The sequence below is a fragment of the Parasteatoda tepidariorum genome, chromosome 3 (genome assembly GCF_043381705.1).
Source record: "Parasteatoda tepidariorum isolate YZ-2023 chromosome 3, CAS_Ptep_4.0, whole genome shotgun sequence".
NCBI lineage: Eukaryota > Metazoa > Arthropoda > Arachnida > Araneae > Theridiidae > Parasteatoda > Parasteatoda tepidariorum.
In genome coordinates, this window is record NC_092206.1 from 22,132,950 (window position 1) to 22,183,924 (window position 50,975).

At 27.0% G+C, this 50,975-nt stretch overlaps 2 protein-coding genes across 2 annotated transcripts in view; both read right to left on the reverse strand.

The window, feature by feature from the left end:
- Nucleotides 1–1,281, reverse strand: part of LOC107439842 (bromodomain-containing protein 140) — a 13,334-nt gene extending 12,053 nt beyond the window's left edge. The window contains exon 1 of the mRNA XM_043041094.2: nucleotides 1–1,281. This exon is cut by the window's left edge and continues 3,620 nt beyond it. Coding sequence (XP_042897028.1) covers nucleotides 1–1,138 — 1,138 coding nt within the window. The 5' untranslated portion in view covers nucleotides 1,139–1,281.
- Nucleotides 1,282–12,678: 11,397 nt separating this feature from the next.
- Nucleotides 12,679–49,674, reverse strand: LOC107439843 (phagocyte signaling impaired). Its single transcript, XM_016052561.3, has 28 exons — nucleotides 49,520–49,674; nucleotides 47,661–47,746; nucleotides 46,234–46,372; nucleotides 44,766–44,959; nucleotides 43,974–44,076; nucleotides 42,651–42,731; nucleotides 42,464–42,572; nucleotides 41,626–41,709; nucleotides 41,345–41,526; nucleotides 40,174–40,292; nucleotides 39,043–39,108; nucleotides 38,797–38,932; nucleotides 38,217–38,306; nucleotides 37,266–37,376; nucleotides 35,967–36,039; nucleotides 33,992–34,091; nucleotides 32,160–32,207; nucleotides 30,309–30,412; nucleotides 28,327–28,379; nucleotides 25,365–25,437; nucleotides 24,634–24,676; nucleotides 24,339–24,545; nucleotides 24,119–24,245; nucleotides 21,994–22,053; nucleotides 17,571–17,668; nucleotides 16,231–16,344; nucleotides 15,621–15,764; nucleotides 12,679–13,496 (listed from the first exon to the last, which is right to left on the reverse strand). The coding sequence occupies exons 1-28, from the start codon at nucleotides 49,578–49,580 to the stop codon at nucleotides 13,374–13,376; spliced, it is 2,928 nt and encodes a 975-aa protein (XP_015908047.1). The 5' UTR covers nucleotides 49,581–49,674; the 3' UTR covers nucleotides 12,679–13,373.
- Between the last annotated feature and the right edge of the window lie 1,301 nt (nucleotides 49,675–50,975).

Sequence of the window (50,975 nt, forward strand, 5' to 3'; positions counted from 1 at the left end):
ATCTAGCAGGTGGAATGTTTTCTATACTGTCTAACGGTTCTAAAAATACTGTGTTTGCAAAACAAACCTCCGGTATCCAAAGAGCACAAACCACATGAGCCCATCTTCCATCATCAGTTTGTTTAAATGCACCCCCTTTATTAGGACAAAGTACACAATCTACTGCTCTAGAGGGTGATTGAAGACACCTTCGACACAACCACTGGCCCTCAGGTATATATGGGACACCATAACACTCCTGATGTACTGCTAGGTTACACATATCACAAAAAAGAATTGCATTGGAGTTCTGGCATTCACCATCATTGCATATACAACAGACAGCATCTTCATCAATTGAAGGATTGGGATCTTTCCCAGTAGTTTGACTTTGAAAATAAGATTCCTTCTCAAGGCGATCCATGAGAAGCTCAAAAGTGTCAGGCGTCACTTCAGATAAATCATCAACTTTACGTTTTTCATTCATAAATTCCAGCCAAACACAATCCTCCTCATCCATATCATACTCTACATCTTCATCCAATTCTTCCAAAGATTTTTCTATAAAACGATAATAAGCTGTAGGCATAGGGGGTGCATCAGGAGCATTATAATCTGAAATAATACGATAAGAAGCTTCAGGAAGCTTTGGTGTATTCACAGGAGGTGGTTCTTTATGTTTTTTAGAAGCATCAGAATGACGATTGGATTTAGTAACTTTAGCTTTGGTGTGTTTCACTTCCATTTTTTCATGTTTTTGTTCAGTTTTTTTCTCAGTCTCAGTACCATCATGCAAAACAAAGTCAATTGGTTCACAAATGTTCAACTGATGAACATGGCCATTTAAATCAACTTCAACGACTTTTTGCGGTTCATTATAGCGTAAACTGTCACGAGGACTAGGTGAAACTTGCAGAGGTGAAGGAGATCTACGGTTGGCACGAGGATGCCATTTATTTTTCTTTTTTCTGATTTTAGATGAGGATGTGGAAGGAGACTGTTGAATTGGGGGATTGTCATGATCATAATTGTACAAATGAAATTGAATTCCTTGAAAACTTTTATAAATTTTTCCACATGACTTGACAGGACATTCATAAGGTGGCTTGGTTGCTCTTAAGTTTTGGCAAAATGTTTTAACATCAAAATCTAAGCCCATTTTGAAATATCAAGGGCAATACATTTCAAGTGTAAAGCTCCATCTTTTTAAGCAATTTGCTTAAAGCACCAATCCAATCACTTAATGAGAGAAATTTAGGAAAGTCAAAGGAGCACATACAATGATTCAAATTATATGTTAAAACCAACCTGCATTCCAGATTGCTTGGTCAACTCAGTTTCAAGCTGAATTTCAATAGAGTCAAGAGAATTTTCAGCGCAGGAAATCTGAAATAGAAATTTTTATTGAAATTATTAAAAAACACATGTAAAAAATTTACTTGAACATAAATATTAACCAGTTAGCAGATAAGAAAAAGAAAGAAAGAAATAGAAGTCTGTTTGTGAAAACTGTTTGCAATCACATTAATAATCTTCCTAACAGATGCTTATGAAAGCACTAATATAACTTTTAATAATGAATCTTCATACACATTTTCATATATATTATTTCTAAACTATGTCTCCCAAAACATAGTTGGAAGCTATAACTGAAAAGACATTTAGTAACAGCAATATAGGAAGAAATTTTCTTAATTTATTTAAATAATGTATAATAATAGAAATTTATTTAAATAATGTATAATAAAAAAGAGTTCGGAGCCATTAGTAAAAATTGTTTGAGGAACGGATATAGTGAGCTCCCGGTTATAGTGAACCGAAATTTCGGTGCCTTGAAGGTTCACTATACTGTATTACAGTAAGTTATACAGTTATTTTAGACTATTGTATAGAGTCAATAACATTAGTTAGCAATCCAGTGTTTTCATCATAGAAAAAAAATGGGTGAGAATTTCTCGCCCTTTCTCAAAAACAGGGTGAGATTTCAGAAAGATGTGAGATTTCCAAAGTGAGATTTCCAAAATCTTAAAAAACACAAATAGACTTGGAAAAAAAATAATTTCTTTTATTATAATACATTTTTAACGTCTTCTATTTTTTAAAGCATTGAATATTCTTGCTGCATCAGCATAGAAAATTTTGCCTTTACTAGGTATTTGTCCCTCTTACATTAGTGCATAAAAAATTTGAACGTCTTACATGAAAAAACTTTACCTATGGTAAACACGTGGTTGCAGAGAAATGTGTTCTGAAAGGGGTTCCGTGGTTCGGTTGTATTCTGTTGTTCGAAAAGGTTCTAAATAATACTGGTAAATAGGGAAGCTAGATAACGGAGCAAATGTTGAAAATAATGAGAGATCCAGGAAGAAAAGTGAAACGGATTTTATTCTAAATAGCGTAATTCGAAGCTTCTTCCAAAATGCGAGAAATTCGCGAATTTTGAAATTGATTTATAGAATGCGCAAATTTCTCGCAGTAATAATTTTTTAATGCGAGAAAAGAAAAAAATATGCGAGATTCTCGCGTTCTCGCGCTGTAGTGAAAACACTGAATCAATGCACCTCCTTATTTTTAATTTTGGTAATATGTACAGATTCAAATTTTAAAAAAAGTGTTAATAAGTTAAAATTAACAGAGAAAAGGTAACTATCCATTTATAACTGTAAAAAATTTGCCATACTGTTACTGATGCCAATAATGCTTGATCAATTTTTGTCCCACTTTTATTATAAAAATTGGTGTTTTCTTAATATATACTAATATTGGTGTCAAGATAACTATTTTAGGTACTGTGTAAATAGGATTCTTACGACCTAACGAAAGGAATAAGCAGACTTAGATAAAATTGAAAACTTTTTATAAACAGAAAATCTCTATTGAAAAACTTTATGCAAGCAAATATAATTACAAACAACTGCTTTGTAAAAAAGAATTCCTAACAAACTTCAAAGCTAATCATCAAAATGTATCATGTGGTTAACAAAAAAAATATGCTTCATAGTGGTGTCATAAATTTAATTATCAGGGGTCTGTCTCGGTTTTTCTGAAAGGTACCTATTTTGAGAAAATTTACACATAATTTGAGAAAATTAAAAATTATAATGAAAAAATCAACACAAAAATATGGTAAAAATAAGAATTTATCGTTTCTTATGGCATACAAAAATAAAATTTTAAGAAAAAGTATTTTGTGAAACTACTGTTTTTCCTAAAGTTGAATTCGTGAAGGTACCGCTAAACGGTATAGTAAATTTGGCCCAGATGGACCCCTAATTATAGTCTAGCTTATCCATTTTTACTATAATGGATATTAGATATAATATAATGAGAGATACAAGATTGCTTGCAGGTAACTTTCGCCCGTGTCAAACACTGTCAAATGAGTTGAGGAGTTAAAATCAATTTGAAGAATTGCCAATTGAAGTTGCCCTGGCAGATCATGATACGGAATATACCCCAAATATCACATTATTTATGAAGAATGTCTAACCCATTACGCTTAAATATTTACGAATAAATTTTTAAATATCATATTTATGAATTTGCGATACTTACAAATTTACTAAAAAATGTACAAAAAATCATCTTTATTTCAGTTTAGCCAAAACTTTTCACATACTGTGGGCATTAAACAAATCCTTGTGTTTGCACGGTTCGGATTAGTGTTGTTCAGCGGTTAACACTAATCCGAATCTTACAGCTATAATTATCTTACAGCTTGGAGCATAAAAATATTTCAGTTATAACGCACATTTAAAAAAAAATAACAGAAATAAGTTTCTTTTTCAAAAATAACAGAGCCAATAAAATTCTTAATATAAATCAAGTATTATTTAGATTTCTGCAATGACAATTTAGGAAATAGTGATTAGAATCTGAATTTGACAGTACCAATTATAAACGAAAAATTAATACAGATTATTGCTTTAATATATTATCTAAATTTCCTCTTTTACTACAGACTGAATAGTTTTAGCATTTATGCCAACTAAACTTCATCACAAAATTTGTTATTTAAATTGATTCAGAACATTACCAAAATACGTTGGTTCGGGAAATCCATGACCAGTTTAAGCTTTATATTCAATATATAATCAGTTTTCGATCATAATATTTAAATATTTTTCAGAGGATGCTACTCTTGAAAGCTGTTTGGAATAGAAAATAGGTAAATAAAAAAAGTAAACAAACAATCCTTTTAACATTATTTACTGTTATAACTTTTTTTTATCAAATTTCAGGAAAATTTATTAAAGATTTTAACTAGAGAGAAAATACAAGTTTTAAAAAAAAATTTACAGGTATGAAAGATAATTAAAATGAAAAAATAAAACACTTATCATTGTAAATTAGTCATACAATGATAGTGTTGTTTACAAGCATCCAAACATAAGCAAAAAGAACTATTTCCCACTACTAAAAATAAATTAAAATATCTCACATTACAGAAAATTCTTACCAAAGCTTCAAGTTTCTCAGCGACAATATCCATTGTTTAACTCTTGATTTATGTAGCAATATTCCAAAGAAATTTTAAAATTTCACTAGATTTTACACAATATTAAATACAGAGAATGCAGCCAGTTTTTCAATATTTCTATGGTATGGTTGTAAATACAGTTAAACTAAAGTTTTCATTCTTTCTGCAATTCAGAATAGCCCATAGATTATGAATCTCTAAATGGTTGGTTGAAAGTGATCCAAGAGGCGATTATGCAACTTCTTATGTCGTGTTCCAAATTTATAATCACACTCTCAAATTTGAACTCCAAATTAATAATTTGAAAATATAGCGAATCGCTGTACCTCATGCATGGTTTTTGAGAAATTTTATAATTGAAGAATGACTTTTTGCACGAAACAACCCTACCGAAAAGTGAAAACAACTAATTAGAGAAAAGTAAAGAATTCTATTTTATTCAATAAATGAATTCGAATATCATCCATCATTTTTCTTCTCAATGAACTACATCGAACCACGAAAAGAAATCTACGTAGGCAATAAAAATCGAGAAACAAAAAGTGCTACCACATATTTGCTATCACTCTTTAATTTTAAAAAGGTACTGTATTTCAGGTATCAAGGTGTGTATCATTAATATATTACGATGCAGATCTATACTATCTCTTGAAAATTGGCGATCGAAATGGGCTACAAGTGGTGAAGAGCAGAGCTCTTTATCTATGGCAACCCTTCACATGCTTTCACTAATAGCGTATGGAGAGTCATAGGAGAAGGAAGTACATGTAGTTTCTTGATTTTTAAATAGTAGTTAAAAAAAACTTTTTAGTAGGGGAAACTATTTGGAAGTGAAAATTATATTGAACATAGTTATAAAAGAAAGCTTCGAGGAAATTAAAAAATATATTTTGACAATCTAATATGAAAAATTAGGTAGGTACTTTATTTACGTCGCACTGGAGCAGCAGAATGGGCTATTGGCGACTGTCTGGGAAGAATCCCTACTGATAATCCGAAGGCATGCTATCGCAAATTTGATCCTCTGCGGAGGGGAACGAAAAATATTAAGAAAAGGAAAGTATTGTAGTACATTTCTAAGCGACTGAGAAGAAGAGGGGGAAGAGTCAAGAGGTAGAATCGGTTTTCTCCCCAGATGGCGTATTTAAGCGTTGTAATCGCGAAGGTGGCAAGTAGATTTTAAACTTACAAATGGGGCCTCCCTGGCCGAGTAGTATCGCTCGCCAAACGCTCTGTTGAACGTGGAGATGGCGGGTTCGAATCTCGCCGTAACCCTGGATGGACCTTTGTGATGTTCTTCTCTATATTACGCTATCTATTCTTCTACTTGACTAAGGTTTATAAGCCTTAATTGAGATACACGAGCCTGCAAATGTATGTTGTATACCAATAAAACAATAATTGCAAATTAAAAAAAAAAAAAGAGCATGTAGATGTTTGCCAGAGGATGGTTACGTGTTACACGTTTCGAATTTGTCCTTTTCTGTGATGTTTTTTTTTTTTTTTTTTTTAAAGTTTCTCTTGGGCCGTTGGTTGTAAGTTGCCAAGACTTGGCGATAATTCTGCCACAGATCACCATGCAGAAATGTCCCACCATTTAACTACTAGCAATTGTTACCTAGTACCTTCTGTAACCCCAATCACAAAAAATGAAAAATAATGAATCATGTATTTATGGTTATAGATGGATTATCCAATTTATAATTTCTATGTTCAAGTCTACTAACTTTTCACAGGGATCAATGGATCATCCATTACATGTGCATGTATTCTCCAAGACAGGGTATGCAGACAAATTAGCGAAATAAAAGGTAACAAGCAAGGATAGATTAGATTTTCAACAGCTATACAGTAGATTCTTGCAACTATTATGTATTTACTTGATTAAAAAGTCATTCGAACTCGTTCTTAACAGTCCAAATTTAGATTTCAACTTCAATTGAGGAAATTCTCAGAAAAGTTCTGAAAATTTCCTCAACTGAATTTGTTGGGTTCTTACATAAAGTCAGTAGAACAACAGTTAAAAAATCTATTGTTCAAATTCATCAGATTTGTCATGTAAAAAGAACTATTTTAATTTCGTTTGAATGATGTGTAATAAATCTAACTTGGCTTTTGTATTTTCTGCATCTGATCAAGATGAACACAAAATATTTACCAAATTAAACTGAAATGCAAGTTTTGAATCAATCCAAATTCGGTAAAAATCCTCAAACATAAAAATTATTAAACTTACAATACAGTTTGCCTGTATTGTAAGCAAAATTTCCTCAAAAATAAAACATTGTATATAAATATATGTTTGGAAAAAATAAATTTTTCTGGTATATTGAAAATTTTTAATGCAACAACAAACCATTTTGAAATTATCTTAATCAGATAATGGAAAATTCATGCCTTCACATGAATTTAACACTTTCTTTTAACCAAAAATTTAATTTCTTATATATCATATAAAAGGGCTCCCCCTTTTTTTGTCAAATTTGCAATTAAGAGGAATATTTTCATACATTTGTGTACCAGATGGCTTACTTTCCATAATGAAATATATATGTATATATCAGGTTAATAAAAAAGTTCTGCAACACCCCTTGGTGAAAGATCTCTTTTATGGCAATAACTAATAAAAAACCTGAAGTTCAGTTTTATCCAAAGTGATCTAGAGCTTAATGATGAAAGTTTAAACTAAGAGCACCAAAAAACAACACAAAATAAAAATTCATAAAAGTTAAAATTTTCCTAAGTGTTGCAAAACTTTTTTAACAATCTAATAGATAAAATTAGGGAGTTAGGAGAGACAAAAAAAACATGACTAAATAAAATTCTTTTTTTCTACTTCCCAACTTTTACATTTAAAAATATACAAAATTTTTAATAATTCTAAAGGAAAATTGTAAGATACGGTGGTTAAAAATATCTAATTGGTCTCAGAAAATCTCAAAAACTAATTTTACCTCCAAGAACTTTAGGGGCCCTAAAATACATAGGGACCATGCAGAGCCGGATTATACCTTTCGTAGGCCCTAGGCACAGCCGTTTTTGGGCCCTCCCCTCTTTTCAAAATATATGCTAAAATTTTCTTGCATATTTTTTTTTAACATTTTTATTAATATGGATTTTAATTTAAAAATTTGTTTATCGAACTTTATCTGCAATTCGACAGCATAATACAAGATTTCGTTGATTCCAAAAAAGTAATATCTTAGATCATAAGATTCTGCAAAATAATTTATTACCGAAAAATATTATATTTTTATACACCTGTTGTTTTTACAGCTAAATTATTTTTGTCAACAAATTTTTTTCTCCCAAGTTTTTCGTAGGCCCTAGGCATGTGCCTATAGGTTAATCCGGCCCTGGGACCATGTCTCAGTAGCCCCTCTTACTTACAACAAAAAAGTACCAGGTTGTTTTTTACAATATTCTGTTCAGTAAAAGGGCAAAGTATAAACTCCAGGATCTAAACCTGTCCAGATGTACAAGGAAACACAATAGTAAAAGAAATATTTATGTATTTCATTTGAATGAAATCACTCAGAATGCAGCATTATCAAAATTTTTAGAAATAAAAAAAAAAGGTAAAAAAGAAACAGTACTTTTGTATTGTAAAGGTCGCCATCAGGGCTTGATAGCAAATTTTACTATGCAAAACCGTATGATTGGCAAAATAGAAGTACCATATAATTGCAGACTGTTTTAATGATTATGTTTATTATTGTTACTAGGAGACAAATATTTATTGTACATAGGAATGCAGAATATGTGACACAATAAGTAATAAGTTATTTTACTTGTTAATAAAGCCTAACAATAGAACAGTTCAATTTGTAAATGCTTTTTCTGTTTCGGGTATTTTATATTTTGAAAAAGTTTGGCATGAATTTTAAGATTTATGACTGGTAAAAAACTTTGCTCTTGGAGTTTAATTTAAATTTTATTTTTACTACAATTGTACTTTAGCTTTCCTCAAAAAGATAAACAACATAGGCTTATATTAAGCCCGATAAAGATATCAGAAATAAATATTTAATGAGAAAACATTAAAATAAAAAATTTTCATTTTAAAGGAAGAAATTAACAGAATTGCTCATGATATTCCGATTTAAGTCTACTTAAAACTAACAATAAGTGTCTTTTTTTATATCAAATTTTAAAATAAAATGAAAAATATCCCATATTTTTCAACAATGAAGATAGAAAAATCTTTTCTTTTTCATTTTACTTTTAATTTTCTCTTGTTCTGTTTTTTTTCTGCTAGTAATTGTTTCTCTATTTCTTTTCTTATTTTTTAAAAGGAGAGAGAGAGTGTTTGCCATTCTGGAAATTCTCTGATATTGGTTATAGTGAGATTCTTAGGATATTGTAATAATGTATATTCTTATTATATTAATATGTTCATTTTGTTTCAAACCTGACAATAAAATAAGAAAACTGAGTGATTAAATCACAACACTTGAAACAGTCAAACCTTTTCTTAAAAAAATTATTTATTACTTAACATTTTATTACTTTTTAGAGTTCATAGAAATAAAAAAGAAAATTTTTTTTCTACAGAATTTTGAAATATATTATAAATGAGAAACACATTCATAATAAAAACCTTAACATAACAAAGAATATCAGGAAATTGTAAAAATACATATTGCGAATGAATGTACGACTTCAACAAGAGAGGCAGTTTTAAAGATAAATATTTATCTAATTATTCTGTTAAACACAAAAAATTCAACAACAAATTATAATAAGGAGTGACAACACAGTTTACTACAACTGATAACATTCATAATTAAATGAAAACAGACAACAACGAAAAATTACTTCAGATGATACAACCTTTATTAAATAGAAATATGGATCATTGCTGTAGAAATATTTTAATCTAATGAAACAGTTGGATACACAAATCTATTATATTATTATCTTAATGTGGTACTCCTTTTTGGCTGGACCTCAGTTTCATCCAGATAAGATTGATTAAATGAAAAAAATCTTATCAAATTTTGGTAACAACAAGGCAGAGGCACATAAGAAACGAAAAAAGAATATGACAGAAGTGGACTAAAAGAAATGGTACACTAATTGTTACCTCTGATGAAGCTGCTTTACCCAGAAAATATATATAATAGCTTGCTAAAACTAATAATAAAATTTTTTTAACCCTTACCGTATTTTGGAAAGGACAATGCCTGGTTGTCACTAAAATTTGGTCGCTATTTTAGCCCAAGGGTACCGATTTTGCCTGGCACCCAGTAAATCTTAAATACTTAAAATGCTTTTTAAAAGCAAGACCATTTTCTCATATGATCAAATACTTGCATTCAGTGCCCAAAAGAAATCTAATTATAATGAAGTATATACCTATCTCTAGTCCATTTAAAAAAAAAATTGCTAAAGATTTACTTATGACTTCGCATTCTGAACTAGTTCTACGTTTGAAAAATTTGAAGTAAAGAATGTTTTTCTTTATTTTAAAGTAAATAGATTTTTAAAAAAAACTTTAGAATATAAATTTAGTTTTGTGCAATAATACCTCCATGCTTTCCTGTCTTAAAACTAGATAACTAAATGTACACATACAAAAAGATTATTTTTCTTACAAAATTAATTTATGATATACAGTCAAACCCCGCTATAGTGAACCTTCAAGGGACCGAAATTTTGGTTCACTATAACCGAGTGTTCACTATATCCGTTACGCAGGCAATTTAACTAATGGTTCCCAAACTCCTCCCTTTTATTACACATTATTCAAATAAATGACTGAAAAATATTATTTAGTATCAAAAAATGCGTTATTTTTCATTACTCTTCTTCTTGCGTACGAAAAAAATTAGTAATCTTTAGCTGATGAGCAATCCTCAACATCAGTTATGGAAACACTTCCCGACTCTCAGCTAATTTTTCCTGAATTTCTGTTATTCCGTTTTTCAAATCTGTCTCACCTGCCATTGGAGCACATGCAAGTAGTCTCATAAAATCACTTTACAAATTCATCGACATTTGTCCAATGGTGAACCACTTCAGTAATGCTTCTTCTACATCCTTGTGATCTGCTTTTCTCAACTTTTTTCTGTCATCTAGTTTTTTTCAAGAGGAGATATTATTAATTGCCTATTTTTCTATATGTTACAAACTGCAGATTTGGATAGTTTACATTTCCTGAAAATATCAGCTTGATCGCATCCATTTTCACTTTTTCCGATTATGCCCATTTTTTCATCAGGAGGACGTTTACTGCTCGCTATAGTTAAATTTGAGACACTTGCTTGCAGGCTTTTTTTCAACTAAACTGAGAGCAAAAAGGAGTTGAAATGAGGGCCTTAGGACATATTAGTGCCCAACCCTCTAACCAATAATGAATAATTACTCATTCCATCTGACAGAAAATGCATATTGATCCTATTGACACCTTACAGATGTATCGTCTGCCTGAGCTGGAAACATCTGCTTGGTTTGTTTAAGGATGGGAAAGTGAGATAAAAGAAGTAAACAAGAAAAAATGCTTATCACTACAATCCCCTCTATAGATGGTTTTCAAAATCGGTATATGTATTTATTTTGAAGTAGAAATTTCAAAATTATTGCAAAAAAAAATGAAGAAAAAAATCAGCCGAAGACAGAAAAAAGTTCACTATATCCAACTTCCTCACTTTTTTTGGTTCACTATATCCACAAAAAATAACATTATGCGTGTATAGCAAGGCACGGGACCGAACATTTCGTTCACTATATCCGGGAGTTCACTATAAACCGTGTTCACTATAGCGGGGTTTGACTGTACTTACAAAAATATAGTGAAAACAAAGAATTCATAATTTTAATAAATACAAGTATAAAATGCATTGCAAATAATATTACAATAACCTAAATCAATAACATCCTATGTTTCAGGCGCAATATTTAAAACAATTATATGTATATAAATGTATTTCAGAGATTGTAACAAAGTAAAATAAAAAGATGCATACTAAAGATAAAAATAGGTTAATTATATTGAAAGGGGCAATTAGGGTCACAAGAGTAAAGAAACAATAACTTAATAGAAAGCAAATATTACTGAACAGTTAAAATAGCATAAATTACTTAGTCACAACTTCAAAGCAAATCAGGTAGATTTTATCTGGTAGTACATACATGTAATTTCTATACACCCTTGTATTGCTAGGTAGTTATTATAAAAATATTGCTAAATTATTGGTGATTAAAAACTATGTATATAAACATATACAAAGCAAAAACTTATTAATTTAAGTAAAATATTTGCAATTGTCAACAATACAGAATTCTAGAAAATTGAAGCTGAAGTTGTGTACAGTGCTATACCTGTTTTAGAATTGCTTCTAGAACTCTTCAGGTTGGACTAAAAAAAATTTCTTCCCCAGCACCTGATAGATTTGTATTGGTTACAATAAAAATTTAATTTTACCATATTTTGTTTTAATTTGCTAAATATTTGACAGTTACTGCAACACTGTTTACAGATCAGATAACTTGTATTAAACATTTAGTTAAGGAAATGTTCAAGTAGTTAAGTCTATTCTATCAGATTTAGCACCAAATGAAAATTTGTAAGATTTTCAAAAAGCAAGTATTCAATGAAGTAAAAGCAATTTAGTTTCACTTATCAATAAATAATATTTACTTATATAAGGCTACAATTTAAGTCTAAAAGTTACATTATTAGTAGATAAATAAAAACATCCATTTACATCGAATTTATAATGCTCTAAAGCAATTCACTTTTGATTATTAAAATTAGAAATAACGGTATTAAATCCTTAAATTAATGAATAATCAATAAAAGTTTTAAACTCAGATTCATTTAGTGCTAATAACTATTTTTTTTGCACACACAAAAAAAAAAAAAAGGAACTCTAATAACTTTTGATCTAGTGACCTGATTGTCATGTTATCAAATACCATTTATAACCAAATATTTTTTTAGCATGAATATTCAAACCAATTTTTTTGTCAATATGATATATAGATTTTAATATCCTGAATAAAACTAAAATAAATAACACAAAAATTATAAATAAATATATATTTTTAAAAAAATTGGAAGTGAGACACTAAATTCTCTGATACTACATTATATTTTAATTTATTTAAATTTAATACTTATTACATTAAGAAATTTCATTTTTTACTTTTTTCCTGTGTCTTGGAACAATTTCCAACCCTGTATTGCATTCACATTTTTATTAAAAAGGCAAGAAGAGAATATAAAATTTATTTCAAATTCAGAAGAAATATTTTATTTAATTTTTTTTCTAAATGAAAAGATTGCTTTTGGGCACAAGAATACACAGAATATTTTTAATACTTTTTTCGTATTAAATTCAATACAAAAATATAAATATATTTATTGGACTTATAGCAGAATATATAATAAAATTGTAGCAACTTTGGTATTCAGGGGCGAGCGAATACATTACACAATATTTATACAATGAAACTTTTTTTTTTTTCAAAATGTATAATTTTTTTAAATTAAAAAAATGAAATTCAGTTTGCAAATCAGTGTTACACATAATATAATCTTTGGCATCAGAAGCAATTGGAAACTGAAAAGAAAGACAAAATTTATAACAAAAAACAATCATAATTTAGTCGATGTATCTTAATTTAGTCGAAGTACGAATGTATTTAAAAACACTTGTATAAGTTTTCTTTTAATTTATTTTACAAAATATAACTCCATCCTTTGACTTTCCCCCTCTTCACACGAGGCTTGGGATCCTAGATAGTAAAGTATAAAAACAGTTGAGGTAAGTAGTCCAGTTTTTTTTAAAATATGCACCTTTGGAAGGAGGCAATGGACGAAAATATGACTATATGTTCCTCTTCAGTTATTTTCATCCTCTTCACAGTTTTTATTAGGAAATATACAGTAAAATATGAAGTATGAACATCACCACTTTAATGATTGAATAAATCTCACTTTAACCATTAACGTGTCATCTAGTACTTTTAGAGAAGTGTTGTAACTTTCTTCCACTTTAGCAATTATCTCCTTCACAACATCCTCTCTGCCCTAAATAGAATTCAAAATAAATTACTATTCATAATTTGAGAGTGATAAGCATTTAATGAAGTATGTAAAGAAAAAGGTAGTTTCACATTAACATTTGATTGGTTTGAAACAATATGCTGATAAATCACACTTTTTTCAAAGTTGAAATACAAACAACAAACTGTTCTTCAGTATTGTTTATTGTTTACAGATAAATAAAATAAAAAAAATTATTAAAAATATACTATATGATATTATGGTTATATAATATTACAATTATATAGTTCAGATAAATTATATGGTTAAAATTTCCAAAACATATACAATATGATTAAACAATACAAAACGTAACAGCTGACTGCAAATGTAAAAATACCGTAAACCGGGGCGAGTCTACCCATTTTAGTTTTATTTAATTTTCACTATTTTAAATTGCAAATAAAAAATTTTTTACCGACGGAGGACTTAGTTCAGACTCTAAGGAAGATGGCGCTGTAGTAGTTTGATCCGTTTTTATTTATTTGGTGTCTTTTTAACCGACCTGTTCAAACGTCTTTTGAGAGATTTGTATTGAAAATCAGCAAACTTTTAGTTGGTGCTCCGTAAGTATATTATTATTATTACTATTTTCACTTTGGTTAAGTGATAAACTTATCTAAGACTAAGATTACATTAATTTTATATAAAAAAAAACAAAAAGAATGTAAGTTTTGCTGTTGTAAACAAAAAGCCAGAATTCGCGGGGCGAGTCTACCCATTCGTATTTAGTTTTAATAAAGCATAATAATATAATTTAGAACTTTGTTTATATTAAAATTAAGTCATTTTAAATGAATTTGAGTATATTATTTTAATTCTGCATTGATAAATTTATCATTAATAAGAAAATTTATAGGTTAAATATAAATGTAAATATAAAATATGTTTATTTTACCTATTTTTTCAATTTTTATATTACAAAATTAACTTTTTTTATTTAATGCAAGTTAAATAAATTATTATTTATAAATTATTATTACCTCCCAAAAGAATGGGAAAAGGATTTTTCATGATTCCCAATGTTTGAATTTCGATTTTGTTAATAATCTTTAATTATTATTATTTATTAATTATTTAATTGTAAATTTATATTAATTTTAATTTATTTTTATCAACAATAATCAGAAAAAAATGTTATTTTATAATGTTAATGATTATAAAAACAAAACTGTGATCAAAATGTGATAATCGATCAAATACTCAATTTGTGTTATTTTATGAATAAAAAAATGGAATATATAATAAAGTTATGAATTTTACTTCATAAATATCCTATATAGTAACTAAAATAACAATTTAATAGTAAAATTTGATTATTTACAAAGTTAACATTAATTTTATTAGAATGGGTAGACTCGCCCCATACGAGAGATTTGTCAGCAGTTCTATTAAAATATACAGTAACAGCGTAACTGTTAATATTTTCTAAAATCGATTTCACAGCTTTAAAGAGGGATAAATAGCGATTCTGAAACACCTATTAAAAGCCTTTTTTTTAATATTTACAAAAGTTTGACCACTTGAAAGTTGACAAACTGAAAAAATGGGTAGACTCGCCCCGGTTTATGGTAGTATTTTTCTGAAGAAAAAAAAAATTAAATCTTTTGAAAAGATGGCTAATTATACTGTCCAAAACCCATAATTTAAAATACTTTCTGACATGCCAGTATGAAATACTCAGAGCAATGCAAAATAAAAGTCTTTGTTATCTAATTAAATATAAGTGTTTCTAAAATTAAAAGAAAAGTATGTCACATGCAAGTACTGTTTAATTGGAAAAATTTTAGTGACACTTGAGTTTGAACTACATATTTCCTTCAGCTTTTTTTTTATTATTATTTATTAATAGAACATTTCATTGGAGAAATAAAAAATTTGAACAAATGCTCTACTTTTTATTTATAAACAAGGGCCTCCTAGTGGGATTTGTGAGCCATAGTCTGATAATATCTTAACATTTACAAACCAAATAAATTTAACAAAATAAACTAATATACATTAATAAGTAATTTGGCTTTAACATTAAGAAAACAGCAATAAAAAAATAAAAATTAGTAAAAAATTGAATGAAAAAATATTTCTTATATGAGAAATAATTTTTATTACCTTTATACACTTTGAACTATCTGACATTATTCCTAAATGTGATGCTAAATCAGAGCTAGATTGACTATTGAGCAAATCATGTAAATTATTTCCAAAATCTTCCATATCATTGATTAGATCAGTTACATGTTGAAATGTTTCGAGCTGTTAGGAATAGAAAGCAGCAAAAGTAAATATATAAGTACACTTATGACACAATAAAAAAAAAAATCAAATTGTGAAAAAGAGAATTTTTACACTTATGACACCTCGTGAATGTTTGTGCAAAAAAGATGTCAGCTTGGCTGCCAACTCTATGCTTGTATTAAGATTTTAACATTTTTAAAGTTTTAATAAAATTTGTTTTTTCAAGTATATTCCTCATTTAATTTTTTTTTTTAAATTAAAACAATTTAAACTAATACACAAAATACCAGAAAAAAACTATTAATGAGGTTGTTGAATAGTGAAGAAATTAAATGAATCTCTACTTATAATAATAAATTCCTATATTATTTCATTACCACAAGGAGAATCTCTTAAAAAGCTCATAAGTTGGCAGCTATGTGTAAGATTGCAAAAAATTATACAGATATTCAGTTAATAAGTCATTAAGAAATGCACAACTTACTGTTATTTGTGGAACATTGTCTTTTCTCTTTTTTCCTTTACGCATTAGAGAATTTCGAGCAGGCTTCAATAATGCAAAACAAACACTAACTAATAATAGACTTAAGCTTAAAGTCTGCAAAAATAAAATAAAAAATTCATTAAGAAGTAATCAGTAAGTAAAAAGTAATAAATAATATTCATGAAAGTAAGAATAGGTAAATGAAAAAAATTTTTTTTTGCTAAAAGTATCTAATATTTGATAAAAATGTGAGATGAACATGCTTGATTTCATTCAATTGTGATACTGCAACAGTGTAAAATGATAAAATACTGTGAGCTACATTAAAAATTATACATAGCAAATCTTAAGAAAGGATTTCACAAAAACTAAAAAATATTTTTTTTTAACTTTACCACGGAACAAACTAATGAACTTTATTAAATGCAAATTATTTAAGATAAATATCATACCTGCATACATTTTAAAATGGAAATAGTTTTCTTTTTTCAGAGTTAGGATAAATTTTTATTTATGTCAGTCTAATTAGGGCAAAAAAATAAATAAAAAAGTTAAAATGTTTCTAGTTTATAAACCAAAAAACATATTAAAATAAATAACAATATATATATATANATATATATATATATATATATATATGAATATTTTCAGCTGATGAAAGATTAAAAATCAATATTAAACTTATGTAACATTCATAGAAATTATTAAAATATGTTGAGTAAACTGTATGAAATAATAACTTTTAACTTTTGTATTAAATAATTTTCTAACTTGCAGCAATTTTTTGTACCAGATTTGGTATAACAACTAACTAGTCTCCTCACAAATGTAGTGCCTATGTAATATGAATATATTACATAGTAAAGAAAAACATCCAAAAACATTTTCCAACAAAAAATATTTTTAATCACTTCCCAAGGGGAAAAAAATCATAATTAGGATCTGAGCAGGAATAAATTTTTTTCTCCATCATTTAAAGTTATTAATTTATAAACATAAAATCAATAAAATTCAAAAACTTTACACAATCATGATAAAATAACTAGTTTCTGACTAATATTGCAGAGAAAATTGTAAAAAAACATGCTTTTTTTAAAATTTAGTCGACAATCGACACGGCAAAGAAAAAAATTTTTTTTTTAAGAGATAGAAAAGTAAGCACTTTTTACAAACCCCAAATAAAAAAAGCACCATTAAGCACTTTTTAAAAACGCTACACACCTTGTAGTAGGTATCTACAGAGAGCAAATATTTGACAAATGATTACATACACTAAAAATCAATAAATAAAAAAAAAAGACTTTAGAGACAAAAATTTTTTGTGTACAAAAATTATTTACCTCAACAGCATTAGCAGTATCTTCGAAGAAAACTTTGACTTGAGTAGGATTTAGAGAATCTTTGTCTGGACTTACATCCCGTATTCTTTCGAATAACACTAGAAGAAAAATTCCAATTATTAGTACCTTTCTGCATTAAGAACATTATTTAGTAAAAAAAATATAATAGGAAAATTGCGAAAAAAGAACTTTTTCATATTCAATACAGTGATGTCAAACAACTAGTAACTGTGGGTTACTACTTATTCACTAATACAACAACACTAGTTGATTAGATCAATTAGAAGGAAAAAAAATATATAAGTCATATGTGACTACAGAATTTCGTAGGATTGTATTAAATGTCAGGTTCAACAGCAGAAGAACCAGATTTGGCTAACTGGGCCAAAGCTACAATGTGACAAAATCAAATAGAGTAATGAACTAAGCCTGAAGGAGTCCTGTGACACAAAAAAAATCACTTAAACTTGCAAGTGTTGTAAACATTTACCTGATTGCCAACATTAAAAGCAATTCAGATCAAGTTTCCACATGACATAATTCCTAATATGATTATAATTCTTTTATCAATCTTTAAAAAATTCCGTAACAGAAAAATTAACAGTACAAATTAAAATAAAAACCAATAATAACATTTGATTCATCATTATCAGGAGCATAAGGACTCAATTCTGATCGATTAACCAAAATTTTATCATATTTTTATCTTTTCAATGCATTTTGTATAAACTTTTATTGAAATGAAAAAAGTTATAATAAAAAATACATTTGACACAGTTGCTAGATAAAAACTGCCATTAGAAAATGAAAGCAATTTATTTAGCAATAAATTATTATTTTACAAAAACAAAAAGAGGAATAATTACACTCTGGCATTTAAACAAATTGAACTCTTCTAGTTCTACGTCCAGCAATGGTTGAAACGATTTAGTACGCTTTACATGCATAGTGTTACAGAATTTACCCATTAAATAAAATTTTTTTTTAAAGCAATAACTTTTTAGCACAAATGAATTTTTTACCTAATTATCTACATATTTCAATATTTGGAAAAGATCTCATCTTCATAACTAAAGTTTTATGATTACAAGATCACAACATTGTTATCACAACATGTTTATTAGGATCACAACATTAAAAATAGCGACATTTTTATTATACTTACTATAGCAAAACTACAAATAACATTATGGAATACTAATCCCCCCAAAAATGATTATTCATGTAATGGATAGCTAATATTACAAGGCTAAATTTAATTTAAAAAAGTTAAGGCTTCAGAAGAAAAAAACATTATACAAAGCTATTTAGTAATTTAATAATTTATGAAAATTTTCATGCCATGATATATTAGTTTTTCATATAGTATTAAGATTTCTATTTAGATTGGTCCTGGCACTGAGTAATTTAAATAACTGGAATTCTAGTGTAATTTTTTGGAAACAGAACAATATCAGATTGTATAAAAAATGGAGCTTAATGACACAAAAGTGCCAAGAAATCAGTGCCAAGCTCAAGGTAGATAAAGAAACTTACAATAATAAATAATTTATGTATCAAAAAAGAGTAAGCACTGTAAGCTCCAAAGATTGATGCAAAAATAGAAAGGACAATCAATGTCGCTTTGATCAAAAATATATACAGTGGAGCATCGTTTATACGACGATCACTTATACGACGTTTACATTTATACGACGTTTTAGTGTGGTCCCAAATCATTCCTATTCATTTTAATGTAAAAATATATCGTTTATACGACGCACAGAATCGGTTATACGTCGCTTTTTAGATTTTGTTCACGTTTACTTAATTTTTTATTTTTTCTTGTGTATTTTAAAAAAGGGCGGAATTTGCCAACATGAGTGATACAGAAAAGGGTGCCAACAAGAATGCTTGGATGCCGACCGTAATTTTTACTAGATGACTGAAAAAACTTGACAATGTTATGAAGAGGGAAAAAATAAAAATTTTGCTATTCATCGACCAATGTCCAGTGCACCCATCGATACTAATTATTTTGGGAAATGTAAAAACTCTCTTTTTTCCTGCAAATTGCACAAGTGCGCTTCAGCCATTAGATTTGGCCGTGATTAGAATTTAAAATTTCAACATAGAAAGCAGTAAGTTCAACTCGCTATTCAAAGCATTGCATTGTAGAGACTAATAGCAAGAAAATATAATTAAAAGTAACATACATTCAAATTGCTCACTGCAATTTTTCTTCTTTGGTTATTTGTTTGTTTTGCTTTGTCTAATTTAGAAATTTATGCAAATCAACACGCTAAACATTAAAATTAACTGAAAACAGAGTTAGTTTCAGTTTTAGAAGTAAAAATCGATTATACGACGGTATCGTTTATACGACGTTTTTCGGTGGTCCCTTCGGCGTCGTATAAACGATGCTCCACTGTATTTACAAAATGTTCGAAATTAACGGATCTATATCAATTTGTTCAGAGAATTGTATTCTTTTTCATATTTTTAACCAGTATTTTTTTTTATTTAAATAAGGCGAGGTAAGTCAAGTTCTTGATTGAAGTTATTTGATGTCACTTGCAAAAGAGCAACAAATTCCAATTTATCACAGGAGAATAATTAGATTCCTGGGAATCGTAAAAAATGTTTTCCGGGTTAAAACAATTGCGTGAAGCAAAAAATAAAAAAGCAATATACAGTAGAGTGCCGATTATCCGAGCTGCTCGGGACCGAACGTGGTTTGGATAATGAAATGTTTGGATAATTGGAAAGTTGTTTAAAACCTAGTTTAAATGATTATTATTTATGCACCAACTTCCCTCACACTTTTTCTAGGCTCAGGACTGGCAGTACTATCTAAAATAGCTCTGGCGAGTTTAAGACTTTTTTTTCTTCAATTTTAAATATATTTTTTAAAACTTTTTTTTCCAATTTGAATCCTTTTTTTTTATCATATTTCGGCTTTTTTATAATTTTTTTTGTAAATTACTGATTTTACCACATTTTTCTTTATTTTCCAGTGCAAAAGATATCCAGCAAAGACTTTTGTTTCAAAGAACATGCTCTTTTTTGTGCAGCCATATCCCTTATTCTTTTTAAATAAATCAACTGAATTGGATTAAGAATAAGAATTAATTAAGAATTTTATTCCAAGATTCAGGATTCCAAGCACTGTAATTGGATCAACATCATTTTGACGTTCTAGGCAATTCATTGCAATATCTAATGAATTGCATGCTTCTTATGAGAAGGTCCACGATCTTGAACTTGATCATGTACTTCTTCCTCTTAATCTGAGGAGTCCCGATTTTCATTCAAAATTTCAGAAACAATTTCATGATAATTTAAAATTTGAAATCCTGAGTCGTTTTCAGTGTCTTGACACCAGTCTTCTATTTCTTCTGCTGTATAACATGGCATATTTTCACCCGAAAGATCTACCGATTCACAAACTGCAGTTTCGTTTGTTTTTCTGATAAGAATTTTATTCCAAGATTTAAGATTCCAAGCACTGTAATCACTAATCATTAACCATGAGTGACAACTACCCATCCACCAATTGTAGAATTTCGGCACTTATCTATTCATAAACACATTCCGCTTTCCAACAATTGTAAATTGTCAAAATGAAGCTCGCATTCTTTGATGATAATTTTCAGTTGAAGGGGTATGTAGGTTTAACTGTATAACAATACATGTATGTATGGCTCCCAGAAGAAAACTGCTGAAAAAGGTTGTAAATTAAATATGGTCTTCCGATGTAGTAGATATTATCTATTCCTCTAAATTTAGAAAAATTGTCGATAAGTTAAAAAAAATTCTAAACTTAAAAAAGAGAAGAAAAAAAGCAAATTCGGATTTAGTTCGGATAATCGGCACTCTACTGTATATCATGTGACAGATTTGCTTACGGTAGTAGATGGGTATGCAAGAGAGAAAAGGAGGGGGGGGGGATTCTTGCTTTCTTATTGATGTGATCATTAGCAACAGATAATCATTGCAGTCTTTTACTTCTATCCCCCTCCATTCAACAGCAGCCAGTTTGCAGTTTCAACTTCTTAACATCATAATTCCAGTGATTCTAAAGTTGTAAATGCGATCTTAAGATAATGTTTTATATGCTTGAAAGTTTTTGAGTTAGTTTTCAGTTGTAAAACGCCATTCTTACATTGTTAATTTTTTATAATTTTTAAAATGCTTTCATTTAATAGCAGTTAAATGCAAAAAATGAGACTAAAATTGAAAACATGACAAATATAACACATAGCCTTTCTGCAAAAAATTACTGCAGGTAGATTTTCCCAACAATATGAAAATAATTAAAATCAATGAATATTACTTAATTTTTCACAAAATTTTAGATGCCTGGGCAATACAGCCTTGGAATGATGTTAGCGAAAAACAGCCTTAAGAAACTGAAAGAGCAATTTGAAGACGATATACTTACTTTGATAATTATTCCTAATTTCATTGATTATACTTAGGTCTTTTACACTTTCAGAAGTATCTGTAAAAAGATTTATTAAAATTAGAAATTTATCCAGCTATTTTAAGTATTAATTGAACTAAATATATGATATAAAAATACATGATATAATCATGTTTTTTAATGTCGACAAGGGCTTTACAATAAAGGGATTTTTAAGTAGTTTTTTTTTAATTTTTTTAAGAGCTTAAAAAAGATAACTAACTATAGTAAGGACGTCCTTGTTACACAATAGTATAAGTGTAGATTATGGAGCAATTACTATAGTATATAAATGCATTCCAAAACAATGATATAGCTTTTTCCATATATATGTATATATTCTTTTTAATCGGGCGGTAACTGTGACTCAAGATAAAAAAAACTGAAAATTCTTTGTGCAAAAAATTTTCAACAATCTATATATCATAAATATTTCGTATTTACCAATTTATTAAAAATAAGATTTATAATTAAATAACCTACCAATGAAGTAACTTATTTAAGAAAAATCTTAGTTGTTACAAAAATCTCGAAGTTGGATTTTTAAAATCGTGTGAATATAAATAATCGGGACATTGGATTTTAAAATTTTGTGAATATGAATTGTGAAATTGTATTTTTAAAACACGTAAATATTAATCGCAATATTGAATTTTGAAAATGCAAGAACACGATTCGGGAAATTAGATTTTAAATTGGTGTGAATACGAATCGTGTCACTGGATTTTAAAAATAAGAGAATGGAAATCGCAAAATTGATTTTAAAAATGCATAAATACAAATCACAACATTGGATTCTTAAATCATGAATGTGAATCACAAAGTACAATTTTTAAACCACGCGAACAAATCACAATATGTAACTCATAAATTAGGCAAAATACAAAAATTGAGGTTTGATGTTCGAATGAATACAATTGAGTGTAATAACGTTTAACTTCAAATACAAAAATGCTACGATTCACAATGAATCAGATGAATAACAAAAGACTAGAGGAAAGGGTCTAAACAACTATTCCTCATGATGTTATCCATTTATAATGAACCATCTTGAATTCTCTAGGAAAAATGAAAGAGTAACCTCCTACTCTTATACTAAGTGCAGTATGTGATCAAAAGGATTCCGAAACACTAATTTTCATTACATAGAATTAGAAGGCTTAATTAAGTCAATCTTATGAAATGTTTGAAAGCTGCATCTACTCTTTATGGGGAAGTGTTGTTGCAATAAGCGATCAAAAGGATTCTGAAACACTAATTTTCATTATATAGAATTAGAAGGCTTAATTAAGTCAATCTCATGAAATGTTTGAAAGCTGCATTCACACTTATGGGGAAGTGTTGTTGCAATAAGCGATCAAAAGGATTCTGAAACACTAGTTTCAATATATAGAATTAGAAGGTTTAATTAAGTCAAACTTATGAAATGTTTGAAAGCTGTATTCACTCTTACGGGGAAGTGTTGTAACAGGTGATTTATTTTGGAGTTAAAGTAGGTTGCATTCACATTCCTCTTTTTGCTAGGCCTAAATTTCGCAATTTTAGACATAAATGTTACTTAGCAAAAATGACTGCTCGTAACCAAGGAAATGCCACCTGCTAAGAATAGAAGTTAAAAATCTTGAAGAAAGTTGATATAAGAATAATGTGTTTTATCAAAATAAGTCCAGTAAAACCAACAAGGCAACAAGGTAAAAACAAATATTTAATATAGTTTTGTGTACTCATAAAATAGCGACCACTTTTTAACACCCAATTTCATTTAGACCACAGGGGTTGTTATATCAAGGGTCAACCGTACTACAATCAAAAGGTAAAAATTCAAAAGCAAGAATTTTATTAAATTCTGGCCTTCCCAGCCTAAATTTTATAAATTAGTGATGAATCAAATTTATGGATTAGTAATAAATTCTCAAAATATTAGTTATCAGGCAATAACCATCAATAAGTAATTGTTAATACTGAATATAGATTTTCAATAAATTAATAAAGCATATACACAAATCATAAAGATTAAATTCATATTGCTGAATAATAACTTTATACAGTTTAGTAGCAATTTTAATGAAGAATTTTACAGTCTTAATGAAAACATCAAAATTACCTGTTGAATAACCTTCTGTTAAACTATGAATGTAATGAACTAGCTTAGCTGATGATAAAAATATATCTATATGAGGGCCATTTAAATATTTCATAATTCTGGAAGGACCCAGGCAAGAAACTGGAAACTAAGATTAAAAAAAACAAACATTCAAGTTAGTAAAAAAAAAAACTAAGCAAAAGGATCATTATAAAAAATGTATACTTATTTAAAAACTTACAACAGATGTTAACAAGTCATCTTTGTTAACAGAGTCCACACTACTTTTTAATGAACAAATCAATTTATTTAATGTATCGGCCATGTGATGTTTCACACCATTTGAAATATTATTCTCTATATTATTATTTACAATATTCGGCTTATTTAAATAATATGCTGCAGCTACAATTTGGAGAGTAAAGTTTCTAATATTTAACCACCACATCTGCAAAATAAAATAAAAAATATTATTTTCAAGTAGAACAAAAAAAAATTTTTTTTTAAAGCTTAAAAAGAACAATAACTATACAAACCCTTTCTTGGTGAGATTTCTCAGTTTGTTCTTCTAGTATTTTTCTAAGTAAGAAGAAAAGAAACTCATAATACAATATTTTAAAAAATATCTATACTTTTTGATCACATATATGCATCCACACTAGTTCCTTAACTAAATACTAAAGCGTTGACATATTTTCAGTTATGCAAATCTGTATGCACTAAGATGAAATTTTTTCTTTACTCAATTAGTGCATACACACATAAAAAGTTTGGAAACTGTCAATTATGTCGTGAAATGTAAATCAAATCAAAATCGTGGGGGGAAAAAAAGACATGCAATATTTAATTTTTTTTTAAAGCTATCCAATGATGCCATACTCGATCTTCCATCCTTATCCCTCTGAAGAGAAGTGGAAGATATCATTTGGATTCCTCAAATCTCACTTTTTCGTTTTGATTTACATATCTTGAGATATATAAGAGTTTCCAAAATTTTCATACACCCTGTACATACATGGGATTAAAAATTAAGAAAATAAGTTACTGCATTCCATTTTCCTGAAAATAACCAATCATATTGTCGAACAGAATAAATATTGGGGAACATATTCAATGCACACATAAATGCAGATTGAAAAAAATAAAAAATTTCAAGCTTCATGAAGAAATAACATGAAATTATTAAAACGAATGTCTTAAGTATTTAAATACACATTTTAATACTCCTCAAAGAAAATTGTAATTTTAAAAGTAAGTATAAAATTACCTTTCTCTTAGAGTATTTAGATTATAAATTGATATGTCACGTGTATCTACAAGCTCCTTCGTAGGCCTATGATCTAGAGAGAGAAAAAAAAAAAACAAGACAATTTAACTATTTTTGAGTAAAAATAGCAATAAGAACAAGCAAATAGTTAAAAAGTTTATTAGTAATTACATACTAAAATCTAAAATATAAATAGCTAATTTACAACTTTTTTGGAGGGAAAAATAGTAAAGAATGTTATGTGATAGTTAAGACCATGCTAGTTTGTACTAAATGAGCAAAAGTGTCTCAACAGAAATTCCGATAAACTAAAATAAATGGAAAATTATAGGCTTATGGGAAGAAGAAAAAAAATCTGGTTAAGATTTTTCAGGAAAACAAATGAGAAAGATTGCATATAAAATGCTGGATATGAGAGTAGAGGTTAGAAATGAGAATCTGACAGTTAGGCATCAATGCCACCTTTTTCTAAGTTACCAAAACAATTCAGCTAGGCAAAAACCAAAAATATTTTAAACCACAATATTTATTCTTTTTTCTTAATTATGATAATAAAAATAAATAAACATTTTCAGAAAATGAATATTCTGAAAATGTATTCACAAACACCTAACCTCTTGTATTTTGTAAAAATACATCAGGGTTGGGTGTCCGAAAAATAAAATTTCAGAACAATTTTGAGGACACTTATTCAAGGTAATTTACTCTTTCTGCATGTATATAAAATTATATTTACAACATACTTAGAAACAAATTTAAACAATAAAAATTAAAAACTTAAGATATATACAATATTTACATAATGCACAACATATCAGTACTCTCAAACTTGAAAAATAAAAATGAAATTAACTTCTAACATTAGCTTAGAAAAAATATAATTAAAATATGATAAACTATCACTCGAATTACATTTATTAACTTCACAAATAAAATTTTACTATGGACACATGGTTAAATAATATTTTTTTATTTAAACTATATCATGAATAGTTTTTTGGAGGCACTAAATACACTTTTATTTGTAGCATCAACTATCACTTGAGCAACTTTAATATCCCTCCACTTTTTGAAACAGCTAGATTAAATCTTTCATTATCATCTCTAAGCAAACAATGCCACTATTTTCTTTTCGAATTAAATTATTTTCAGTCTTAGTCAGCTCAGCTAACTTTGCTCATTTTTAAATAGCGTGGATACAAATCTCAATGTGTGATTTTTAAATTGTGAAAATATGAATCTCAATATAAGAATTTTTAATGGTGAATACAAATCACAAGGTGGAATTTTTAAATTGCGTAAATTCAAACCACACTGTATGATATTTGAAACAGGTGAATACAAATCTCATCGTGACACTATTCTAGAGGAAAGAAATGAGAAATACAGATGTTAGGATAAAAAGATAAGGAGAAAAAACTTCTCTCTTTCAACACAAGCGGAAACTCAAGCGTGTGGCATCGCACCCATGACTTCTGGACTGGACATCCAAAGATATTAGGCGTGGGGAATAATTCGAAATAAAGAAAAGATCTATCAGAGATAAAGAAAGACTAGTCCATAAATTGTTAATTCAATTGACTAAAATATTTTCTTTTCACCATACAAAATCAAATATTTCTCTAATGGTAATAGTTTTTAACTAATCTTAAGTTTTAACTTCATTAAAACATAATTAGTTGAATAACTATTGTTTTTGAGCAAAAATAAGACATTTTCTTAACTGTAGAAAAATTATATTCAAGTGATATACATATGATACATAAAGGTATAAATAATAAAGAACGAAGTTAAAAATGATGTTAGAATATTTAGAGCATTGAAACATTATAACTAGAATTATGAGCTTAATTAATAATGTAATCCACAATCAGAAACTAATTTTGGCCAAATATTAATTGTAGATTATTTATCTATTATGATACTAATTATTTTATCCATTATATATAATCATAATATACATACATACGTATATCATTGATAGAATTGTTGATTTTTGAATGATAAGAGTTTTATTCTTCAGCTCATCAACTACAAACTTCTTAAGGGGTCTAAGCTAAATATATTTATAGAAAACCTGGTGGTTTGTAACAGAATGATGTATTAAGAGCAAAACCATGGAGGAGTTAATTAGATGAAATATTTAAATTGCTATAAAAGATGCCAAGAAAAAAAAATTATATTTGGAAATTGGTACTTAAACTTTTAGATTACTTCAGGAATTCTCAAATGCTTCATATTATTAGATATTTTATACTTGATCAAAAACACCAATTCTGTACAATAGACTAAATACTGAGCAGTAATAAAATAGTAGGTGTATTCCAATATATAATAGGAAGAATTAGAAAAAGTTGTTAGAAATTTAGTTGAAAGAAACCATCATGAATTAATAAACAGATCAAGAATAGTTTGCACATGAAAATTTTGCCGGAATAGCATTCACATAAAGATAAAGTTTTTATCATATGTTTTAAATTATAAGCTTGAAATAATTTGAGTAATAATATTATTTTCAAAAAATTTTAAAAAAAATTATACTTCATTTATTTTAAGCAACTTTTATACTTGGTTCAATGTTTGCCAATTATAATCAGTAGAGAAGAAAAAACATTAAAGTAAAACATGAAAGTTAACATTAAACAACAAATTTCATTTTTCATTGGGTTAAAAAAAAAAAAATTCTTCACAGTGTAATTTGTTTTTAGAACATATTTTTTGCTCAACAGATTTTCTTGCTCAATATACAGTTAAAAAATAATTAACTACGAACTTAGAAAAAAATCTAACTTATTACTTGGCAGTTATGAAAATAATTTTTTTTATTTATTATTTTTCTTAAGAGATTACAAACACATTTTTGTTGAAAAAGAAAACTAGAAATTTTTCTTAATTGAGAAATTATAATACACATTCATTACATCATTATGCAATATTATGTATGAGTAACATTTTTATTTACCTTTTTCAGGATCAACATCCATGGCACTTACAACTCTTTCCAAGTCTTGCAGACTAAAATATATAAAATATCTTATAAGGAAATAGAAGAAAAAAATAACATAATATATAATAATTCAAACATATTACTTATGTGCCAAATAATATTTTAGCAAATAAGTAACATGCGTGAAATTTTAAGATTTTCATTATTCATAAATTTCATTGACCCGTGTGTTCATTTTTCTTTTACTTAAGATTAACCAAGTTAAACTTGTTTCTCCACCAAGACAGAAATTAACCATAAAACGACAATATTTATAATAAAACTTAGTAAAACAAACAACTCAGGGACCAAGAAAATTGAGATACCTAATAATATTCACTGAAAAACATCAATACTGAAAATAAAATCATATGGATAAAAACTCAAAGGAATTATAGATACTTAAATTTTAATCATGATAAAATTAAAATTCAGAGTTTAATGTAATTGACATGATAGATCATATCATAAGTCTAATAAAACAATCATATTTCAACTTGCGGTGAAAATTCCAAGAATGAGTTACAAAAAAACTGTTTCGAATTCAGTTCATGTTATCATAGCAGCCCACGTGGATAGGAAAAAATCCAGTATATTTTACAAAATACTATAAATTTCATGATAACTGTTATATAATGTACTAAATATCTAACACATAGGGAATATTAGGGATTTTTATAGTCATAAAAATAGAAAAATTGGGATATTTTTCAGTTATGATTGACATTAAACATACTTGAAATGTTATATATTATATATACTCATAATTTTGAATATTTAAAGGCATTTAAGTCATCAAAAATATTACATAGTACATCACATAGATTATTTTTAATTAATTTAAAAAGGAAGTTCAGAATAAAAATAAAGTGAACATCTTATAACAAAAAAAGTTTTGAACTGATTTCTATAAATGAGGTTCGTTTCAGTAATACTTACTTAAATATTCAAGCAAGCAAGCAATAATCAGTATGAAAATTCTATTTCAATTGGGATTTTTTAAGGAAACTTACTCAATTTTAGAGAATTTTCTAAAATGTACAAAAACCAGAAGACTTTTAATTAAACCATTAGACCAGGAGAAACTGGAAAAATCCAGTAGAGTTGGCAGCTATGTATTATGAAATACATCACTGAGGAGTAACATATACTACAAAGAATCCTGTATTAACAACCTGTAAAGTACTGTAATGTATATCTAAGTATCTAGCACCCTTAACATCATACACTCATCAACCCCAATCATGGATCAATTTATCTCAGACAATAAAAACACAAAATAATGCAATCAACTATAATCAAACACCATCATGATGAAATACTTCTTTAGCAAGTGCATAGTCATGAGACTGTTTGGGATTTTGAAAATTTCCGTTATGTGAGTTGTCTGCTCTGAAAAAGTTTCACTATAGTAGCTTTTTTAACTCTCGCTTTTTTAGAGTTTGTTAATGATGAAGCACTGAAATGCAATTTTAATTTCATGAGAAATTATTATTACATAAAATATTAATTATAAAAATTTCATTTTTATTAACCTGTGAAGCAACAGAGAGAACAAAAAAAAGCAATACTTTAAAAATAACCAGAATTATCAGTAGCAGCAGAAAACATGAAATACTTAGAATATGAAAAAGTAGAAGTGATTATTTGTTGTCTCCAAATTTTATTTTTATAATCTATCATATATGACAGAAACAAGGAAAAGAAGGATTCATGCTACTTTAGTCTACTTAGTGCATCACCTTCTTTAATAATACTTTGGGATTAGCCTGAGTAGCAACAAAAGCTAATAATGAGAGGCATACAAATTCTGAGCATTTACAAAAATTAAGAAATGCAACAGAAAGGCAACAGCCACCTCTGCTTTACAACTCGATAGGAAAAAAAGTTCTGGGTAACCCAAGAACTTTGTACTCATTCCTCACAGCAACACTATGAATTATACTAAAAAATATTACTTTTTTGTTTCTAGAAGAAGATCTAAAATTTTCTTTTCAGCAATTACTAAGGCATAATGTAAAGAGTTATTCATCTTTTCCCTGAACTTGATAAACTCAGGTATCTAAGAAAAGATAAACAAAATTATTTTATAGGATTCTCATAAAGCCAATATAAATTTTAATTTATTATGGTTGTAAACTATGACAAAAAGAATAATAAACAGATTTCTTACAATACATTTATACATTATTATGTTGTCACCCTTTCTAAAAACATAACTTAAGAAAATCTTGATTTGAAGCATAACTTTTGAAAATTAAACACCACTTTTTTAACGAAAATCTTAACAAGTATTTTCTAAATGTAAACAACAAGAAAAATCAATATATCATTAATTATACAATTTCAAGTGAAAGAAGAATCTCTGGGGGCAATGATTACGCAACAAAAACCAAAAGGGATTCTGATTTTAATAAACTCAAACTAATTGCCTATATTTCAATTTAGCATCCAATTTGTTTCTTAAGATTTGTTGAGTCTTAAAAAAATTATAAACTAATAAAAAAAAAAACTTTATCTTTAGAATAACAAAATATTTATATCAAAGAAAAGAAATTTAATTTATGTATACTCATAGTTAGATAATGTAGCCACACCCGTGCATGCCATATGCGGATACATAAAAGATATAACTGTCACTTTAGCCCAAAGATTAGAGATCCCCCAGTTAGCGGTCAAGCATTCAATCAGCTAGTTTTTACAAATCAACTCGATTATCACTTTACAACTAAAATAAACAATTGTGGTTACAGTAGGAAATCTTTTAATGAAATTTTGTTCGGAACGAAATTAATAATATCACTTGATACAGGGTATCTGCTACATTTTAGATTCTCAAATTCATGATTTTTCATGACTAATTCCAAGAATTTTTCATGACTTAACAAAGTTACTATTTTCTCCGACAAAAACACAACAATAAATTTAATAACATTCACTGAAATGATAGGTATAACCAAAACTGTTATACTCTGCATCTTCATAATTATAGATTTTAAATTTAAAAAAAAAGAGTAATGATAAAATTTCTGAAATCACAGAAGTTTAAAAGATAATTCACTCTCGGAATGCCTTTTCTTTCATTTTAAAAAAGAACACCATAATTTTTAAAGAACATGATAAAAACATTTTATATTTTAATAAAACATGACTGTGAATGGGAATTTCGTCACACATTCAAACAATTGGGGGGGGGGATAAAATCCATTTTGAAAATTAGATTTTCTGTCGACTTAAATCCATGACTTTCCATGATTTTTTTTTAAAAAAAATAGTTAAAATCATGACAAATTTTGCCTAATAACGAATTTCATGACTTTCCACGTGCGCGGATACGGTTGATATGATAATTACTTTCCGGTTGACTGAGGATCCGGTTGATATGACAATTACTTTATATGAATGCAGTTCTTATATTTCCTATTTATATATCACGATTAATATTAATCTTTCTCCAATATTCTTAAAGTTAATGTGCATGTATATATAGATATTTTTTGTCAAGAATAAATAAAAATTTCAAATAGTTAACTGTTTTTGTATAGTTAATAAATTATATTATCAAAAAATATTATGAGCTTGCAGATACTTTTTGATTGTGAATGCAGATACTTCATGTTTTTATCTTACTATTGCATAATAATATTTAGACTCATAAATTTTTTATGAACTAATTTTCGATTTTCAAAAAACATAACATCCAAATTTGGATACACAATAACTAATTAGTACATACAATAAACTACATTGCTATAATTATAAATAAATAATAAAAAACAAGATAATTTTATTTATGATGAAAAACTTACTTTAGTGAATGTTCCAAATTTATAACAAGATAACAAATAATCAGATACCTGAAAAATTAAAAAAAAAAAAAAAAAAGCCTAGTTTTTATAAATGCTTAAAAATATAAGTATATACACATAAATTATATGATTATCCAGTTTATTTTTAAAGGTTACACCTAATGTAATTAATACATTACAGGACAATCTAATTAATCAGTAGTTTTCAATGAAATAAGTGCATGTAACGTATAAGTGTAAAGTGTATGTATAAGTGTTATTTATCATGACTGATGAATAATGCATCAAAGAATAATTCTCCATCAATATTATTATAATTATTTTAATGCAAATGAATTACATCATTTTATTCCACAGTTATAAAATGTTACTCATTTAAACCTTAGTTAAATTGTTTTTCATTACCTTTTATAGATATATGAAAAATAAAAAAATAAAAATTCATAACAAAATAGTATATTACGATAGTAAGAAGAAAACTGTATATTGTTTTTATTATATTATACCAGGGATGGCGAACCAATGGCACGCGTGCCATTTATGGCACGCGACACAATATTTTGGGCACGCCACCGATCACAATTGTTATTGCACTATGAATTGTTATTACACAAATGTCACACACTATGAAGCATATGTAACAATTAAATTAAAATTCACAAAAAAAAAACAAAATAATAAACAATTATTAATAAAAAATTTAACAATTAATGCTAAAAGAACAATTAATAACCATAAAAGACAAGCTAACAATAAATAACTAGCAAAAAAATCAACAGTCCTGCTTAAACTAATATCTTACAACCTAATATAAGTTATTTGTAATTTAATCAGCAAAAACAGAAGTCCCACTGATGCTACTTTAAGTTGAATTAGGCGTATAACTGAGACATTGCAAAACGTATTTTCTTTTCAATGTAAATGAAGAGTTTTGAGTTGATATTATTTAGTATTATTATTTTCCCAATAATCATGAAGTGAAAATTATTTGACGGCACGTCTGCGGTTTCATTAAAAATTTTTTTTAGAAAAAATGGCACGTTGGTGTATAAAGGTTCGCCACTCCTGTATTATACCAAGTAGATTTAATATTTATGTTTCGTTAAGTAAAGCATGCGTTTTCCGTAGCACATGGAAATGCATTTGTCCCTGATTTGCTCTCTGCGGCCTCTATCTTTTTTTCTCTTTGAACTACAGTGTTTGCTTTTTTAATTTTTGTTTCTCACCTTTATTTCCCCAACTTTTTTAGCAACTTTAAATCCTTTTTTAGTTCAAATCACTTTTGTAGAGTTGTCAACTTTCTCTGGACAGCGTATAAAAACTTTAGAGTGGTAGTCTTTTAATGTATGATTCTTGATTTAGTAAATTCGATTTACAGAGTTTCAACTTACCACTTCTTCTAAGTAATTAAAAGGCTTATGTGATATGTCACTTTTTAAAAGCTAAGCCGTGTTGAGGCATTTTTTTTAAAAAGTTGGCAAAATTAACCGAAAATCTTCACGTTTTAATTTCTAGTTCTAAGTTTTTTAAAAAATATTTTGACGATTCCAGGGCAATCGGCATATCTGCCTTTGTTTTTTCACATCCACAGCTAGCAAGAATTTAAAATAGGTGCCTATTGTTGAAGCACTTGAAACATGTCGACTGTATTTACCTTTTGTATATTTTTGAAGCGAATGACATTTTCAATCAGGTAATATTTTTGTTTTACGTTATTCTTCCTTGATAAATTTTTAATTTTAAGATGCATTGTTTCAAACCCATCATTATATATTTTTTCAAACACAGATAATTGCAGAAAAATCGGAAATTTTGCAAAATAAAACACTTACATCTTTATAATTGGAAGTATAAAATCGTAAATTGTTCCCTAGTAGAGTATTAGCAGAAGTAAAAAGGCCGGCAGACAAAATAGAATCAGTGACAATATACCTATAATGTAAAACATATATTAACATTCAATTAATAATAGAAAAGATGAGATGCAAATGAATAGATACATCAGAACTAAATAATTAGCCCCTTAACTTAAAAGCATGGGATAACTCAGTTCGAAATAATTCTTAGGGGGTTATTTGAAAGAATAAAAAATTGTTTTATTATTTAGCATCAGTTTCATCATTAACAGAGATAATAGATTTTTTATCGAAAAATAGTCCACAATACAAGAACTTGATAATTTAAACAGTTACAAGTGATTTATTTACCAACTGACATTTAAACTCAATATCCCGATGTTAAAGTCAATTTATACACCTTTAATAAAGTCTGACATTTTTAGACTGTAAAATATTAATGTATAAACAATGACAATAACTCTGCATCAATTTAACCCTTTCAAAATTCGTTTTAACATGTTACATGCAATCGAATTTCAAATTACTTATTATATTACTTTAAAAATAATACTTATTTTCAGTTATAGCAATAAAATTTCATTGAAAATAAAGATCATATTTTATCTACACCATGTAATTTTTCATCAGAACACTAATATTTTTTTTTATTTATAATATCAAATATTAGATTTTTTGAGCAAACAAATATCAATTAATAGAACAACTGATTACCTACTGTTAATTCTAAGACAAGTTACTTTTGAGGCATAATGTAGGAATTTTCTAGATTTTTGTAAAAAACTTTTACTGACAATTAATTCCCTGCTTTTTAGAGTCAAAATAAAATTCCCTAACAAATCTAGGTTTTCCTTGACGTGTGGTACCCCTGTTCTTAGCAATTTTGTTAATTATCAGGTTAGTCTATATTAACATATTTTTATTTTGTATTAAGTTTGTTTCTTCTCTTTATTACTTTCACCCACTAAAATATTTCATTTTGAGAAAGAAAGTTAGCACCGGCTAAAGGACAAATGATGAAGAATACGTATTTAGAACTTAACTTCTCAGAACTTCAAGAACTAACAGATTGAACTGAACACTTTTAAAGACTTGCCTCAACTCTGGAAGGAGTAATTTGATATAAAAATTTAACAAAGTATTTAAAGTCCTCACTGTTTCATTTCCTGTTATCACAAATTTGTTTTTGCAGGGAAGATATTTATTATTTAGTCCTAGATTTTAGGTAGTTTACAGTTTAACATGTGCAGAAATATTCTTCACTCTTTATACAGTATTGATAATAAATAAGGTATAAAACTATCTATGGAAATCTACATGATAAACCATACTGATGCAGTATCTTTAAAATGTGATCTTTTCAAAAGGAACAATAAATTTATATTCTTCCTTCTTGAAAATTTATTTTGAAGGTTTGGAAGTCAAGAAATAGAATAGAAGGTTTATTTCAGAGTTTCATGTCATTTTGTATTTAATTTTTTTCAATCATAGTAATTGATGCATATAAGAAAAGAAAATCTCTATATATTTTTTCTTTATCAAATCTGAACTCAATGTGTCATTTTCTATAGTTGACACAAAATATTTTTCAATTTTAGCCTAATTATTTTACCAAGAGGGGCATGCATTGTTGTATATTTTGATAAATAAAGCAAGTAATGCTGTTTATCAATAATCAGCCAACATTAAGTATTTTTAAAATTTATAATAACATGTTATAAAAATATTTCAAAGTTATGAGATAATGTTTCCCTTATTTTAGGTACTATCACAGGGAAATCAAACAATATAATGTCCATTCGATATATTCAGTATTGATTGTATCATTTATTTAAAATTAAAGCTATCAATATCTTTTAAAAGTAAATGGGAATAATACTTTCACATGTTCATAAAACAAATTATATGATTTGTATCACTATAGTGGGAATGTATACAGCTTAATACTTACCCTAAAGTATCTTGTTGTATATATTTAATTTCCATGCTATCATAAAGCAAGGAGTTTGTTACATCAGCAGCACCTGAATTGATAAAAAAATACTCTATAAATATAAGCAGCTTAAAAAAAAAGGAACTATTTTTAAATAATTTATTATGGTAAGACTTAAAAATCATTCTCTGTCAAAGAATTAAACAGCTTTGCATGATAATTTTCAAGATATAATATTTAATTGCAAAGAAATTGTAAACATAAAGGAAATTATTTGTACATGTAACTAGTATATATATATATATAAAAAAAATTCTGTCAATTATTAGTTTAAGTTAGTTACGTAACACAAGGTTATGATTTAAATATTATCAATGAAAAAAATGAGACATGTCATATAAAAAAGAACAGACAGTCTAATGTCTAACCCAGAAATAAACAGATTAAGATTACTTTTTTTTTAAGTTGATAACTATTAGATAAAAATAGTAATCTGCTCCTTTAATATTAAATTATTTTGATAATTTCATTAATTTAGAAACATGAATATTATAAACAATATACAGAAAGCAAAAAATAAATGAGTAAATTAGGTAAAAACTGTCTATAGATTTTAATTTTCTCTCCTGGGCCCCTGATGGCAGGAGAAAAAGAGTAACATCGAAAATGACTTGACAGAGACAAATACAGGTGGATTTCAAAAGAATAAAATTTAAAAGAATAGAGAAAGCCGATCTCAACTTAAAAGTCTGGACAGCATAGAAAAAATAAGCTCTAAAAGATGTAAAGAACTGAGCTCCTAATGGAATGAAAAATATAAAAAATTTAGATTTTTGTATGCACCCACGAAGATTTATTGATTGATGATGAAATCAAAATGTAAAAACAAATACATTGCTAATCACAAAATATATATATTAAAGAGTAATATAAGTGCAGGAATTTGACAATATTCTATTATTTGTATGACAAAGTAATAAAGCAACAAAATATGCACTTTGTATAAAGAAATTTAAGATAGAACATGTTTTACTACACTTTTGAATTGTAGATGTAAAAGAATAATGAATTATTAAAGCGGAAAAAAGTAACTGAATATGTTAAATATATTAGATAAACCAAACAGCCAAGCTATCTAACTCTAACAATAGTATTATTTCTAAATTTGTACAAATAGCTTCAATAGGTATAATGCCTAACAGGTATGAACATTGTAACAAAGTTTAGCTCAATGTTTGAAAAAATAAATTCAAACAGAAAAAAATTAGATTAATACAATATATAGAAAGGAAGGAAAAAATGGACTTTTAAGTTTACCTATAGAATTATACAGTTTACATAACAAGATTTTTACTAAATAATTAGATGGGCTATTTTTGAGACTTTGTTCAAGAAGGACAAGAGCTTGAGCAATAAACCTTTCTTCACCTGAAAAAAAAAAGAAAAAAACATTAGCAATAAAATACCAATTAAGCTGATTTATTTAAAACCTTTTGCCACATTCAAACTATTAAAGTAGACAGACATAACACTGAAAATGTTTAAAATTTTTAGTCAGTTTTTCATTTACCGAATAACAATAAAAAATATGAGTGTGGTTACACAGTTATTTAATAAGAGATTTATTGAAACTGAAAGTTTATGATAACAGGAAACATTAGTACGGAGGAAAAATGATGGCCTGTATAATAAATACAAACATAAGAAAATGTAGCAATATAGGAAAAAGCAACAAAAAAAATAGGTTAACTTGTTTAACTATCTTAAAGATTCAAACTTTCTTAAAGATTCAAAAATATGACATTCTCTAAATAAGCTAAATAAAATAGATGCTAAAAAAATTTTAAGAAAAAAAAAAAACAATGGTATTATAGGAAAAAGCAACAAAAAAATAGGTAACTTGTTTAGCTTTCTTAAAGATTCAAAAATATGACATTCTCTAAATAAGCTAAATAAAATAGACCCTAAAATTTATTTTTTAAATTTATTTATAAAAAACTTTAATACTTATACTAATTTTTTGAAACTGAAGAGAATAAATTTATAATACTTATTCTAACTGTCAAATTATTTACAATTAATTGTCAGTTACAAATTCTCAAACTTTTTAAAAATAAAGATTTTTACAAAATTCATAAAGCAAAAATAATAACAATAACTCCTACGTTATAAATGATATTTAAATATGTGAGATACAAATGAATATAGTAAGCATTTTAAATGCAGCAATCTAAAGGAAATATTTTCAATAATGACCAAATTACATACCAAATTTTTCCCAAATATTAATAATGGTATGGGCAGCAACTAAAGCATAGTTATCAGCAGGTTGAAACTCAGTAGTCCAGAGGTTTGGTGCTGTAAATGAAAAAAAATTTTCTTTCTAACATGTATAACGTAGTTAATAAATAAGTAATTTTATAGCTGGTACAATGCAAATTTTACAAATAGCATGCAATAGTTGTGAGCTAAATGCCACAAGAACACTATGTAAATATAAAACACCCAATAAAAATTTACATAATGGTAATATAAACTAAGTCTGGCACAAAAAAAGATTAATGTCAACTTTAATTAAACAAAGATTTTCAAACTATTTTTCAAACCAAAAGACATTCAGAAAAAAGTAGTTTAATGATTTAAAAAATTTAAGGTGCGAGTAATTTATAAACAGTAAGTAAATAAATAAATAAAATAAATTTTTTTACAAAAAAACTCGAAAACCTTCAATTTAATGTTATTAAAGAGGCAAAGCTTCATAGCTTGTTTTATTTAAATCAAAGAGAACTATGTAATTAATGAGTGAAAAATTATGAAACTTCAAATTACACAATTCAAAAATACATACTTAATTTCAAGGCATGATAATATCTTTCAATAAGCTGACACGTATAAGTCAAGAGATCTTGTTGTTTATCATTCTCTTTAATACCAAAATGATCACATAATTGAGTGTAACACAAATGTCTATACATTTGCTTTAGCTAAAATAATAATAATTTTTGTCAGAAAAAACAAGCAAAAAATTAATTGTTATTGAAATGAGGTAATCATTTATAAAAAGAATTACAGCAAGAAAAATTTATTAACTTACATCTTTAGGAAAACTGGGATTCTCTGAACTATCATTTGATACAGAGGCTTCAATTTTTTCAAGCACCTAAAAAAGCAATTGAATAAGTTTATAATGCATAAAAAAAAATTTGATAACACTAAATAACAAACAATAATAAATAAACAGATGATTATTTAATTTTTAATAAACCTATGAACAATTGATTAGTAATTTTGGAGATGAACAATCACAATTTATAGCAAAAATTTTGACAGCCTGTACATTATATTAATGTAAAATTTTATTGTCACACATACAACTTTCTTTATATATATTTATATATGGTGACACAATCGATAAAAAAAGTTTAAGTTATATTTAGTAATTTAAATTTAATAGCAAAACTTTATCAAAATAAACATACAACATGCAAGCATTTTCAACAAATGGGATGAAAATGTCAGAAATTATCAAATGCACAAACAGTTATCAGCTAATCTAACTTATAGCCATAACAAAAATATGTGCTGCAACTTTGTTCCAAACCAAAAAAAATACTGATTTTGAAGATGGTTTCCTCTTAGACACAAATAAAATAAAAATGCAGGCTCGTAAAGTAACAGAGATGGTTAAATAATTTTCCTTACTTTGAATATCAACCAAAATCAAGGCAAATATTAATATATAATAAGAAACAGTTAAGAAGCTCCACACCTCACAAGGTCCACATTCAGTTAAATTATTAACAATGAGTTCAGTTATTAATTTTATAAAAATATGAGCACACTGAAAAGAAAAAGTAAAAATTTAAAAAAAAAAGCGAAAAGTTCACAGTCACATTTGCTTATATTAGCTACTATATATGCATATCAGTGGCTTAAAGTTATATTAAGCAATATTTTTTATAAAATATTAAATGAGCTACAAAACTATGCAGTTGGATCAACATACTTAGAGCTATAACGATTGATAAAAAACAAACAAACTTGAAAGTCTACAAGAACTACCTTATAAGACAGAAAACATAAATAAGCTAAAATAAGACGCCTAATAAAAAATTGAACTTACAAGGTTTAAAAATCAATTTTAAAATATCTATCAGAATAAAATACAAAAAAATATACTTTAATCAATATTCTAAATGTTTCAGAACTGTGATAAGGGAAATACTTTTCTAATTTCCTCCTCTTTCAATCCGTAAGCACTCATCATGAAAGACATATCAACTGGGCATGTTGGTTTTGTGCCAACTTGTTCAAAAAAATTTACAAGCAAATCAACAGGAGAACCTATAAAATCATAAAACATCACAAGTTTAAAGGCGAAAAAAGTAACAACACAAATTCCAGCAAAAATTTTTAGAATTTATACTAATAAAAACTTTTCCTTTAACTAAATAGAAATCAAATCTTTAAAACATTTATTTTAAGCTATTATTATTACTATTTAGAATGATGTGGCAATTAATTTGAAGTATCATAAAGCATTTTAGCAAAAACAGAGAACCAATTTTCCTAAGCGAAAAAACTTGTACCAAGAAGAAAAGTAAAGTAATGTATCAAAAAGAAAATTAAAGAAATATAGTAAATGTATCAAACAAATATTTCTAGCATGACATAAAAAATTGGGGATAACTTATAAACCCTTATATTTTACAAAACTTAAGAAACATATAAATCTAATCCACCATACTTTTTACTATATACCATATTGTTATAAAACATTAGGTCAAAAATATGAGAATAAACAGCCATATAGAAATTCTTCTTTTAGAAAAATGTTTCTTCTTAATTTTAAAACAAAACCAAACTTTAATTATACCTAATTCAATTGTTCCATCTTCACTTACCACACTTATATTTTTAAACATAACACCAATACCCACAAAAAAAATCAAATACAAGAGAATTACCAAAAATGCAACTAATATAATTTCTTTTACTCCAATAGTATTTTAATGCAGACCAACAAAAAGCATAACATAAACATTAATGATGAGAGAGTAAACTTTGAACATATATATACCTATGAATATATTTATATATAAAGCTAAACAATACAAAAAAAGAAAACACACACACAAATACTGCATAAACAGATGAATATATTTATATATAAAGCTAAACAATACAAAAAAAGAAAACACACACACACAAATACTGCATAAACAGACATATTACAGCTTTCTTTTCATGAATGATTACTTTCTATTATTAACAGAAACTATAATATGTTTTTCAATTTAAGCTTTGACATTGTATAGGTGTATTGGTTTTATATAAACATAAATAAAATATCAACTTTCTTTTACAGGTCACAAACTTTATGAAAAGTAATTTACCTATTTTTTGAGCCAGGGGATCCTCTTTTTTCAATAATTTATCAAATAAATTCAACATAGCATAATATGGTCCCCGTAATTTCCTGCCTTCCTTTTCTCCATTTTGTTCTTCAACTAAGGCACCCACAAAGTCAATTGCCATTTCAAATGTATAATCAACACATTCTTCTGGTGTATCATTACTAGAAATGAAATTTTTATCTATATTTTTTAACAATATTTATAAAGACAGTAAAAATAAAAGGAAGATAAATATATAAATTGAAAAGCAATGAACATACCTATTTAATTCAGGTTGCCAATTCATGTCAACAAGATTTTGAATACATTTAAAATATTCCTCATATAATTTCCATGCATCAGGCCTAGATTAAAATGCAGATATATGTATAAAAATGTTGCTTAAAATAGAAAAAAAAATTCAAATTCAAAACAAAATAACTGAACTAATAATTTTAAAATTTCTAATACTAATGAGATAGAATGTGAAGAATCACAATAAAACTAATATTAACTAATTCCACCCACTACATATTGAAAATAAAAATCCAACAGAAAAAAATATGCTTAATCTGAGAAATTACTTTTTCTTCACATTTGTCACAGCAAAAAATAATTTCTTTTGCACTAAGGATCCATTCATTCAAACCATTAAAATTTCATATAAATACACGATAATCCCAACATTGGATCAAAAGTTATCAATATGTTTCCTTTATGGCATTACATGCTAATATGCCTACTACATACCAATCATACAAATAACAAAGAGAGTGGGAAAAGAACAAAATGTCTGAAAATACTATCCACTCAAATCATGAAAAGCCCTGTGAAATTATTTTACACGAAAAGAAAACATTTAATTTATAAGCTTTTTCTTTAACAAAAAAAGAAACTGTGTACATTGACTGTCCAACAAACTGTTCAGATTTATATAGAAAAAATAAAATTCTGATTAAAGAGAATAAAATATCAAAGTTTAGAAATTTAATTTCTTCATAAGTTCCAAAAGTATGAGTTCCACAAAAAGTTTAAAAAATCACATGCCTGAAATTAAAAAAAAGTGCTGACACAGTAAAATTTTAGCTAGAAAGAAAGTAAAAGATGAAGAAAACATACGTTTTTAGAATGAGTTTCTTGTATGCTTTATTTGCTTCAGGCCATTTCAGCAAATAAATCAAATACTGAGCTTCTCTCTCAGGTAAGTCCTTTTCAGAAGACATTTTTTCTACAATATTAATTATTTCTCTTTATTACAAATCATTGAAAGAATAAAAAGCTATAGAAAAATGGATAGTAAAATTACCTTTCAATGGACTGCTCAATACCTCAATAGCTTTTTCATATTTTTCTTGTCTCTCAAGAATCATGAGATAAAGTTGAACTTCTAAAATTAAAAAAAAAAGAAGAAAAATATTAAGTAATATTCTGAGTAAAATATAGTTGTACCATATCTGGAATGACAAATTTTTAACATTTAACAAACCTTTTAAATATTAAAAAAAAACATTTTAAATACACATATTGTAAATATATACATATATTGTAAATATATACATAAACTACCTTATTGCTTGTATTCATTTTGTGATTTAAAAATAAGTAGCACTTTACCATTTTTAAAATTTAATTAATGAAACATAAAAATATTGAAATGATGTGAACTAATGTGGAAAATAAAAAATTGAGATTCAACTTATAAACACTAGTAAAGGTAATCTAGAAAGAATTAAATGAACATAAGCTTATCATTTTTTCTTAATATGAAGTCCAAGAGTCATTTTAAATTATCCTTCTACCAGGCACTTCTTTTCAAAGCATTTGATTGAGTATTAAGAAGCATATCTTTGACATTGTATTAAAAAATATTGCAAATCAAAAACTAAAAAAAAGACAAAAAATTATAAATGATTGCTGAAAAAAATTATATGATATGAAACAAACGTGTCAAAAAGTGATAACTCAAATTAGAAATCTGTGTGTCAAAACACCACAATAAAAAAAATTAATATTTAAACAAAATAATAAAATATAAAAGATTTAATTACTCTAAACCAAAAATAAGAGCTTTAAAGGGTGATTATTTTTTGTTACACAAAATAAAATTAAATACTTTTAAAGTGCATAAAAGCCCAGTGATATTATTAGTAGTATAAATTATATGAATTTAATGTAGTATGAATATGAATTAAAGAATTATATACATATTATATGAATTAAAATAGTATAAATTATATGAATTTTTTTATACCTTTTCTTTACATACAACAGTTCTAATACACTGTTTCTTTTTTCAAATGAAAGTGGTTGAAAACTCAGTTTTAATAATGAAAGTAAGATACACTGATTGCTCAGAACAGATAGGATCAACAGTTCTAATTATATTCTCAATTTCAAATTCCTCAAATGTTAACATAATGTAACAATAAATAAATTTTAGTTCGGAAAATATATACACTTTTTTTAAAATTTTAAATCAAAATTTTTTTAAGTAAAAATCACTCCATTTAAATCAATACAATCCAGTAAGAAACATTTGGGGAGAGGGGAAAAAAAAAGATTTATTATCGCATTACATTAGCCATTTTAAACTGATCAACTTAAAAATGATCGACAAAAAATCAAGTACCAGCTTCAGCCTCTAATTTATTTTCTTTCACAAACTTTTCAGTCATTCTTTCAGCAAGTGAAAGCAGCATTGTTTTAGTTGATGTTTCTTCTGCCTTCTCTGCCTGAAAAAAAGAACAAATATTAAAATTCAAGCAAAATTGAGCAATCTTTCCAATTAATAGTGAAGTTAAACAAAAACAGTGAATTCTTCTATTGACTAATCAAAATTATTTTACAGATTGTAGCATCAACAACCAAAATTAAAACTTTGAACAAACAAATTACTAAGAAAATTTTACACAATAGCATGAATTTAGCAGTTATTTGAAGATATAAAATTTGTTATGGACTTGCTTTATTTTACCTTATACTGAGCTTTCTTAGCATATTTAAAATGCAAGTCACCATTTTTTAAAAATAATAATGTAATAAAATATTCCGCAAACAGCGTTTGAACTTTTTCGTCAATTATGCACATCTGTTAAGCCCCAGTTTACTACTTACATCAAAAATATACAGAAAAGTTTATAAAATAAAAAAAATTGGGCGCAAATCTGATCAGAGAATAAAGGTATTTGGCATTTAAAAAATAAACTATTAAATAAAATTAATGCTGGCTTTTTCAAAGAGCGTTGTTTGATTATTGCATTAGAAGGTAACATACAATGTATCATGAAGCACTAATATTATTTTTGGAAAAAGTTATGCTAAATCTTTTAAACTTTAAAATTTCACTAACTCTTATAAAATGTTTCAGATATTATAAAATAAATTAAACACTTTAGATGGTTTTTTAAAAAAAGAAACATACTTGCATAACAATACTCATTACTGCCCAAAAGTAATAAGGATTTTTTGGCTTGAGCTTATACAGGGCCATGGCTGTTTGTTGCTGCTTTTTATAATCCCCATTGCGAACATGAGACATAAACAGATGAGAAAGAAGTTCTTCATTTTGAGGATCTTTTTTAGTGGCTCGCTCATATGCATCAGCAATGAGTTCCACTGTAAAAAAATTTTTTATACTTAAACAAACAAAATCTGATAATTACAATAATCACTGATCATGTATTTATATATATATATGTGTTCACATTTATTTTGTAGACTAAAATTAAACAAAGTTCATGATTTTTTTTTAACAGTGCTTATAAAAAAATCTAGACTTTTTTTACTTACCCAGTTTTATTCTTTATAATTAATTAAATATTCAAAATGTGTTATAATTGAATTTTTATTTAAAATATACATTGAAGTATAATTAACTATTCTATAACAAAACTTAATAAATACATGCAAGCACATGATTAAAATTTTATGAAACTGGAATAGTAATATATTATTAGTAACCATAAACAAATCAATGTTAATTTAACAAACATTTTTAAGTTTCAAAAGTCACAAAATATATTGTGTTGCCTTGCTTAAGGTTGATCCTCATATTACAACTGCAGTTTGAGATATACAGTACAGAACCCATTATCTGGAAATCAGAAAACCGGAACGAAATTCGATAAATTTTCTCGCCATTTAAAAAAAAAAAAAAATTTTTCCCTCATAAGATTTTATAATTTTTCCTTCTTTTTTTAAAGATGTTTACCTTACCATCATTTTAGAAATAATCATTAGTGTATTACTTCATCGTTTTTTCTTATTTTTAGATTATTTCCAAATTTATTTTTTTTTAGTTGGGTTTAATAATAAATAAAAAAACGGCTTTTGTAACGATTCAGAAAACCGGAAAAATCAGTTATCCGGAATAGTGATGGTCTCGACCGTTCCGGATAATCGGTTCCCTACTGTATTTTTAATATAGGATGCTTCTTATTTTACCTATTACAAAGCCTTCAAGAAAAAGCAATCTAAATTTATTTTGCAAAAGTTTTTTTACTTTTAATTCTCTGTTAAATGAAGTTACTGCTTTATTTTGTGTTCTTTTTATGCTTGACTTTTTTTGTAATAGAATGTTCACTCAGAAACATTTCAATGAAGCATTTAAAAAGTTCGTTTATAAGAATCACTTTTAAATTTTTCTAATCAATATTGTCACTGAAAAATATTACACTCAAATTACATACTTGACATTACTATTTAAGAAAAAGAATGATATACGTATTAATATAACATTACATTTTAAGTTTTTTCCCTTCTTAATATTAATGAGTAGTACAAAAAAAATTTCGAGATGGGGACAAATTTTCCACGAACAACGTTTAAATCGAAAAGATAAAAAAACAAGAATACACATTAGAAAAATCACATTAATAAAGTTGACATACATTTATGTAATTCTCGATAACATATGGTCATTGCCTGGAGAGTAGGATCGTCTGTTGGATCTTCAGCATGCACTTCTTGTACAACATTAAATGACTCTTCATTTCTGCCCAATCTAACAAGAGCAAGAGCTTTAAGAGCCTACAAACAAAAGAAAACTTTTACCATACTTTTCAAATGCTAAAGTAGGAAATAGTGGAAAGGGAAAATAGTTAACAGTGGAAAAAATCATCAACTTATATTGATCTATAAGAAAAGTAATTTGATGAAGAGACTATTAACTTAAAGAATAGGGTTCGTATAATAAACAAATAAAATAGGAAAAAGTAACAATATAGTTAGCAATCAACAATTATAATAAAATAAAAATATTAATAAGAAATACTCAGCAAATTCTCTAACTGATCAATTAGGGAAGAATAAACAGTAATAAAAATAGAGAAAAATTGTCAAATTATTATTTCCTTAGGTTGACTAATTTGATAAGAGCCTATTAACAAAAAGAAAATTAACACAGGCAGAAAAAATTAAAGGTGGAAAAGGTTCAAGCAGAGTTCTCCCTAGGAATAATAAAGACCACTTTGAATTTTGAAAGGGCACTCACTTAACACCCTAAAAAACAATCATTAAGTTGTGAAATATTCTGCAATAACTGAATTTGACCCTAAACAATTTTTAAATTACCCTATTGTGCTATTTTATGCAGAAAATTCAAACACTAATTGTCACACATTAAAAAAAAAAGAGAAAAAAATAATTAAAGGCATTCTAAAAGATTATTTGTGAGCATAATTTTTTTTTCCTCAAAAAAAAAAAAGTAAACTGAAAAAAAAAAATTATCAATTTATAAATAACTTGAAAGCTTTTTTCTAAAATTCAAACTGAATATGAAAAAATAAATATTCAAAGGGTGCTTTTTTACATAAAAAAAAGTATTTATTTAATAAATAATTTTAACACTTAAACTCATTAAAAATTCATAAATATACCCCCTGATAAAAAAAAAAAAAAGAAACTTATAAAAATTTAACCAGTTGAAAATAATTCTAACAAAGTAAATATTTGTAATAGTAATCAGAATTAAACCTATAAACACAGATAATTTAACAAGTGTGCAATGAATTATTTGAACAGTGAGTTATTTTTTTTTTTTAAATGGAATATACCCCAGACAGTTAAAAATGTTCAGCTATAAAGGCAGTGTTTTTAAGGGATTGCATCTTATTTTTACAAAAAGGGCAAAGTTGGAGCATAGGGATCAAAGGGCAGATAGGATAGGTAGCCCTTTTAGGGAGAACACTAGTTTAAAAGCATAGTTAGCAATAAACTTAGAAAAATTTTTAAAAATATTTTCACGCAGACAAATTAAGCAAAAATTCTTACAATTCCGCCATAATTATTCATAACAATTTTTATAACTTTTAATTACCTTTGCACACAGAAAATCTCTTTGTTTTTTGAGAAGTTTGTCAGCTTCTTGAAGAGCTTTTTTGTTGTTGCCATTATCAAGACAATCTAAAAATATAATGATAACCCTTAATAAACAATAACCAATCTTCAAATGTAAAATGCGTTTAAAATAAATATTTTAGTACCTAGAACACTGTAAAACGCATCAAAATGTCATTTAAATATTCCAACTTTTTAATAGATTCAACAAAAGAGCAAAAATATCAGGAGCGAAAATCAGGAAATTAAATTATTTTTAGGACACAAATTCATGACACTTCTACAATAAAATTGCTAAACAAAAATTTAATAATTATTTCAAGAAAATAAATTTATATATCACCTCATATCTATTAAGAACATCTCTAAAACTCTACAAGGATTTACAAACAAGAGATACACATAACAATGGTGCAGAAAAATTTCAGAACCTTATATTGAAAAGATCTCTATCGTTATCTGTGGCAGAATAATCGCCAAGTTTTGGCAACTTCCGGGCAGCAGTTTGTGAGATACTAAATAAATATCACAAAAGGGGCAAATCTGAATATAACTCATAGCCACCTTCAAACAAACCTCTATGCTTTTTTAAAAAAAATTTTAAGTTTAAAATCCATTTGGCGGTTGTAGTTGGCTCAACAGATCACGATACAGAAATATCCCCAGGACAGTTTTTTGGCTTAAAATTTCCCCCAAAATTAAGGTACCTTTTAATTTCTTGCAATTAATTTTTAAAAAATTTCTTATAGAGTAAACATGTACTTTGTCCAACTATTTTTGTTAACAATGAACACAATTTGATTTTACACGATTCTTGAATAAACTAGCACGTGTGCTAAAATTAAGAATCAATGTATATTGAAATAGCAACAATTTATATGTGAAATTTGTTGAGTGACATGCTTTTAACAATAAAAAATTTGGTAGCAATTTATTTAATTAGAACAAAAATATTCTTCAGAGCTGGCTAAATATTCTCTGAACCTCGTTGATGCGATCAAACATATTCTGCACTCCAGGGTAATACTAAATGTAAGTTTTTTATGCGACAGTAAACCTATAAAAAAAATATGTTGTTTAAAAATACTGAACACAATGCCCTAGACATAATGAATAAACTTTTGACAGTTCTGATTATTGAATATTTACATAATAACACAACTCATACCAAATTTTGTTTGGTAACAAAAATATGTAACCTATTACGTTCTTTGAGAGTTAAATTCAAACTCAAATGTTCAATAATTTATAGATAGGATACAATAACTAAAAAATTAATACCTTATGTTTACAACAAATACATTCTACTTAAAATAAACAGTGAGTTTAAAAGAATATTTCATAAATTTTTCTAATAAATTTTTTTTATCTAATTATACCACAAACAATCAGCAACAAATTTTTATCAATAACTTGCACAAAAAAATATTTTGTTGATAAATTACACACTTAATTTAAAAATTTTTTATTAATCACAACAATGCAATTTATTAAATATTGCAAACGATTTGAATTTCTTTGTTTACGTTTGTTTTACAGTTTAGGATTTCTATTTAATCCATCGAAATTTAAACATTAAGGTTTATTATGAAATTTATAAGAACCTTCATTAAAATTTGAAGATTTAATTAGTAAATTCAGATATATAAACCTTGCTATATAAGGAAATTAATGCTATTTTTATGTAACAACCAAATTTTGGAGATGTAAACACTGCATAGAAGCGTTTTTTTGCATCAGGTGAAAATAAACGATGCACAGAGCTGATATGCTTCAAATACATCATAAGAGGTTGTTATTAGAAACCAATCTTCTTTTTTAAAAAAAGCTTTTGCATACCATAAATTGGACGAAGTCTTCTCTCATTAACAGCAGTATCCACATGTGATCGCGCAGCCATGTTGAATTATCCCCGTCTTCTTAATGCTGCGGTTCCTTGTTTGAAAAAGTTAACGGTATAATAAACTACAATGGCTGAAAGGTTATCAGTTCGAGCTGGAACTAAAATAACTAAACAAACTTTTTTCCGCGAAAAGTCCTGTTATTGAAATCGGATGAAGGTGTGGTGTAGGCTGCATGATATTATATAAAATACAATTTCATGAATTCATTCTCAGCTTTCCTGTCGTTTATAAGAAAACTATATATTGTTTATCGTTTGTTTAAAAAGTTTTGTAAAGAGACAGCGGGAAAAAAATTAAATATGAATCCATGCATACTTTAAGACGCCGATAAATATTTATAGTATTAACATGAAAGTAATTATTTATTTATTTATTTGCCAATGATTTCTTATATCGAGAGAAGAATTTGCAATATGTAGATTCTACATTTTATAAAACAATTATTTTTCATCATAAATTTAATACAAATAAAAATAATAAAAAGTATAATCTGCAAGGAAATTTCAATTTTAAATTTTTCTACGCCTACTTTTATACCAGAATATAAAATTAAAGGAACCTAAAAGTAATCTTAAGCTAGCAAGATGTATACCCAACAAAAGGGATATCCCCAGAACTCATCTACAAAAATCATTCCACAGAATTATTTTTTTAATGAAAAAATTGATTTTTTTGGTTCAAGGAGTTCAAATATCATGCTCTAAAAACTTTTTAAACTAAACAGTTGATATGCGCTATTAGTCAGGGCTTGGCAATTATTCGAAAAATAAATCAAGTTCGTGCTTGATTTTGCAGTTTATTTTGAATTTTCTCTGCTGAACAGAAGTTTTGAATACTAATAGTTTGATAAATATTTTTAGAAACCAAATCGGTACATCAACCCAAAAATAGTGCATCTTATTCAGTGTAGGATTTTTTTTTAAATCTATTGTTTCATAAAATACTGAGATGATATCAACGAATAGAACTGCATGAATTTCACATAAAATAAAAGCTAATAAATTCGCATAAACGAAGCTTAACTCAACGCGACGGATCCTAAGGCAGGGTATCCAAGAGTAAATATACAGATAAAGAGTGCTTCGCAGTAACAATAATTAATTTACATCTTTTAGAATACTTGCCAAAAATGTATACGCATTAGGAAAGGGTCGCAAATTAATACTTAAGCGAAGGAAAGACAAAATCGCATTCGAAATCATACGAATCTCTAAAGAGGATTGTAAAAATATCAAAACCTGTTTAATTGCCAAAGAATCAAAAAAGTTAAAAGGTGATAGATTACTAAAAACACCTTGAAATTTTATCAGACAGTTAAAGTGGCTTTGATGTTTTTCACCTCGTTTCCACGCTAGTTATTCGACAGATTTCGATAGAATTTTTTTCTCTCT

Excerpts from the sequence above, each read along its gene's own strand:
- LOC107439843 (XM_016052561.3), bottom strand. The coding sequence starts at position 49,580 with ATGGCTGCGCGATCACATGTGGATACTGCTGTTAATGAGAGAAGACTT. Across the intron at positions 46,373-47,660 it reads GAGATTTTCTGTGTGCAAAG|GCTCTTAAAGCTCTTGCTCT; the intron begins GTAATTAAAAGT and ends TTTTGTTTGTAG. Across the intron at positions 13,497-15,620 it reads ATAGTTCAAAGTGTATAAAG|GGCAGAGAGGATGTTGTGAA; the intron begins GTAATAAAAATT and ends AATTCTATTTAG.